Raw genomic sequence first — 72,089 nt, forward strand, 5'->3', positions numbered from 1 at the left:
TCATGACTTAAGTTCCGTCGATGAAAGGTTAGATTTTTCTTCTTCTTCTTCCTCCTTTGATGATGATCTTGTTATTAGAAAGGAAGCGTCGTGTAAATTTTGGATGAATTTAAGGGTGAAAGAGAATATGCTATTGCAAAGATCTATATTGTCTTGGCTAAAGGAGGGTGATTCGAATAGTGGTTTTTTCCATAAAGTGATGAAACAAAGAAGAAGAAGAAGTAATCATATTGGCCCTATTATTTCTTCGAGAGGTATGGCGGAAACGGTCGAGGAGGTTAGGGAGGAGGTGTTTTCTCACTTTGAGCGAAAGTTTACCGATTCGGATCCGATTCGGCCAATTTTGGATGGAGTTCCTTTCAAAGCCATAAATAGGGATGAGGCGGAGGGTCTTGAGAAACCTTTCCTTGAATTTGAAGTTAAAAAGGCGGTTTGGGAGTGTGGTGGGGCGAAGAGTCCGGGCCCGGATGGTTATTCTTTCCTCTTTTTAAAGAAGTGTTGGAATTTTATTAAAGAGGATGTTATCAACTTTTTTAATTACTTTTTTCAAGGAGGACCAATTTCTAAGGGAATCACATCTTCTTTTTTGACTTTAATTCCGAAGGTTAAGAATCCGGTGGGTTTGAATGACTATAGACCCATTTGTTTGGTGGGTTGTTTGTACAAAGCGGTGTCCAAACTTTTGGCGAGTAGATTAAAAGTTGTTCTCAATTCCATTATCTCTCCCTCTCAAAGTGTTTTTGCTCCCGGTAGACAACTTTTAGATGGGGTGATTGTGGCAAATGAGGTGGTGGATCATGCGAGAAAAGAAGGACGGAATTGTGTTCTTTTCAAGGTGGACTTCGAAAAAGCGTATGATAATGTCGGGTGGAATTTCTTAAGGTATATGCTTGATAGAATGGGGTTCGGGGAAAAGTGGAAGAAGTGGATGGAGCTTTTGGTGTTTTCTAGTAATATGTCGGTTTTAGTTAATGGAAGCCCCACTAAGGAGTTTATGGTTTCTAAAGGCTTAAGACAAGGCGACCCTCTTTCTCCCTTTTTGTTTGTTTTAGTAGTGGAAGGTCTTACGGGCCTCGTGAAGAAATCTATTCAATTGGGAGAATTTCAAAATTATTCTTTTAATGATTATGTTAAGGTGGATATTCTCCAATTTGCGGACGATACGTTGATTGTGGGGGAAGGTAGTTGGAAACACATGTGGGCGGTTCGTGCGATTATTAGGGCTTTCAAAATGGTGTCGGGTCTCGGTATCAATTATCACAAGAGTAAGTTGATTGGAATTAACACTAATGTTCATTTTCTTGAGGCGGCTTCCAATTTTCTTTCTTGTAGGGTGGAGGAGAACAATTTTCATTTCTTAGGTATTCCTATCGGATTCAATCCAAGGAAAGAAGCCACTTGGAAACCTCTTCTTTTGAAATTGAGAAATCGCTTGGATGGATGGACTAACCGCTTTTTGAACTTTGGCGGTAGAATAACTCTCCTTAAATCCGTGCTTAGTTCGCTATGCATTTTTTCTATGTCTTTTTACAAGATGCCGAAGAAAGTGGTGAAGGATTTCACTAGAGTTCAAAGTAGATTTTTATGGGGCGGAACGGAAGATAAAAGGTGCATTCATTGGATAAAATGGGGGGGGGGGGTCGTTACTTTACCGATGAAGAGAGGCGGTTTAGGGGTGAAGAATTTGGCTTTATTTAATTTGGCGCTTCTCAACAAATGGAGGTGGCGGATTATTCAAGGTCAAAAAGCTTTGTGGTATGATGTTTTGAAAGCAAGGTACGGTGACATTTCTTCAAAGGCTTACGGTATGAATAGTAAGGTAAAAGTTTCGCCTTTTTGTTCATTTTGGTGGAAAGACATATTAAAGATTAACTCATCTTCATTTCCTTCTTCTTTTGATTCTAATGATCCTATAGTTGGAAATTGTCGTTTTTTAATTCGTAATGGCCATAACACTCCGTTTTGGTACTCTCCTTGGTTGGATGATTCAGCTTTATATGAGGATTATCCGGATTTATTTCTTGCTTCTCATTTAAAGGATGTGTCGGTGGCGGCGGTGGGGGGTTGGTCGGAGGAGGAGTGGAAGTGGGGGGATTTAGGGTTGCCCGTTCTCACGGAGGAAAATTCGATTCTCACTACTCAATGGTTGTCTTTAAAGTGCCGGTTGGAGGATTTCAATGGGTGGGAGGTAGGAAAGGACACCATGCTATGGAATGGTAATTCGGATAGGGTGTTTTCGGTTGCTTCGTGTGATGATTTCTACGAAAAGTCCAATTTTGTTTATGGTCCTCCTATTAATCACGTGGAAGCTTTCGGTCTTTTGTGGGATATGGAAGTGCCTTTTAAAATAAAGGCTTTTGGTTGGAGGTTATTTCACAATAGACTCCCTTTGAAGGATCTCTTGGCGGTTAGAGGTATGTCTTTTCCCTCGGTAGAATTAAAGTGCACTTTTTGTGGTAATATTCCGGAATCTCGGAATCATTTATATTTTGGTTGTTGGGTGGTAAAAAATATTTGGAGTGAGATAGCATTTTGGGTGGGTAAAGGGGTTATTTTTGAAGAAGAGTGTTTATCAAATTTTATGGAATGACACTCATTCTTCCATAGTAAATTGGTGATGGATAGAAAGTTAGACTTAGTTTGGTTCGCCACAACATGGTGCTTATGGTTGGTTAGAAATGGTGTTTGCTTTCGTAAAGAGGCATGGAGTGTCAACAACACCGTTTGGAATATTAAGATGTTGTCTTGGCGTTGGTCTTTTTGTGAAAAAATTACTCATCCCAATTATTCTTTTTACGAGTTTTGTAGGGAACCTTTGTTCTATCTCTCGTAATGTAATTGGTTAGTAATTTTTCTTTGACGGGGTTTCCCGTTTTCTCTTTTGTAATCGGGTTGGAGAACCCTTAGTTCTCCCTTTAATGATATCTTGATTTCTAAAATAAAAAAAAACAATTCGTGGAGAATACAAGTTCCATTCTTGGCTTTGTCTACTTATTATTCTCAACACTGAGGAGTTTTTTTTTCGGATTTTCCGGTTTTGTAATCGAGCAAGAATAACTCTAGTACTCTTTTAATTCATTCCTTGCTTAAAAAACAAAACAATTGAAAAAAAAAAAACAGTTGTTGTCTTATTTAATTTAATTAGTTTTATATAATTTCGAGTAGATCACAGCTCTAGGGAGTAAAAGCAGCGAGGGATATCCAGTGTTGTCTTTGATTAATTAATTTCTTATGATTTTTAATAAATAAAAGCTTTGAAATTGAATTAGTAGTGAGGAGAATTTAATTAATCTCGTGTTCCACTGGTTTAAATATAAAGTTAGAAAGTAATAGTAAGACTAGCAAGACACTCCATTCCCTATCCATTTTCCTTCTTCCAACATAAGTGACTTATGAACTAATCACTCCCTTTCTTCTTTCAAAACTGACTTTAGGATTCTCCTTTTTCTTCTCCATATTATGTATCTATTACTTTCTTTTGCTTGTTAAAAAGAAAAAGCATATATGTTTTCCTTACAAGCATTAGATATATACTTTCCTTGTTAGTTTATGGTTAAATATTTACTTTGAATATTTAAAAAAGTGTAAAAGCGTTGCATATTTACCAATAGTTTCTTACTCACATTTTCCATTTAATCAATACTTATCTTGTGGATCAGGTAAAGTCATGCATGTGTGAAATAAACCTTACATTAGTTCAAGATATTTTGTCTGTATATAAACCTTTGCAACTAACAACACACGACACCAAACTTGCACCCAATTAATATATTGTTTTTCTTATTAAAATGGATGGGCTTAAGTATAGGTTAGAAGAGATGAGGAGATTAACGGAAATACCACGATCTTCACACCCCAAAATACAAAAGGTAGCAAATGATCTTCGAGAACGAATGGACTATAGGAGCCATTATCTTCCCAAGGTAGTATCAATGGGCCCTATCCATAATGGTAACCCAGAACTGCAGATAGGAGAGCAGTACAAGCTTATTTGGGCACAAAAGTACATTGAAAGTACAGGAGAGAATATAGAACAACTATACAAGCAGGTAGCGGACAAACTTGATGATCTCAAGAGTTGTTTTGCCAACAATGTTTTAAACAGGGCCAGCAATACTATTGGTAACTTCAGTAGCTTGGACGATAAGTTAACATGGATGTTGTTTGTGGATGGATGTTCTTTGCTGCATATCCTTGTGACCAAAGGCAGCGATATTTTAGATTTGGGTGAGGAAACGATTATAAACCTTGTGATTAGGGATGTGCTTTTATTGGAGAACCAATTGCCGTTCATGTTGTTGGGCTTGTTATGTAGACAACACAACCTTTTGATGAAAATAACGAAAGACTTTCTAATCTCAAATTACTTTCTCCGAGGTTTCACTATACAATCGATAATGATATTCCAGCGTGTAGCGCCTACTCATCTTCTTGATCTTTTTCGCACACTGTTGTTGCCGGACCGTACTCTTATACACCAGGTATTACAATGTTGATTATTAATTAAATAGTTGTATAGATTTTATCTAAACAAAACTCGCTGTCGGTGATTGTCTTCATTTTAAAAACATTTTATGTGTACTTGGTGGGTTGCATATAAAATAAAAAAATATATATTTTTGATATATTTTTTTAATTCTAAAATTTGGTGACAAATCAATACAAATTTTCAAAATATAAATTATTACATATCATATAATGTCAAATAAAATTCATTCATATGTCATAACATTTAATAATAATATCAAATTTCAACAAAGTCGGTTATAATTCATATTAGCGGTATAAGTTTAATTTTCTAAAAAGTCGAATGCAACTGATCAAAGCATTTATGTTAGTTAGATATTTTCAGAACAGCTTGCGGTCAGGCCCGACCCAAGGGGTAGGCCACCTAGGCCTCCAAATTATCTTTTAATTTTAGGTGTATTCAGTTCATATATATACTCCATTAATATTACATTGAATTCATATTTACTTTATTAGCCATTACAGTAAACGTTTCAATTCATATTGGAGTTTAATTGAGATAGAGAGAACCTTTAAGAAAAAGGTACTGCAGAGAACAATCATTGCTGCCATAAAATCATATTAATGATAATAATATTAATAGTTAATATATAAATATAGGAAATATAAGTATTTATAAAGTTTATTTAAGATTAACACTGTAAATTAATTATATTATCAATTAAAAAAATAAAGTAAAATTAATTAAAATAATTTAATAATTAACTTTGAATTTTTGAATTTTAAAATTTAATTAATAAAATTCGCCTTAGGCCTCAATATGTATTGGGCCGGCCCTGCTTGCGATGCAAGCTAATCTCAATTATAAATAGGGAGATATTCTATTAGTGTTAAGTATTGAACAGAGAAATCTACAATTAGAAGTTGAAAGTTGAGATAGACTTTGCGGATTCAAAAATTCATCTTTCTCCCCTCTTTCAAACCTTAATTCTCTTTTCTTCCCCTTTTCTCTTTCAAGATTTCTTTCTTCTCAAATCATTATCCGAGGGAATTGTCTTGCAACCAAGGAGTGGTTGAATCACTCGAGTGAAGAGTGATGAACGAAAATTGTGATTCAATCGAGAAAGCAATTGAATTTTGTTCTATTAAGAGCGATTTCTAATATCGGGTATCTAGAGCACTTACTACGATTCTCGGGAAGCATAGAACAATGACTTCTCATCGAAATGAGCATTTTCGAGCAAATATTCCAATCTTGAATGCTACGAACCGTCACAACTGCTGTAAGCAACGAAAGATTGTCTTTTGCTGTCTAGACATGTCGGATTATTTGAAGAATTGAGTAGCACCAATTGGTAAAAATGCAACAGATCAACAAAATATTGCACATAAATATTTGAATAAAGATTATAAAGTTCTCTTTATAATTCCTCAATGATTTGATCCATACAACTTTGAGAAAGTTAGTGATGTAGACTCGTTGAAGGAAGCATGGGACATCTTGCAGAAATCTTTTGGAGGTGCTGAAAAGGTGAAAGAGTTGAGGTTACAAACTCACAAAATAATGTATGATTTGCTTTAGATGGAAGAACTGAAGCGTGACTGCTTTCTTCACTAGGGTTACGAAATTAGTGAATCAAATAAAGATGTGTGGAGAAGTGTTGACATCAAGATCGATAGTTGACATCAGAAAGAAGGAGTCGAATTTGATTAAGCTTTTGCATCAGTTGCTAGGATCGAAACAATAAAGTTGGTTGTTGGCCTAGAAAATATAAACAACTTGTATATGTGTCAAATGGATTTGAAATAAGAATTTACAAATGACCATTAGATGAAGAAGTTTATGTTGAATAACCAGTCGAGTTTGTGAAACAAGGTCAAGAAAGCAAGGTATACAAGATGCATAAAGCCCTGTATGGAGTCAAAAAAGCTCCAAGAGCTTGGAATAAGAAGATATATGGTTTTCTAAGGGAGAAGGAATTTGTAAAGTGCATAAATGAGCATGGTGTACATGTTAGAAGAAGGTGGAGTAAATTGCTTATTCTATGTCTCTATGTCAATGACTTGTTAATTACAAGATGCTCTAAGAAAGAGATTGGAGACTTCAAAGCTAATACGAGAAAGGAGTTCGAAATTTCTAACTTAGGAACCATTTCATATTTCCTTGGTATCGAACTATACAAGAGTAGTAGAGGCTTGGAAATGCACCGAAGAAGATATGCTAGGGAAATACTAAAAAGATTTTAGATGGAGGATTTCAAAGCAACTTCGACACCAGTTGAACCAAGACTATAATGAAGGATTCAAATAAAGATGAAGTTGATCCAACTCAGTATAGAAGACTAATCGGATCATTAAGATACATTTGTGACACAAGGCCCAATAGCTTGTAGTGGACGTATGGTGAGTAGATTCATGCAAAAGCCAAAGATATCACTTCTCGCAGCTACAAAGAGGATAATAAGGTATATCAAAGGAACACTCGACTATAACATTTTGTTTCCTATAGAATATGAAAGAAAAGAATGCAAAATAATGGGCTGCACAAACTCAAGTTGGTGTGGTGATGCTGATTATCGATAATTCATAGTTTGTTATGTGTTTATGGTTGGTGGTGCACCAATTTCTTGGAACTCGAGAAAGAATCCAATGGTAGGACTATCTTCGTGTGAAGAAAAGTATATATTTATCCCTCTTTGTGCATTCATGGATGGTGAATCTGGTCGAAGAAATTGCAGGTGAGAATCACGGATCAATGATCATGAAGATTGATAACATATCTGCTATCAATTTGGCCAAGAATTTCACACTGCATGGAAGAATAAAACACATTCAAATGAGGTTCCATTATCTTAGAGAGAAAGTATAAAATGGGAAGCTAAACTTGGAACACTGCAGGATTAAGAATTAGATAGAAGACACCATGATAAAGGATGTGCATGTGGATTTATTCAAGAGATTGAGAACTATGATGAATATAGATAGCTTATACACAATGAATTAAGTGGTGTGTTAAATATATAATTCGTTGTGTCAAGCATGATCATAGTTTTGATAGAGTCAAATTAGTGTGTATTTGACAAAGTTGATTATAGTCAGTATTAATGGTATCAGCTGGATTTGGCAGAAAGTTGAATACAACTAGTGAAAGGATGTGTGTTAGTTAGATATTTTTAGAATTGCTTGTTGTGCAAGTAATCTCACTATAAATAGGGAGGTAACATCTTATATTGTAAAGTGTTGAATAGAGAAATTTACAGTTATAAGTTGAAAGCAGATAGTGACTCTGTAGATTCAAAAATTCACCTTTCTCCTCTTTCTCTTAAACCCTAATTTTTCTTTTCTTACCTTTTTCTGTTTCAAGATTTATTTTTTCTCAAATAATTGTGCGAGAGAATCCTCTTGCAACTTAAGAGTGGTTGAATCACTTGAGTGAAGAGTGAGGAACAAAAATTATGATTCATTCGAGAAAGTGATTGAATCTTCTTCTTTCAAGAACGATCTCCAATACGTTGCACATGTATTCATCTAGTAATAGAAAAAGATAAATGTGGATTTTAAAAAAATATGATTAGTTATGAATATTTGAACGGGTTGGATATGGCTCGTGGATTGGCGTATTAGGTGGAGACAAGCCTTTTAGTTTGAGAGTTGGATTTAGATCGGGCTTTTTTTCTATTTATAGAGATAATTATTCTCTCCCAAGAGGAAAATGCTTTGAAGTAGTGCAGATGAAGTGTATTTCATTAAGTCAGTCTATCTTTTTCTTAGTGCAAATGGGTTAGCCGCACTAAGTTGTTTTTTCCACCGCGGTTAGGCAAAATCTTATGTGATTTTCTCATTTTGCAAGTTTGTTAAAGATAGAAATCCAACAAGGAAAAATTCTTCAAGCATCGTGTGATAGTAGATCAGGGTGATACTTTGTGTATTTTATGTTAAAATCTAATGGAGTTGACCCATCATGTGTAAATTGGAGCCTTTATTATGGTATAAGATTTTTAGTTGATTAAGGAGAGATTTGATGTTGTCTATGAAATTGTGTCTTGTTTAAGTTGTTTAATTTTAAGGGTACTAATGTTTATCTTGGTTTGACTATGATTTGACACTCTACCATTGGACAAGTAACTTTAAGAATAGGTAGGCGGGGAGGGGTTAATTCTGTATTCAAAATTTGTGACTAATTTAAAGATTTTATTACTTTGAAACAGAAAGAAAATTAAACAATAAAGTAAAGCAATCAAAAACAGAAATGGAAAGAAAATAAAATAGTATGTATACCAACTAGACAACAACAACAATAACATCAACGCATCAAAATCAACTATAAATAACAACAACATTAACATTATCTCAATCTAAAAACAACTAACATTAAACATCAACTAAAAAACAATCTATATAGAAACATCAACAACAAACCTATAATATCAATCTCAATAAACGTATAATGTATTTATTTCTACCAAAACATCAATCTCAGTTTAAACAACAACAAGATTAAACCTCTAACGGGTCTAAAAAAACAACAAGATTAAAACCTCTAAGGTTTTAGGGCTACAAAACAACAACAACAAAAAACAACAACAATAATATTAATGTAACATGAATAATGATGTTAGCCATACAAGATCTATAAAGAAGAAGAAGAAGAAGCAAACAAGAGCCCTGAACACATATCGTCTTCGTATTTCCTTACCTTTTCAGGAGTTGGAGAATGATATGTGTTTAGGGTTCTCGTTGCTTAGAGTTCTTTGTTAGGGTTCTGTGGGAGATGTTTTATTATATGTTTTTTAGGTAAGTGAAACTGAACGCTACAAGTCAAACTTTATATATATATATATATATATATATATATATATATATATATATATATATATATATATATATATATATATATATATATATATATATATATATATATATATATATATATAAGGATAGGATCAAATGACACCAATGTGTCAAAGTTTAATTTGACACCAAAATCTCAACCGTTAAAAGAATTGATCTAACGGTGATACTAAATGAAATAAAATAATAATAAAAAAATACATAGCATATTTTTCTCCTAAAAATAGGCTATTTAGTATCACCTTTAGATCAATTCTTTTAACGGTTGAGATACGGTGTCAAATTAAACTTTGACACCTTGGTGTCATTTGATCCTATCCCATATATATATATATATATATATATATATATATATATATATATATATATATATATATATATATATATATATATATATATATATATATATATATATATATATATATATATATATATAAAGGTTTATTGTTTAGTCTATAATATTTTCATATTATTTTCTTTTCTCACATTTTTGTCCTAAAAATTGCTATACGTAAATAGAAATTTAATTTGTAACGTGTTGAATACCCATTAACATCTCACCCCGCAATATATATCAGAGTAAAGAATTTCACCTCGATATTTAAACAAAACGATGTGAAAATTGGCTTTTTAACCCCTTTGTTTTTTAAAAGAACCAAGGTGATATATTACTTATAAAAAAATTGTGAAAGGTAAAAGATTGAAAAGTAACATGTATAGTTTAATTTTTTTAATTTTTTTTACCACTCACTACTTTTTTTTATTGCTGCAATATTCAAACAAGGACTTTATTGTGAAACAACAACAATATTACTTGCAATTTACAATATGTTTAGGAATTAAATTTTTAATGTTGTCAATCCAGGAAAACAATATATTATGGAGTGTTTTCTTTGATTGACAATATTGGAAGGTTATTCCAAAATATAACAATGACCTTGCAAGAGGTGGAAACAACTACAACAATACCATTATGTGAGATGAATTGCAAAAGTTGGAAAAAACGTTTTGTTCAAGGTTGATGTTAAAACAGCAACCTATAAGAATATCCCTCTTTTATACGATAGTAGACTATCGTGTATAAACTCAATATCTTATATTTATTATTCTCATTTATGATATAATAATGCATATTTAATATTGTACAGAATGTGCAATTCATGGCAAGTTATTACATGGACCTAAATGATAGAGAATTCGCAAGCTACACGAACATACAGGAGCTGAGATCGAACGGTATTAGAATAAAATCAAACAAGAAAAGCGAACTAACCGACATGTCTTTCTCCCACGGCTGGCTTAATGGAGAATTGAAACTTCCTAGGATTGTTTTGGACGATTTCACAATTCCTATCTTCCTTAACTTGATAGCATACGAAAGATGTCCAGATTTTAATGCCAAGTACGGGATGGGATCTTTTCTGGCATTCTTAAACTCATTAGTCCGCGAACCAGAAGATGTAAAAGTTTTAAGATCAGCAGGGGTTTTATACCGTACCTATGGATCTGATGAAGAATTGGTTAAGCTAGTCCATTTTCTAGCGGGAGGTATAATGTCACACAAAGATACATATGCACATATTTTTGTAGAAATGAACAAGCATATCACGAATAAATGGAAGGTTAACACTGTACATTTTCTAAAATATATCCGCCACGCTTGGACTAGCTTTGCAATCCATGCTACCGAGCTCGCACTTGCTCTTACCTTTATCCAAACCTGGTTTACTATTCACCCTGCAAAATCTAACTAATTACTATCGTTCTATTTTCTGATGCATTATATATATTGAAGCTAGCATGGCCAGCATTTTCTGCAATATGGCCTCAATAAATACCAGTTGTATCTCTTCTCGGAGACTATTTTATCACCTTTTTACACTCCGTTTGTGTTAAGTTATAATAATTGTATTAAAATGTACTTGTTCATTCTATTGTGTGTGTATCATAACCATTATTAATGGTGGAGTATAGAACTCCTTTAATGTACTTTATACATGAATAAATATTACTTATATTAAATTTCCTCTTTTGTCTTTATATATTATATTTGCTATTAAAAATAAATAAATTGATATTATTAATTATTTCGGCAAATATTTGAATATCTATGTTAATGCACCTTAAATAATTAATAGTAAGAAATTTTTTTAGTGACGTTGGTTTATGATTTGAGATCAAACTTATGTTACTAAGAGCATCTCCAATGGTGCAATTCATTTTTGGGTTTTTTGTGGGACCCATTAAACCACATCATCTTAAAGCAACTCATTTAATTTTCACTCCAATGATGCAATTCTAAAGAACCCATATTGGGTCCCACAATTTTATTATATATATTAATATTTTATTCATATTAAATTTTATTTATTATCAAAAATAATTTAAATAATTTAAATTTAAATTAATATAAAATAAATAAATGACATATAATTAAAATGATAATTAAAATTAATCTCAAATAAATGATAATGAGATTAATATAAAATAAATTAACAACATATAATTAAAATGATAATTAAACATAAAATTTAAAATGATAATTAAAATTAATCTCAAATACATGACATATAATTAAAAACAATAAAAATAAATAACATAATAAAATTACTCAAATTTAATTTACATCATCCTCATGTCCAAAACTTTCCCAAATATATATGCTCGATTAGATCTCCTTGAAGTTTGCGATGAACTTGTTTTTCACGAAGAGTTGCTCTTCTTTGTAGTTTTGTTGCAAGACTCGGATGAGGATGTTAAATGTTTCCATTGTAGAGTAGGTGTCATCTACATTATCATAAGAGTAATCAAAATCACCTCCATATGTGTGTCGTTCGTCTTCAATAATCATATTGTGCAATATGATGCAAGCATATATGGTATGCTTGAGGGTTTCCATATGCCATGCACGCGCTGAGCCACATATAATTGCAAATCGAGATGGGAGCACTCCAAATGCCCGCTCCACATCTTTTCTAGCTGATTCTTGATGTTGAGCAAATAGTTTTCTTTTTTCTCCCTGCGGCATTGAAATGGTCTTGACAAATGTAGCCCACTCAGGATATATACCATCTGCTAAATAATACCCCATGTTATATGGAGTCCCATTGATTGTATATTGCACAGTAGCAGCACGTCCTTCCAAAATATCGTTAAACACATTGGATTGGTTTAGCACATTATTGTCATTATTTGAACCTGCAATACCAAAAAATGCATGCCAAATCCATAAGTCTTGTGATGCCACTGCTTCAAGAATGATCGTAGGTTTACCATGATCACCTCGGCAAAATTGTCCTTTCCATGCAACAGGACAATTCTTCCATTCCCAATGCATACAATCAATGGAACCTAGCATGCCTGGAAATCCACGTGACTCCCCCATTTGTAAAAGATGTTCAACATCATTGTTATTAGGCCTTCTTAAATACTCGTCCCCAAATACCTCATTCACGTCCCTTACAAATCTCTCTAAGCACTCAATTGCAGTGCTTTCACCTAGAGCTGTCAAAATGGGCCTAAGCCCATGGGCCAGCCCATCAGGCCCGAAAATAGTTAGGGCTTGGGCCTTATTTTTCGAGCCCATTTACATCCGGGCCTTTTTAAGCCCGGCACTAAAAAAGCCCTAAAAAATATGGGCCGGCCCGTATGGGCCATGGGTAGCCCACGAGCCCGAAAAAATTTAAATTTTTTAATATAACTAGAAATTATCCTTTCCTAATTCATAAAGGTATGCTATAAACAATTTGTGTATTATGTATTTTAATTTATTTTTGGTATTACAAAGGTATAAATATCAAATAAAAGTTGATGGTTGACTTAATTTCAAACTAAAAGATTTCATCCTAATATAATTATGTAGATAGTATAGAAAAGACACCATGATATATTCTAATTAAAAATAAGGTTGAAATGAGATTTAAAAAGTTATGATGTAATTTTTTATGGTAGGAGAGTTAGTATAAATCATATATATATAACAATTTGCTATAAAATAATATCCCATCAATCTAATTATAATTGTTATAAAATTTTATAACAGTTTGTTGTTATGATTTAAGATGTATTTTATATAGTTGAAATTAAGTTAATATGTTGTTTTACATTTTAATTGTAACTTATATAGATTATTTAGAAATTGTAATTTTAGATATGAAAATTGATATATATATATATATATATATATATATATATATATATAAGTATTATTGCATGCAATTGTATGGTAATTAGAAAAATAAGGAGAAAATTTTATTTTTTTATAGAAAAATGCCCGTTTAGGGCTGGGTAGCCCGCAGCCCAGATAGGGCTGGGCCTGGGTAGTAAAAATGGAGCCCATTTAAAAATGGGATTTTTGAGCCCGGCCCTAAAAAGCCCGAGGCCCGCATGGGCCGGCCCATTTAGGGTCGGGTAACCCATTTTGACAGCTCTACTTTCACCAATTCGAACATATTCGTCTACAATGTCAGCGGAATATCCATATGCCAACATACGAATAGCAGAAGTGCATTTTTGCAATGGTGAAAGACCCATTTTACCACTTGCGTCGACCCTCATTTGAAAATATTCATCATGATTTCCAAGGGCTTCTACAATTCGAAGAAACAAATGCCTATGCATTCTGAACCTTCTACGGAATTGGGCATCCGTGTATACTGGATTTTCTGAGAAGTAGTCGTTGAATAATCGTATATGCCCTTCTTCACGATTCCGATCTATCACTGATCTTCTTTTTCGCCTTGATGAACTTCTAGATTGACGTTCCTTCTCGAGCATTGACAACAATAGTTCTTCATCTGTGTTGTCCATAAGTTCTTCTTCAATCACCTCCCAAAAAAGTTTGTTGAGGTTGTTTGAATTGCTTGAATCCATTGAAGTGAGAGATGGGTGATAGAAAAATGATATAAGAGTGAGAGAATGATGATAGAATTGTGATAGAAAAATGATAGAAGAGTGACAAAAGAAGGAAAGTATATATAAGGCTAGTTTGAATAATATTAAAATATAAAAAATACTAGAACATTGCATCTTATTACAATAGTCGTTGATACATAACAAGTACTACATAATATTTAAATATAATTAATACTAGAACATTGCATATTATTACCATCCATCTTTTCCTTGACTAATTTGTTTTCTTCCTCCTTAAGTCGTGCTAGATTTTCCATTACTTCCATTCTTTTATTCCTTGTATCGGAAATAACACTAGAAGGAGGTTCAGTTGCATTTGCATTTTCCTTTGCCTTACCTTTTCGTTTTGCCGCCTTTTGTCCCATTGGACGCTCCATTGGAGATGATGAGTTTAACTCATAACTTGAAGGTGTCTCTGAGTTTGGCGATGCCGTGTATGAACCACTAGCAGAATTCTTTGTTCTCTTTGAAGAATTTTCGGTGAATGCTCCCATCCATTTAGGTTCATCTTTTAAAAGCCGCCATGCATACTCAAGATTGAATGGTGCACCTTCATCTTGTTCATAAAAAGCATGCACATTGATTAAGATATCTTTCTCTGATGCCCCACTTTTTTTTTCCATGAACAGCTTGTTTGTAACACCCAGCAAATTTTTGAACACAACCATTTATTCGATGCCATCGAGATTTTAATTGGCCTTGTAGCTTTTCTTGTGACTGCCCACGATATTGGTTATAATTATCGGTGATTATTAACCAAAAGCTATCAACGTTTTGATCAACTCCCACAATTGGATCCTTTGAAACATTGAGCCATGATTGCATAAGAAGTGTATCATCTTCCCTTGTGAATACCTCTCGAGGTTTTTTTTTAACAGAACGCCTTTGTTCTTTTTCAATTGTAGTATTTTCAATACCAACTTGAGTTGAAAATTGTGGAACTTGGCGTTCAAACCTAAACCCATTTGGTGTTTCGGGTTCATGATGAGAAAAATTCACCCCATGAGTATTTATTAGTGGTCTAAAATAAATATTTGGGTTGTTTGGTGGCGGAAAAAATACGGTAGAGTTTATTGGCGGTGGGGGAAATTGAGAATTTTGCGGATTAGAATTTTGCTAATTTTGCATGAGATGGAACATAGATTGTTGAAAATTATATTGATTAGGGTCCATTTGCCCTTAACAATAATAATTTGAACTAAGAAGATAAAAAATTTGGTATAATATATGATCAATTGAAGCCTAATAAGAAGAAATTGTGAGAGAAAAATTAAAATACTATGAGTAAAGAATAAATTTATGAGATAAAATTTGACTAACATTTGCTTCTATTTATAACCAAATAAATTATTAAAAAAAATTAAAAGAAAAAGAGCCGCTGAAGAACAACAGTTTTAAATTATATTATTATTTTATTAGAAAGTGTCGTTGCTTTGTACCATAACATTTGCAAAGCTGGCGCAATTCAATTTTCAAATCTTTCTTCCAACTAGCGTACGACACGGTAAAAACTTACCGTTAGAGATGGCCTAAGTAAGTAAGCTATAAGGATTATCAAATTACGATATAATATTCAATAAAAAAATTATATATTTATTAAATTTGTTAATTTTGATTTATTTAAAATAATTTTATAGATATTCTTCTATTCGGACACAAGAACTTATTTATTGAATTTAACATTGAAATTATTAAATGAAATTTTTTCAATTGGTTTGAGAGATTTAGTAGTACAGACTACAAAGTGCTAGGGATAAGACTAATTTAAGGGTATAAAAGAAAGTCAACGCTATTCTCATCCCTAATATCTTTTTATTATTAATTTTACAAACCTTAATTTTATTATTATCTCTCTCGATGCAATTTAGAAACTTGTTCAATATTTTCAATGTTGTATTTTATACAAATTCAACCCCCGTGTCAATACATAGTGGCATTGATTTGGTACACTTATCAAATGATCCATCATGTTTTTGGTGGTGTTGTCGGGAACAATTTATTTTGAGTTTAATTTTTTTGGAACTAGTTGCATTTTTTTCCCACAACAATTTTTATTTGCTTTATCTTGTTTCATAGTTTGTTTTATTCAAAAACAAAATGTTGATAGGGAATGGAATTAAATAGAAGAGTACAAGAGGTACTCGCCCGATTATAACGATTACATCAAACTCAGAAAGTTCAAAGGAATCTGGCGCCAAAAGTAAAAATTTCTACAACCATTTGATTTCTTTCCAATTACATGCCAATATCAAGATAATAACTTAACACTTCCCACGACTTCGCCTACATTAAATTCTAAGTTTTTGAAATTCACTGCATTTCTCGCTCACCACAAGGCCCAGCAAGTTGACAACCAAATAACCAACCTTTTATTTATCGAAGCTTTACCTCGAAGGGAATCTTTCAACCAAAGAAAATACTCCACCACTCCCAACAGAGTACCTAGCCACAATGAGACCTTTCTCCAAACCGCTTTAGAAAAAATGCAAGACAAGAGTAAATGGTCCAGAGACTCAACCAAAGAGGCACAAAGAGAACAAGTAGTTCCATTCTCATTTGAAACCATACCCCTTTTATGAAGCTTCTCTCTAGTTGCTACACGATCCATATACTTGAACCAACCAAAAACTTAGAGAATTAAGATCACCTTTCTTCGAAGCCTCCGCATACCCATCTCTCACATGATAAATCCTCCACATTCTTAAACCAATAAACCTATATTGACAAAGCTCATTCGGGCCAATGTCAAATAGGAGCGCCTTCAATTCCTCCCCTTGAGTCTTTTCAGTTCCAGTCAAGGAATCCAATTCACCCTTGAAGTGCCAAAGCCACATATTCTCGATATAATTTCCCATCTCCCTAACCATTACATTTGGAAAAGATGAGGCCTGGAATAGAAGCGGAAAGACTAATTCCCCAGGAGTCCCTCCGCACCAGTTTCTTTTCCAACACAAAAATATTGATACCATTTCACAATATGCAAAAAATTCCCTTCAATCCTTCCACCTTACCGAGTCCTTCTTGGATATATTAACCTCTAAAACTCCCATAACCAACGCCTAAAGCCTACCATAGCTGTGTTCTAGCAATGGCCTCCATAGGGGGTGTTTATCGTTTAAAAATATTGATATCCACTTACACATAAGAGAATCATTGAAAGCTTTTATACATCTAATCAGCAAACCCCCATCCTCCTTACTTTTGTTTACTTCTACTCAACTCACCCACGTTATTCCTCTCTTATATACCCCGCCGTTCCATAGGAGTTCCCTCTGAATTCTAACGAGGTTTCTCATAACTTTTTCGGGATTTTGAAAAAAGATAAGAAGTAGATGAAGATCGAATTAAGAATAAAGTTTATTAATATTATCCTTCCTCCAATAGACATAAATCTGCTCTTCCACGATGCCGATGCCAATATGTTCTTCATATTACTAATAACAGAATTCCAAACACTATGGGTTCTATGATTAGAACCAATCGAAAAGCCCGTGAAGTTAAATGGTAACGTACCTTTGCGACAATGTAGAAAAGAAAAAGCTGTTTGCAGAAAACAATCATCTAAAGAATCCCCATCATACTACTTTTTGATAAATTGATAAATAAGCCTTAAATCAGCCCGATTCCTCTTAGTAGGGCCTTGATGCACCGCAAGTTGTTTAGAGTTCCTTCTCCCACTAGAACGGTATTGCGTGCGAGTTGTAACAAGTGGAGATGTAAATCTTTGTTAATTTTAAAACCTTTGAAAATGCCCCTACCGCATTTTCCGTCAAACTGGAAAGAACTTCGGCAACTAAGACAAACAAGAATGGGGACAATGGATCCCCTTGTCTAAGACCCTTGTGCATCACAAAATTTGTGGTAGGACTCTGTTGAAACACTTTTATAGGGTAAGTATTTTCTTTAGCGTTTCCACAAGGATTGATGTGATATTACCACCGTTCAAAAATAAAGGGGTGGCCTCATATATAAACCACCGGCCAAAAATAGTTTCGAAAAAAGAAGTCTTGAAAGTGAGTATGAAAAGTTTGACCTTTTATTTGCGAGCCTTACTTCCTAACTAACTGAGTTATGTTATTTATTTAAAATAAAAAGTCAATTGAAAGTGTATGAAGCATCACCAACATTTTCTATTTATTAAAGGGTTAATACCATTTTACCCCCTGCCATATAGGTCATTTCTGGTTTACCCCTGTGTCGTCCTCGGTTTTTTTCGTGGGATACGAACTGACTCTTTTTTTTATTTTTGAGTTTGTGAAAATCAGAGAGTCGCCACCGACTTTTATTTTATCCAATTAAGGAAAGGTTTATAAAAGGAACAGAAAAAGACCTTAAAGAGATTTTGGGTTTGGGGGTAGGTTATACAAAGGGAAGGTGTTAGCACCCCTTTGTATCCATGGTTATCCATGGGCTCTTAATTGCTTAGCTCACTTGTTTGAATCATTTGTCTTTCTTTGAAATGCTTGTATGTGGTTTTAAATACTTTTGTAAAGAATTAACTTTGCAATGATCCTTGTACGGATGTATACAAAGTGTTTTATCTTTCGAAAGATATTTTGATGGTTTGAAAAAAAAATTTTAACTTCGTAATGATCCTTGTTTGGATATATACAAAGTGTTGTCTTTTTGAAAGTTTTGTTTTGGAAAAACAGTGATATGTGAAACATTTGTTGTTTTGTTTGATTTGAGCAAGCAATTAGGAGATCTACCCTAAGTTCGTAAGGTCCTTTCTTATTTCTTTTAGGAAATTTTCTTTGACTGGATACAGAAAGAAATTATTTGAATCACCTTTGAAACAGTAGAATTGATTTTGAAAAGAGTAACAGAGGGATTACCCTAAGAGGTGCAAGTGTGATTGTGTTTTATTTTCAGATATTTTTGTCTTTGAAATTAGTGATCTAGCGCTTCAGTTATTATCTTTGCCATACACGCAATTTTGTATATACAGAAATTAAAGTGCGGGAATGTTAAATGCGGAAAATAAATCTACGCTATTACATCAATTGTGCGAGAAATGTAAACTACGCTATTTACATAAATTTGACAGCCTATACACTTATCTATGAATTTAAATTACAATAAGATAAAAGGAAAATATTTTTGGATTTTTGGATGGTTGATTTTAATTAAAATTAATGTATAATTAATTTAATTAAAAGGTTAGGAATTAGAAATAAAATTTAAACCTAAAAAATTAAGTCTAAAATATTTCCAAATTGTGTGTTAATTAATTTTAAAATAAAATTAATTTTTTGGGATTTTTGAAATTGTTTTGGAGATTATTAAATTAATTAACATATAATTATACAAATAATTATACACATAATTTAAACTTAAAGAGAAAAATATTCTAAATATGTACAAAATTAGTTTATAATATATAAACCTAATTTAAATAAAAGAAAATATTTTTTCCTGATTTTTTGATGGGTTAGAAATAATTAAAAGATAAATATAACAATATTATCTAATTAATTAAACAAAATATTTTAATTATGAAGAAAAACAAAATATTTTTGTGTCAAAAATTAATTAAACATTTTATCACCCTAAAAATATTTTTAATATAATTTTTTTGATTTTTAAAACTATTTTTAAATAATTTTAGAAGTTATATTTAAAAAAGAAATTAAAACATTAAAGGAAAGATCCTGTGTGGTGATTTTATGGTGGACCATGGTAGGTCTACAAGGCTGAGAGCGTTGGATGGAAAGCTAAGAGAATCCAAGGGCTGTGGGATGAGGTTACATCATAGTCACATGGAAATCAGAGCATGTGATCAGTCAGACATTCAAAGTCCAAGCTGGGACCCACATGGCACGCATGGACGAATGAGGAAGAGAGAAGCTGCCACGCAAGCGGTCAAAGGAGTCTCTTTTACTATTCATCTTCTTCTTCCTTTTTCCTGCGGATTTAGCTGGGGATTTTCCTATGGATTTTCCTGCGGATTTTTCTTCAGATTTCCATGCTTTTGAAAACCTACAAAAACAGCTATGAACCAAAACAAGGGCCACCCAGGTTGACTTAAAATGATCTCCTGAGCATGATGGTGGTGTTGGTTTTGGCTAAAAACGCATGGAACATGGCATACGAAAGTTCACATATTTGAAAACCTATTAATGGTATATGAGAATTCTTACGTGGAAGCTTACATGTAAGGGCTTAAACCTCTCCCAAACCATCTTGGGAACTTGTTAGAAACATTAGTTTACATTAAAACATGTTAAATCATGAGATACGAAAATCAAAGAAAATGAATGAAAATGGTGAATATGGAACACGTGATCCAGGGGTTTTCAACCATAGCCATGCATGCTTACCTTCCCTATTAGGTCCCAGGAGATGATTAGAATGATTAGAATTGCTTGAATGAGGCTGGAATTTGAAATTCGAATTTGTAAGTTTCTTTGTTTTTTTTGAAATATGGAGTGATACAAGCATGTGTTTTGTTCTCAATTTGTGTCCCTATGCTTACTGAAGTATGCTAAGCTATTTATGAGCAATAAGAGTGCTACAAACTTAAGCTAACAATTATTGATTGTCTTTGAACTTTTGAATTTTTTAATATAAAAAGCTTTGAATTCTTTGGCCATGGCTTCATTTTTCTTCACCCCTCTTGCTATAGGCCTGCTATACACTTCTATGCTTCAGAGTTTGGATCAATTTTGATGGCTCATGCTAAGGACAAAAGCCTTGAATCATTATCTTGAATCATTTCTCTTTTAATTTAACTTTAAATGGAATAAAATTAAATTAAAAAAGAAATAAAATGCCATGGGCCTTAAGTTGGTCGTGGGAGCCCTTTAATATCATTAGAAACATGTTTGGATCATGAATACTTGGCCTCTTTTTGAAAAAAAACATTTTTGATCAATGTTGGTTTCATGCATTTTCCCAAAAAATAGCCAACTTCAACAAGGCATAACTCCCTCAATTTTGATCATATGAAGGAGTTCTTGTATTTTTTAGAAACCTCAAGATGTCCTCTACAAGCTACTTTGGAAACTTTTTGCATTTGGAGAAGTTATCTTGATGTTATGGGCTTTGACAAAAAACCACTTTTTGTTGACTTTGAAAATGACCTGTAATGTCTGAGCTCATATTTTTCAAATGGTAAATCCAATGACCATGGGATCCATTTCATTTGAAAGATAATTGAATTTCCTTCAAAACAAGCTTTGGTTGGAATTTTTTGAATGAACGAGGAGAGAGTTATGGCCGGTCAAAGTTTAGTTGACTTTTTAGGAGAAAACCCTAATTTTGAAACTTAGGGTTTTGTTGATTTTTGGACTTTTCTTGATGAATTATGATCAACCATTGATCAAATGATGAATCTTTTGACAAAATATGGATGTTGACAAAAAATTTCATTTTTGACTGTCTGTTGACTTTTCGGTCAAACTGGTCGTCTGTTGACTGTTTGAGCCGCTGACTGTGCGTCTGAGCGAATCGAAGTTTGAAAATTTGTCTGGTGGTACTTTGATACATATGGAGATCCATGGAATCCATTTGAGGTCTCAAAAAACTTGTTCTCCTGAAAAAAACAAAAACCCTAGTTAGGGACTGTTTGTGTAGGAGACAGTTAAGCGTACCTGATTTTTGTGCAGTGTTGAGTCTCTGCTGATCATGTGATTATCAGAAGACTTCTAGAACAAAAATCTTGGAATTTTGAAATATGAAAGATTGATTTGAATGATGATACAAAACACGGAGAATCGTGCTGTCAGCGGGTTTGACTGTTAACTGGCTGTCCGGGCATTAACGTAACAGTTAAAGTGAAAACTTAACAGTTAAAGTTAATTTTTTTTCTTTTTGTTTTTGTTGTGTTAATGGTGAAAATTTATTTACATGAGTTGTTAGAAAAACACAAACATAATAAATAAATAAAATATACCGTACGCGAACGAAATTACCGATAATAATCTTGAAAAAGATTTAATGCACAGAAAAATAAATATTTAACTAGCAATAAACACACATATACTATCTTGATAATTAAACGACGGTACGACAGACAATGCAATTTTTAATACTGACAGTACAAATATTACATAATAATATAGCGAACAGTACGACAAATAAAATAAATGGTACATTATTTGAAAGCAAAAGATACGACAAACTTTAAGTATGACGATTGAAAGCCCATGCTATAATTAACAATATATAGATGCACAGGAGTGTAAACATCCCAGGTCCGCATTTTTCAGGACTATGCAGACAGAAAAAAGACATGATCACCACCAAAACAGTGATGACCATAAGAAAAAACGTGTCCATCCACTTTGCCATTTTTGCCGGGGAAGAAGAGAAAATAATTATGAGATAGAAATTTGGGAAATGAGTGAAATTTGATGTGAGAATTTATGGAAAAAATGAGGGGTATTTATAGAGTGAAAAGAAGGATAGAGACGTTGGGGAATGAAGTGATACCGTACAAAAAAGGAAAATTTGAGTGGTAGTAGGATTTGAAAGAAAATGTATGGTAGGGTTTGAAAAGAAAGATGTATGGAATAAAGTTAGGATTTGATTTGAAAGAAAGAGATTTGAAAAGAAAGGAAAAGATTTGAAAACAATAGTATAGTACAAAAATTAGTGGGAAACAAAAACTAATAATAATTTAATTGTTACCAGTACAGTCTGAATCCCCGGACTTTACGCCTGCAAAATTTAATTTTGTACCAATTGCGTCAATATTATTTATCTAAAAATAAATCTCAAGTAAACAGCGTGTGTGAAGTGATAAACAGTATTTGGCGTTTGTGTAAGAATAAATTCAACAGCGAACCAAAATACCGTATAAAACCTTCTAAAAACTGAGTATTCATAAAATCAGGATATTTACGAAATAAAATCCAAGATTATATGAAACTCCCAATTTTTAGACAGAAGTCTGTTGTCTTCTCTCTGAAAAAGATGCAGGCAAATTTGGGGGTATAACACCCTGTAAATTTTTTTTTTGAAAAACAACCTTGCCATTTTAAAATACTAACTTTTTAGCCCCTAAAGTCAAAATCCGCAGGAAAATCCGAAAGAAAATCTGCAAATTTTCCTGCGGATTTTGACTTTAGGGGCTAAAAAGTTAGTATTTTGAAATGGCAAAGTTGTTTTTAAAAAAATTTTTTTACAGGGGTAAACCAGAAATGACCTATATGGCAGGGGTAAAATGGTAATAATCCTTTGTTAAAATATAAGCAATTTAAGAGTAAACTACTATATTTTAAAATAGACTTTAAATTAAATATTTATAAAATTCAGGATGCCAATGTAAATGAACCCGAGATTTTATAAAATCCAATTTTTTTGAAATAGTTTTGAATTTTCGAAAAGTGTGGGCAAATTTTGGGGTACAACACTGTCCAAAATAAACGTGCTGCATCAATCCACATCCTTGATGTCCAAACTCTTGCTGCTCCACTACTTTGCTGCATAACAATCCAATTTGCTGCTCCAAAACCTGCAGAAATAGTCCACAAATTTCACCAAATTAGCCATAACAAATCCTTGCAACAGAAAAGCAATAAAACAGTGCCAATATTGTTCAAATACCCTTCAATATTCCCCCCAAAATTCATTTTGATTCATCTATAAAAGACTACTCAACACAGTAGAGAAAGGAGGGCAGCCATGATTCCTATAGCAAAACCTCCACACAATCTGTCAGACAGAAATCCACCAACAACCGTAGCAATAAACCTATGTTTGATTCATATATTCACCTTCATAAGCCAAAACACAGCTACTCTCATCAACCTCACTCACCGAAAACAAACATTCATAATTTGCAGCAAGCCATTACTCAAGCACAACGATGCACACACCAAGCTCACCCACACAATAGCGACATAACAAACAATCAACACACACAAGTTTCTGACATCAGAAGACGAAGTAGCGGAGAAGAGGAACGAAGAGCTTACCTGGAATTATTTTCTCTTTCTGTTCTTCTTCGATTTGTGCTTTATTCACCATGTATCTGTAATCTCTGGAAATAGTGAAATTGTGGGGTTTAGGGTTCATGTGGGAAATGGGTTTAGCTGTTTGAATGTTGATGTGTTGTTCTTGAATTCGTGAGAAAGTTAGAACCGAAAGAGATACGAGTGCTTCGAAGCTCCTTCAATGGTGGTACCGATTGAGAGTGAACCCCGAGCGAGAGAGATCAGTTGAGATCGAGAGAGGAAGAGAGATCATGTTTTGTTGTTGTTGCTCGCTCACTGAAATAGAGGAGAGATTCTTTTCGGTTCCCATGGCTTGAAATGTTAAACGAGTTTGATAATAGAGCAAGAATCGTGATAGATTAGGGCCGGATTAGAGGATTTAGGGTTTCCAACTTGAAACCGAGTTATGTTGTTAAAAGGTGGTGGATTCGGGTCAGGCCCAACCCGGATCACCTTGAGCCCATGCTCTTTTCTTCTTTTTATTTTGATTGTGTATGTTATTAGGCATTACTCCAATCCAATTTTTAGCACTCCCACCTGGCCCAAATAGTTTTCTCTTTTAATATTTCTTTTCTCAAACATTTTCAAAATACCAAAAAGTTTTTTTTTTTTTAGATTTAGGTTTCTTCTTTCATTAAGAATTATTATTTTCATAAAAAAGACCAAAAATATCTTCTTTAGATGTATGTTTAGGATTTTCAAATAAACCTTGGTCCAATGTCAAGTCTTTTCAAATTAATATTATTTCTCACTTCACATAATTTTAGTAAACCTTGGTCAACACCAAGTAATTTCTTTTTCCAATTCCTTTTTCATAATAAAAAATACTTTAAATAATCGAATCGAGTTTGGTTTTTAATGGATGAAGAAGGGTTTGTACGTACTTGTACAAATTGTTCTAAAACATTTAGGCGATGGCCGTTAAGCCTTTGTTTAGATGTTTGGATTCCATTAAAGACTCTTTAAAATTCGATTTGTCTCACCTTTCTTCAAAAACATTTTTAATAATCAAATCAAGTTTGTATTTTAATAGATGAAGAAGAGTTTGTACGTACTTCTACAAATTGTTCTAAATCATTTAGGCGATGGCCGTTAAGCCTTTGTTTGAAAGCTTGGATTCCATTAAAGACTCCATAAAACTTTATTTGTCTCTTTCTTTTTACAAAAATTCTAAAAAACAATTTCAATTCATTAAACCATCTCGTTTTCTCGCCCAAGTGCGAATCTATTTCATCACCCAAGAGGGGTTTGTACGTACTTGTGCAAGTTGCTCTTTAAAGCATTTAGGCGATGTCTGTTAAGCCTTTGTTTGAATGTTTGGATTCTCTTAATAAACAACTTCAAATTCATTCAAACCTTTTGTCATTTTGACTTTTCAATTTAAAATCTTTTCATAAACGAGACACTTAGTCAATTTCAAATTCATACATACTTCCACATGTGAAGATCGAATGTTTTCCACTAGAATGCGATAATGGCCAAAATCTTGTTTTAGTCTTGATTTAGTTATCCATTCTTGTAGTATTGCAAACAATCTTTATCCATGTGGGCGTGGTATTGTTTCCGTTTGAATGCGATCGAGTACCTCTCTCTAAAATCAACCAACAAACTCGTAGTTTTTACCCCGAACTACGATTGCTCTGACTTTCCCATTGCACGAGGGATTACGTAGGCACAAGACACAAATGTCTTGGCGAGCACAATAATAAAAAAAACCAAATTTTGTTCCTTTCTTTCTCCTCACTTAATAATAAGAACACAAGTAAATATCATGCTAACATCGATCAGAAGACTAACTAAATGGGTCCCATCGAGTACGATGGATGTGAGGGGTGCTAATACCTTCCCCTTACATAACTGACTCCCGAATCCTAATTTGGTTACGACGACCATCTTATCCATTTTTCTTTCTTTTGTGGGTTTAATCGATATTTTCCCCTTTCTTTTGGAATAAATAAAATTTGGTGGCGACTCTGTTTGTACCTTCGAGCGTTCGATGCGCTCGACGTGGTATGATTTTTGGCCGGTCCCGACAGCGGGTCTGTGAGTATGTATATGGGTGCAATGAGAAATTACCATAATTAAATATAAAAAATACAATAAGATGCAAATATAAAACAATGACTTGTAAATGAAGTAACAATACAAAAAATGATCAAAGAAAATGTCAACTTTTTGAGTTTAATTCAAATGATGCAGATTGAATGCCATGACTGAACTAGAATGCAATGGAAGAAATTATAATACATATGAATCAATAAATGAAAAATCAGGGTGCAATAATATTGTCATTATCATCCATAAATGATATGTAGGCAATAAGTCTATCTATTCTTCTAACATTTCTTTCCTCTTCATTCAACTTTTCTCTTAACCAATAGTTCAGACGTGCCTCAAACTTCTTGAACTTCCAATAAAACTCGAACTTCATCTTGAGAGGAAGCATCTTCCTAAAAAAACCATTCTCATTAACACCAAGTTGAAACAAATAAATAAATTTTTTGAAAACAAAAGAAGAAGAGGTGTTAAAAAATGGTTCACAATATAAAATTCGTCACGTATAAGCTCCAATTAGGGGTGGGAAAAGATTGGACCGAGCTAGGCTTTGCCAAGCCTGAGTCTGACCTGCTAAAAAATACAAAACCTAAGCTCGGCCTGTAGTCTATCGTAGGCTTATTTTTTTGGCATGTGTCTGGCCTTTTTGAAGGTCTGATTGGGCCTATTAGCCTACTTAAAAGCCTATTTCATTTGAACATTTGTAAATAAGTCATTCAATTCAACTTTATATAGACTAATAAATTAAAAGATCAATGACATTTAATGTTTGTTTGCATTGACTTACTTGAGTTTGCCTAGTAGCATAAATTTTGTGATACTACTGGTTTGAAATAACTTATGGAAGCAACTTATGACATTGTTCATAAGATTTGTTTTCATCTTATTTTCATAATTTCTTTAAGATAACTAATATTTATTTTTATATTTTAATTCAAAGTACAATTTACAATATAATAATAATAAAATTATTCATATTTATTTAAATAGGTCGGCCTCATAGACTTAAAAGACTTTTTATATGGTCGGTGGCCTAGCCTTTTTAGTTAAATAGGCTTATAAAAAAGCCTATGCCTTTTCTATTTATGTAAAAAATCTGGTCTAACCTAGATCTATGTAGGCTGGGCCGTAGGCTGGACCGTAGGCCCCAGTTAATCCGCCTGACCTATTCCCACTCCCAAGCTCCAATACAATTGACTACCACCCCTATTAAAATACATTATAAAATAATATATAATAGAGTTTAAAGGTAGTGTCAGTGTAAACTAACTTTACACATATAACCAATCAAAATTCTTACACTTGCCATGTCATATCATATTAGTTTTTTTAAATTAAAATTATGTTTTAATTGGATACATAGTTGTAATTGGTTGACATATTAATGCATATCCCTTTTTCTCTATATAATAAATAAATATTATATTAATAAAAAAACAGATGTGTATTGGCGCCTTCTATTGAAATAAGAAGGCATCCCCAAAACATTGAGCCTCCCTTAAAACTTATTAATACTAATATATAGAGGCGTCAATTGCTATAGACTACCCTCTAAAAGTCAGGTAGTTAGGCATTTATGTTTGAAAGTGGGGTAAATTGGGTATATATTGAGTTGGAAAAGGTGGTGAATATTAGTAAAATTTTTCCTCTTTCTTGTTGGACAAGTACTTTGTGAATATAACGGAAAGTCCTTTTGATTGTATATTCTTCATCAGTGCCACATGCTTTCCAACTGCACAAGTACTACCATGCACAAATTTGGTTTGTAATTTTCTTTATCGTTTTGGTTGGTTTCCGGTGTATACGGGTTGGAGAACCCCCTTTGTTCTCCCGTTAATATATTTTCTTGCCTTCTAAAAAAAAAAAACTACCATGCAATGCAACATATATTAGAGAAAAGAAAACAAGACATGGAAACAAACATTGGGCTAAATATCAATTGATCCATATCAAACTGATAAAAGCTACAAGCTGCAAGAGTATTTAAACTCCTTGTTATTCTCATTTCACAATATAGTACAAAATATCTCTGGATCAACCATTACTAAATCCTTCTAGATTTAACTCTCTTGACTAATTAATTCTACACATCATGTGATTTTGTTAGAAAAGATGATAAACTATTGAAGCATGAAACTATATCCATATAATGCATGGCTGTTACATGCAACAAAGCCTTCTTGTCATCTTTGGCCCTACATATCATGTTGCCATAAGAAACTGAAGAGTCGATTTACATTTGCATGCTTCTGGAAGATCACCGGAGAAAAGCATTCGAGTTTGTTGCAGTGATTATCTTTCCATCTGAGAAGTGACATTAACAAAGATCTCTTCTCTGCAAGGAATGGTGAGACCGCCCATCGGATGATTAAATCCAAACTCTTCTTCCGCTTTACAAAGAAATTGTTGAAAAGCAGGTTGATGCAAGTATGATATCGGAACCACAAATCTCTTCTTTTTCTCTTCTCCAACATAAACTGCTAAATATCCTTTTGGTATATCACTATTAGCTGACAACACTTTCTTACCTCTTGAAAATGTGCGGCAGAAAATATGCTTCTTAGCTTGCATTATCAAAGGTAGCCGAAATGCCATTATTTCTTCAAACAAGTTGATAACAATTGTTTTTGAAGAAAAAGAACTAGTTGATGGAAAATATGAAAACATGAATATGAAAGATTGTTTAGATGTTACATGTGTATATATAGTGAGGTCAACTTGGGAAGACTAGAAAAATACCATCATGGTTATGTGGTTCAAATTCATTGTTTTCTTAAGAAGTTGATTGTGATTGATAGATTAAACATATAAATAGCAAAACATTTGCCTAACAATTTGGTTGTGGGTGCAGGAACTTTCCTCTAGACAAGGGTAACACTAACACATACGTATACAAAGAACAAATCTAGATTCAACTAATTGATAGATTTTGTAGCCTTCTTATAGTAGATATTTAGCATAGTAATTGTATAAGAAAGTAGCTATAGATTTGGTGGAATATTTGGAATATTTTCTAATGATACCATGACTAAATGTGACACTGTTGAAAGATTAAACCTAATTTGTAATCTAACAAGTCTCTTTATTAGGCCTAACCTTTTTTAAAATGATTTAACTTGTTACTGTTAGCCTCTTCAAAGCTCTATCTCTAAACTTAAAGCAAATTAAAGGATCCGTAAAGATATAAAAAGTGTCAACACTACAACGTTTTGGATCTAATGCAACGCCACTTTCAAAAGAGCTTTAAATAATGTTTCATAATTTGCAACAGACAAGGCTCTTCATTTGGAAGTGTTAATGGATAAATTGTTTAAGATCTCATAGATTTTCACACCATATATCAATCCAAAGTCTTAAAATATTAAAAATACATGTTACTTTTCATATTTCTTCAACTTTTAATTGACGCGAGACTTAACCACTTACACTGGAATTCTAATAATCTCCCCCATTAATTTTGATCCACACTAGGATTCATTTTCGCTCTTCCACCGAAACTAACCAAACTCTAATACCACTTATTGAGGAGTATGGAGAACGAAACGCATAGTGTAACACCCCCAAATTCGATTAAGCGGTTTAATCGGATTATTTGTGTGTTTATTTGATTTTCTAGGTCTTTTAATTAAATAAATTGTTTTATTGTTTTAGGCCATGTGGGTATAATGGATGTTGAGGGGTGTGTTGAGAGTAGAGTATTAGGGATAATTAATTAGAATAATTAAAATTATAAGTATTTTTATTAATTAAATAAAAATGAGAAAATGATGAGTATTTGATAGAATATTTAAGTATTAGATTAAATAATTAAAGTACAATAGAGATTTAAGGAAAATGACAAAGTAGAAATTTTGGGAATAAGTGAGGATGGAATAGAGAAAACTAAATTAAGAATTTTTGTTAAATAGAGAAGTTGAGAGTTTTATCAGTACGAGATTGAGAGAAAGAAGAGAAAAAAGGCTAGAAGAGTATGGGCTAAGAGAGAAGAGTCATTCAAACAAAAGCTTAAGGTTTAATTGCTGGAAATTGAGGTAAGGGGGAAATTACTCTAAATAAGGTGTCAATCGCATGAGTCGGTAGGGAAAATTCCTTAATCTCCACTAGGTTTCTTATTGTTTATTCCAAGAATTGAATGAAGAACATGATGATATTGATTTATGTGATGATTACTACTTGAATGAAGAACATAATGATCTTAAATGATGTGATAATTACTGCTGCTATATTGAATTTTGTATGTTGAATTACATGTGAAAAAGTATGTGAAAATTATTGATGAATGGTTGAAATTGTTGTGTTCATATGAATAAACTGAGTTTGACTAAATTTGTATCAAAATTGGTGAAAATTAATGTTTATACATGCTAAATTGTTAGACGTATGTTGATTGATGTTATATGACAATAGCATGATGATTTCTGTTTGTTTTGAATGCTGGAAGGTGAAATTCGGAGGTTTGGATGGCCTTCACCGCAGGAAATGGTGTATCTACATTTTGAAGATTGATAATGGGCGTCATCGCCATGACGCCCTGGTCGTTACGAACCTGGACACGCTGACGGGTGTGAAGAGTGTCATCGTGGTGACGAACGTTGTGAGCGCACTTGCCTGTTAGATGTTTTACATGATGTCAAAATTAAGAAATCTTTTCCATTTATGTACATTGGACGGTATCTCCGAGTCATTATGTGTACCTTTGCATTAGGGGTCTTAGAATCCACTTAGAACATATTTGAAAAAAGAATCATGCATTAAAAATGAGTTTCAATGCATTAAAAATCAGTTTTTGCACAAAACACAGGTCTATGTGTCGACACATGTGGGTCAATGTTAGGAAAGCGGTAAATGTAACCTAACATGCAATTTCTACAAAGTTAAAATAAAGAGAAAAGGGTACGCTCGATTTATAGTGGTTCAAATATTATCACCGCAGAGCTTAATCCACTCTATAATGTTTTCCTATTAAAAAAAATTTGTCTTCCAATATAATTTGTAAAAGATTACCCGTGTTTTAGTACAATCATAACATCTAAATAACGCTAAAATATCAAAATATTTTATCTCGATATCTTAACTTGTACAGAGTTTCTGAACTGAATTCTTGCAAAATCATTACGCAAAATTATCTTGAATCTTCCAGTCCCAACAATCTTCCTCCAAAGTCTCAGTTCTGAAGCAATCTTTCTTCGATCGTACCAGTATCTTGAGTGTTGGTTTATCTAAAGATTGAGAAGAACTCCCACCTTGTCTGTAGGTTTTCACATAACACTACCAACGTGAATGTAGAAAGAAGAACCTCATTCTTTTCGACCAGAATTGTCAAAACCGGTCACAACATCACACACCTTGAAAACTTTTGAAATCTCAAAAATATTCGAAGAAACGTTAACACAATAACAAAATATTCTCAATTGCCACAAATCTCCAAAGGTGAGAATTAGATCCACATGAAAATGGAATTAGAATGAGGTAGAAGATGAAACAAATTGTCTACAAGCACTCAAGAACGATTCAAAACTCTTCTTTAAAATGAGAGAACAAGTGAGTTGTAAGCTTTCAAGTAAATATTTGAAGTGTATGTTTTTTACATTGTTTGAAGGTTTTGAGAGAGAGTGATATTTATATTTGCTAGAGATCTAGCACAAAATTAAGTGAAAATGGTGTATGGTTTGAGCCATAAGCAAGGGGTATGACTGGAGTCAGAAAACCAAGTGATATGAATCAAGAAGCAAAAACTTTAAGAAATCCAATTTGTGCGATTCGAGTCACAAAAACTATGTTTCGAGTCAGAAAAAGTGGTGGCCGGAAAATGACTAGTCATTTCCGAATCGTAATTGTTGCACCTCGACATCATATAACTTTTAATGATGGTGGAGAGAAATAAGCCGATAAGCCGATTGTGGCCGGAATTAGCCATGATCGTGCATAATCAATGGTTTTACGATTTTGTATTCATAATTTAGGTATAATACACACTCTACTCAAGATTGAAATCATTGGAGGGAAGGGGTTGAGTGATCATCACAAAATCGTCAAGAATTTAATACCTAAATCGACATTTTGAGAACACTACTCTAAGCAATACTATGTGATTCCTCTTAGCCCTTAGCCAAAGTTAGTAATTGTGTAATTGGTATGCAATAACCCTTGGCAACTATATAAACAATATTTAAAAAAGTATCAATTCAAAACATGTATTTCGATTCACATTTTTTTAAACACCCTCCTATTGGAAATATGTATATTTAGACGATATACTATTTTCAAACAATGTAACCATGGATCTCTACACATATTTAATTAACATGTATAACTCTCTTGGAGAGGATTTGAATGCCCATGTTGCTTTCTATAACCTTAGTTGAAGTATGTCATGCAAAAGTACCACATGAGGCATGTATTTTCAACAAACCTCACCCATCTTATTAAGTCAGGTAACATCAAGATATTCTTTCGAAAATATACCAAAATTTCACATGATCCTCGAGATATTTTTATAAACAACTAATTTTCTTATAAGAAACCTAAAATCTATCAATTAATTGAATCTTGATTTCCCTTTGTCAACATATATATGTTTTCCTTGGGAAGTTCCTGCATCCAAAACCAAACTGTTGGGCACATGTCTTACTTTTTATATGTCTAATATCTAAGCCACACTACAACATTTATTACTTTTTAACAAACACTTCCAAATATCTACTTAACCATGGTGTTATCCTTCAAAATATCTACTTTATCTGATTCTGTTTCTTCCAAAGTTCATCTATATATATACACATGTAACATCTCAAAATTTCTTCATCATCAAATTTCCATCAACTAGTCCTTTTTCTTTAAAAAATTTCCATCAACTTCTCATAGTAAACAATGGCATTTCGTTTGCCTTTGATAATGCAAGCTAAGAAGCATATCCTCTTCCGCGCACTTTCAAGAGGTAAAAAAGTGTTGTCAGGTAACAGTAATATACCAAAAGGTTATTTAGCAGTTTATGTTGGAGAAGAGAAAAAGAAGAGATTTGTGGTTCCGATGTCATATTTACATCAACCTGCTTTTCAACAGTTTCTTTGTAAAGCGGAAGAAGAGTTCGGATTTAACCATCCAATGGGAGGTCTCACCATTCCTTGCAGAGAAGAGATCTTTGTTAATGTAACTTCTCAATTGGAAAGTTAATCACAACAGCAAACTCCAATTCTTTCCAGTTATCTTCCAGAAGCGTGCAAATGAAAATTGGCTCTGCAATTTCTTATCAACACATGATATTTTGCATCAATTTCATCAAATGGACTATGGAGGCCAAAGATAACTAGAAGCCATTCTGCTTTGTAGCTTGTAGAAATTAACATAGGACATGCATTATATGGAGATAGTTTCATGCTCGAAGAGTTTATCATTTTGTCTAACAAAATCACATGATGTCTAGACTGACTAAGAGATATGTTGTACTATATTTTGTATATTTTGAAATGAGAAAAACAAGGAATTTGATTTAACTATCTTGAAGCTTGTAGATTTTATTATTTTCATGGAACAATTGATTTTTGGTTTATAACTCCTGGTTTGTCTTTTGTTATAAAGACCGGATATCTAGTACAAACACATAAAGGTTATATGAAGCTTTTAAAAAACAAAGGAAATGATTGAGCAATTGAATTCATTGTCATTAGACGTTCAAAATTTACAATTTGATAACATGTTCCAAAAATACATGTATAAATTTTCCAATTAGATAACATGCCTCATTTGCAAAATTGTCTCTATTCTACTTAACTATGTCAGTCTCTTCCACTTTCAAATTTACAGCCCATTCAAGGTAGAAGTAACATGTTGGAATACATCTTCTGTGCATGGAATGGTGAGACCACCCATCGGATGATTGTATCCAAACTCTTCCTCGGCTTGACTCAACAAGTCTTGAAACAATGGTTGATTCAAGTATGGTACAGGAATCATATACCGCGTCTGTTTCTCTCCAACATATACTGCTAGATATCCTTTTGGCACGTCCACGCCTTTTGAAACTCCTCGTTTTGTAGAAAATGATTCGCTTTTGATGATACCAAGTAAATGAAAACCCATTGTTGTATGTGTTAAAACTTGAGATGAATTGGTTTTAAGACAACTCTTTTAAACTATAACCAAGTTTTCGAAAGTGGAATATGCTTTAGGATGTGAGTAAGTTGAGTTGGTCCTAAATGCTTGTAACCATAAATATATATAGGTAAAAGAATATTGAGAATCCATTGGCTACTTAAATGATTGGTGGAGGAGAACCGTATTATAGTATAGTTTTAATTAGGATTGGGTCATAGTATCTACAAGGAGACAAGAGCATATACCAGATCAGATGGTAATGTCTAACAAGTCTTTCTCAAAGATCAAATAATATGATAATAGAAAACCAACATTTCACACCACCTGAAGTATCTATGCTAGACAACTCTTGATACTTGTGATTAATTATAGGCAATTTCCACCTTACAACAATGACTCATCAGCTTGCAATTAAATTGTATGTTGCATGGAAAAAGTGTGGTCTTGATGAAGAGTATACAATCAAAAGGAGCTTCCGTGCTCTTCACAGAGTACTTATCCTGCAAGCTGTTACGACAAAGAAAGCCATTAACTTTAACTGCAGACATTATAAGATGTACCAATATTGAATTTAAGCTTCTAACAGACCAATGACTAATAGTAATGTGGAAATAATGTATCAACAATTGAGGATATTTTCTTTAGCTGTCATACACCGCCTTTTTAGCAATGCATTTTTATTAGGACTAACAATGTAGAGACATTAGAGATGTGTACAAAAAAGTTAAAATGTGAAATGTCTTTAACAGCTAAAGAAAGGCACTGCAGTAGTTAAACTATAATTAAGTTCATTTCCATACTAATCTATTTCATTTTCTAGCAATGACTGTGTTGTCGACTCGTCTACAAAGTGGGCCAATATTCTTGTGACTCTTGATGAAAGTCTATAAGACAACACCATGTGGTGGTTTGTTAGCAGTTGTCTATCACTAAAACCATTACATAGCTTACTAAATAAGTACTAACCATTCAATTCTTTAGATAAGAATACCCTAACAGGCACCATAGAATGAGGCTTGTGTCATTCACTAAAATAATTTACCTTGTTACTCTCACTGTTATTATGAAGTTATCGCTTTTGAATCATGTCTTCTAATAACAAGAAATATTACTCAGTCATATTTCATAAATTTTTAAGTGCACTAAACAAAAACACAAGAGATGCTTGAATAGTTGGATTCATTGTCATTAAACAAAATATATATACATAATAAATTTGTCATTCTAATGGTGATTTTTCGCCATCTTTACAATTTGGTAAGATGCCTAGTTTACAAAAAATATCTCTTCTAAACTATGTCAGTCTCTTTTGGTGTCAGAATCATAGCTTATTCAAGCAAGAAGTAATGTGTTGAAAGACATCTTCGGTGCAAGGAATGGTTAGGCCACCCATTGGATGATCATATCCAAACTCTTCTTCGGCCTGACTCAACAAGTCTTGAAATGATGGTTGGTTCAAGTATGAAATGGGGATCACAAACCGCTTCATTTCTTCTCCAACATAGACTGCAAGATATCCCTTTGGAACGTCCACAACTTTTGAAACTCCTCGGTTTGAAGAAAATGACGCTCTTCTGATCATACTAGGGAAACGAAAACCCATTGTTGTGTGTTGAAACTTGAAAATAAATTGGTTTTAAAAAAGACTTGTAAGCAAGAGAAAGTTTTTGATATTTTAATGCTTTAGGATGTGAGTGATTTGTGTTGGTCCTAAATGCTTGTGGCAATGAATATATATAGATAAAAGAATATTGAGAAACTATTGGCTACTTGAGTGATTGGGGAAGACTATTGTATAAGATTAGGCGGATAAGATCGTGGAATATACAAGGAGACAAGAGCATATATATGATCACATGGTATTGTCTTAGAGGTTTTTCCATAGTTTAATTGACCTTGATACTTGTTTAGATAGGCAGGGACCCCACAGTTCTGTTTTGGTATGCACAATTCATGGAGTTTGTCTTGCAAAAATAGAAAATGTAGTTCATAGTGATCTTGTATTGAATATTGGTTCTCTTCTTATCACCTAACATTGTTTCTGAGCTGCCTATCAATCAGGTCTTACACAAACCTTACATGTTGCACATAATTCTGATACATTAGTTGGTAAATGTATATTAGATTATTAGCTGGATTGTTAGTTCGAAGAAACATGTGATGTGAGATGTCTAAACCATGTCTACCATTGGATTATCTATAGCAACAGACATCGGGTTTCATTCACCATGCAATGTCTTAATTTCAAGTAGGTTATATGTTGGCCATTACCTCAAATGTGGGGTATGAATGTACTGGTTCTTCCATTTAGCTTCCTTATCCTTGAAAATGACTTCTATAAGGCAGTACCATGCGATCCCTGGTCCCTCACTAGGCCCTACTACAACTCATCAAATTTCATTCATTGGTTAATTGGTTTGAAGAGCCCCTTAGCAACTATATATACACTACTCCTTTGGTTTCACAAGCAAGTCTTTTACATCCTAAAACATCACAACTCAATATCTATTTCTCATTCATTCGTTTAACATAAAAAGCAACGGGTTTCCTACCAAGAGATTTGAAGTTCCTAAAGGCTATCTCGCCATCTATGTTGGCGATAAAATGAGAGATTTTGATTCCGGAATCATACTTGAACCAATTATTGTTTCTAGAGTTATAAAATCAAGCCAAAGGAGAATTTGGATATGATCATCCAATGAGCAGTCTCACAAATACATCCAGTGAAGATGAATTCCTAACCGTCACTTCTAGTTTGATTTTCATATATTATTATCCTAGCGCGAAAAATATCCATAACACTCAAAATACGACACAAAGTCGCCACCAAATTTAATTTATTCCAAAGGAAAAGGGAAAATATCAATAAAACCCTTAAAAGAAAAGAAAAAGGTCGTCGCAACCAAATTAGGGTTCGAGAGTCGGTTATGCAAAGAGGAAGTATTAGTACCCATCACATCCGTTGTACTCAATGGGACCAATTTAGTTAAGTTTTATGAAATAATGTTAGTGTAATGTTTCTTGTTCTATGCATTATGAAAATAAAGAGAGAAAAGGAGAATTTTTAGGTTTTTTATTATTGTGGTGACTAGACGTTGGGTCTCGCTCCTACGTATCATCTGGTGCGATGAGGAACTCAAGATTACGTAGTTTTTAGTAGAAAACTACGCATGTGTTGGTTGATTTTAATGGACGATGCTTACTCGCATTCTAGCAGTTAAATGTTGCTTGTATGGTTGCGCATGAGAGGCTTAAGCATTTGTTTGTATTGTGGTAGAATGCATATGTTTGGATCGCATTCTAGCAGTTAAACGTAACTTGTATGCTCATGCATGAGAGGCTTAAGCATTTGTTTGTATTGTGATAGAATGGATAAACATGTTCTATGTGAAATAGATTTTGGACTCGTGTTAGGGTTGAAAAAGAATAGCTTGATGGATTGAGATAGATTTTACGTGGGATACGAGTATGTGAAAGGCAAGCTATACAACAGGTATTCAAACACTCGGGAAAAGAGGGGCATATGGCTAACTAGTCCTTTTCATTTCTTTATTGCAAAAGGTGTTTGATAAGAATGGAATTAAAGTTATGGATGAAGATGAGTACTTGAACGGAAAGCTATACAACAAGTTTCCAAGTACACAGAACAAAGGGACATACATCTAATTATTCGTTCTCCAGCACTTAGGGCTCATGGCGTTCGATTGCATTCATTACGTTTTTTGAGTGGAGACGAGTATCCAAGCAGCAAGCTATATAGCAAGCACCCAAATACTCGGGGGGAAAGAGGGGCATGCGCCTAACTCTTCCTTTTTCATCCCTTTTTATCTGCGAAAAGATTTTGAAATAATTTTGATTATGCTGGAAAATAACTTGGTGTTGACCAAGTGTTTGATTTGCGCTTGTTTTGAAAGTGATTTGATTGAGTTTGAATATAAAAATTCTTTGAATCAATGATGGATTTTATTTGCGAAATATTTTGTTTGGTTTTTGAAAAACGTCCTTGGTGTTGATCAAGGATTTTAAATTAGAAAAAAGTTGGTCTAAATTTGTTTAAGAAAAGTCGATTTCAGACATGGAAATAAGCTTGATGAAATGGTGCAAGAATATCGAAAAGTAAAGCAAGGTACGAAATGTAATGGAAAGTAATACACAAACACCCAATAACCGCTAGGAAGAAAATCAACATGCATACCAAATAATCATAACCAGCACGCATATGACACATTCTTCGTAATCGACTTGAGAAAGCAAACAAATCATAACACACATATCAAGTAAACATACGGAATATCCTCACACGCTAATTGTCCTGTAAGGACACGTATTCAACTCACGTAAATGCAAGGGTGTGAATTCAAAGTCGTATACACAAACAAGTTGATGTAGTTGTCAGTGTGGCGTTGAAGTCAGTGATAAAGTTGTGTTGTTGTCGAAATAGTGGTGGAATCGTGTTGCTGCTACTGAGTGGCGTTGTTACAAAAGATGGCAAATGCTTGATGTCGTAGCGAAGGTGAAGTAAGAGGTGGAGCTAGCCCCTAGTTATTAATTCTTCTTCTAACAAGACTAAAGTTGCTTCTATGATCTATGGTATTAGAATAAACAAGGGAAGGGGTCTTGGTTGCTCTGAACATTCTGTTGATTTAAAGTATGATGTCTAGCTAAAATCTGCAGAATCCTTCTCTCCTAGTTCATTTTAGAAAGGACTTTAAAAAATTTATGATTCCACAATCTTTGATTGTGAATGATTCAAAACTTTCACATTGACAAAGTAGAAGTTCTGAATCAGTCAGAACCAAAGATTGTGGAATCAGATGTTTTGGAATATCAAAACCACAGATCTCAAAGTTCAATGTTCTTGAGAAACCAGAACCCATGTGTAGGTTTTTGTAAGATGAACAAGGGAAGATAATGGTGTATAAAAGATAGTCAAAAATGGATAGGCGGGAATGTACAATGCACTTCTCAATGCTGCTACACCAATCATCTTGCTGGAGAAAAGATTTTGTATCAAACAATTTGAATTATAAAAAATTAGTTGGCATTTGAGATTTTGAGTCATTTTTGGAACATGTATGAGGTTAAATGAAAATTTAGGCATATATAAAACATTTTTTGACAAGAAAGTTTGATTAGACAAAACGATTCTTGCAAAATTGGTAGTTATTAAAGATCAATTTGTAAATTTTATAGTTATTAAATAAATTCTCTTTATGCCGTGAAAATTATTTTTCTAGAGAAAACATATATGGTTAGTAGCAGTAGTATCTAAAATGAAATTTTAAGGTAAAATAAAATTGGAAATGACACAAATAATACTTGTTTTTAAATTGGATTTTATGGTAAAATGGTTCACATTATTAGATTGCAACTGTGATGATTTTTGAAGTTTGATAATAAGGCCTTATGCATGTTTAAAATGTTGGTTTACACGTACCTAACTCATCTCTACAAAAATAACTTGAATGACATGAATTGCCTCCGCTTATAAGCACATGCTCAAGACAAATAATGTCTAATATGAGAAATGACGTCATGATTTTTCAGTGAAAAGTGTGTTTTCAGGTATGTCGCGACAAATTTGAAAATTCATAACTTCTTCGATTTTTATCGTATGAAGTCCATTCCGACGGTATTCCCTCGGAAATTTCGTTAGCTTCGATTCGACTTCACACATGCTTGTTCAGATTTTGAGCCGAGGATGGAGTTTTATCGAGTTCTTTGAGCGGTGCTCACAAAATTATGCACAGTCGCGCCAGATGAATCGGCGTTTCTCGTCATTCAAACACGCGTAATTTCTTCACTACTTATCGGATTGAGACGATTATCGCGGCTACGATCCACAAATTTAGTCATCTTCGAGTTGACGTTGGTCTCGTTTTCGAATTTCGCACCGAGTCACATTTTCTCGAAAACAAACCAAAAAATGATAATTAAGGGCGTTTTGGACATTTCACCACTCACACTATATAAGTCATTTTTCCTCATTTTCTCTCATAACTTCAATCTCACCCAAAGATCAAAAACACTTTCTCTCAATTCTCTCTCATTTCCCAAAGATCAAAAACCACAAATATCACAAATCTTCACCAATTATTCATCAATCTTCATGAAGATCAAGAACAACATGGATTGAAGAATCAAGATCGATCCAAATTTCTCTTCCTTCTCTCTCTAGATCTTGCGCGCCACTCTCCTTCTCCCTTGGGATTCGATTTTCGACTTTGCTTCGTGTTCACGTTCGTGTCGTGTTCGTGTTAGCGCGTCGGATTAGATCTTCGTTCGGTAAGCTTTCAGATCTTGAATTAAGTGATTAATCGTTGATCATTATGCGAATTTGATTTTAGATCCATGTTTTGTTATTGATTAATGATGATTGATGATGATTGATCGGTGAATTTTCATGTCGGTGATTGGTTTGGTGCATATCATATAAACTTTGATTAAACCTAAAAGTTGTTGCATGTGATTGATGATTGTTGATGACGAATTATAACATTCCAGCCTTAGATCTATGAATTGGTGGTGATTTTGTGTGCATAATTGTTAAGATCCATGTATGTGACTTGTGGTGCACTCAACATGTTTGTACAAATGCATGCGGTAAACTTTTGCTTGATAATTACCTTGCTTGATGCTTAGGTCATGACTTGAGTATGTTTTGTGGTTTGATCACGTTCGCATGTGTTAATGCTTGTTGCCGTTGTTACATTGATGTAATCATTGGTGGTGATATTTGAATTTGGACTTGGATGACGCATCGCACTTGGCATGATTGTGTATATTCGGTTTTATTTGATTTGTGAACCTGTGGACATAGTTTCTCAAGATGTTACATTATGCTCAATTAATGAAATCGGTGCATGCTTGGCTTTGTTGATTTGGTGCTCAATTCTTGTTCGCTTGTTGCTTATAATGTGCTTCGCATCGATGTTTGGTTTGCATTGTGCATATGTGTTTACTATTGCTAAATACCTTGAATTTGTGCCTTATTTCATGGGAATTTCGTTGTGCTTTGGATGCGTTTCAATCGTTTTTTGCGATGCTTTCAAGTTGGCATTGGTTTAGATTGAGTGGGAGTGGTTCTCAAGCTTTTAAAAATGATAAAATTTGGTTTTCCTACAGGGGAACCCGGTTCCCATAGTGGAGGAACTGGTTCCCACTCAATCTAAAGCAATTTTGGAATTGACAGCGTGCTCTGGAAACCGGTTCCCAGTTTGGGGGAACCGATTCCTAGTTGTTTTGTTTGCGTTTTGGCCTGACAGAAGGATCTGGAACTCGGTTCCCAGTCTGGGGGAACCGATTCCTGTGTGTGATTTTGTGTTGGAATCCGGGTTCCTCTTGTCTATGGCCCGATCATTTTCGCGAGGTCTAATGTTTGGTTGACTCGGGTGATCCGCTCCCCTTGGCTATGGCGGGACCGCTTTTCTACTACTCAGCCTGCGTCAGTGGTTTTGTTTACTTTACGAGCGAGACTCGTTTGTGTGATACTTTTGTTTGCATTCGTTTTTTCCCATAGGTTGCTAGGCTTAGTTTAGACTTGTACCCTTTGTATGATAACATATGTAGCAAGCTTTCCCCCTTAGCTTAGGTTTTCCTCATGCATTCTTTAAAACACAAACCACACTCTTTGGCTTTCTTTTCTTAAGAGTGTTGAAAGTATTTGTGGGTAAATATTTTCGGTAATATATCGTATCCACATGGATTGGTTTAATATCACTGCCGTTCTATAGTTGATTATTTTGAATGAGAAAAGTTAATTGGATTTGTTTTATGATTATAGTACTATCAAATGTAAACAATAATGTAAATGCAGATAATGAACGTTTGTTAACGATTAAGGAAATATGTTGAACTTTAGGGTTCATCAACCGATTCCTATACAATTTATCAATTAATTCACAATTGAACAATCTTTTGAATTACTATCTTCACTTATCCTTAAATATGATTCCATGTCTGCAAATCAAATTAGATAGACTTTTACCGGTATGAGATTCGATCTCTCCAAATAACAATATCGATAATAGTAATAAGGAACGATAATTATGAAAACTCAATCACAATTCCATCTCTGCAAATTGGGATTGAATCAATATAGTAACCTAGGGCAAAAGTTAGAATCCTTTCTTTCGATCAAAGATTCAACAATGGTGTAAAGTAAAAACAAGGTTTCTTATTGATAATAAATTCAAACAATTGTTCATAGGAAATAATTAATGGCATTGTATATTCATAGGTTAACTACTACCTTAAACTCAACACGAGGAATTTAGCTCTCCATAGACATGAAGAACACACAAGAATTAATAGAGGGATTCATCTTCATCAATGGAATGTCTTCGATTGGTAAAGATTTGGCCTTCAATTGATTGTTCTTGGCTGCAAACTCAGAATGCTCTCCTAATTTTGTTCACCAAAGATCCCTTCTTATGAGGCCTAGGGCTTCTATTTATAATATTTTAACTTTGTAACGCAGCCACCGCGCCTCGGCACGCAATGGCGCGGCGCGAACCCAAACAGAAGGGTTTCGCGCGTCTTGCCCCTTTATTGGTGCGGCTCGCCGTTTAATTCTTCTTTCTTCTTTGTGATTCTTCCTCTCTAGAGCTTTACGCCAACGTGTTTCCTAGTCTTTGCCTCTTAGCTTCAATATCTGCGCAATTAACACCCAAAGTGATGCAATTTGTTCTAAGATTAGCTTCGAACCTTGAAAGTTCAATTCTAACTATAAAATCCGTAAAATGCACAAGATCTATTCACTTTTAGCTCAAAAGGCAGTTAATCTAACACATGAAATTACCATTAATTCACTCCTAACAAACTCTCCCCAACTTAGAGTTTTGTTTGCCCCTAAACAAAATTACTTACCTCAACACAACATACCAACAATCATGCACAAGTTTTTCAAAACGGTTTTTTTTTTCCAAGTGGTTCAATTCAGCAACCAAATCGGCTACTCCTCGTCTCCCTGCAAACTTAGAACATATACATGAAACAAATTTTGAAAGGAAATTACCTCCAGAAGTTCAAAACAATACACAATTGCAATTGAATCAGCACTAATCACTCGCATCAAAAAGTATGATGAATAATAGAGGAGTTAAACACTCATTCAAACAATTAAATCAACAAAAATTCATATCATACGTTCACCATGTTGTTTGCATCAAGTCCTGTGGAATCTGAGAATCAGAAGGTCTTTCCAGGGTTGTAATGTGGTTTAAGATTCAAAGAAAAGAAGACAAACGAGGGTTGTTCCTATTTTAGGGAAGCATCTGAATCATAACTCTTTTCCTTTTCCTTCATACCTTCAACTTTTTCACCCCTTCTTCTTTTTCATTCATAGCTCGATGTTTAAAATGAATAACTAACACAAACATCAAATGAACAACAAATGTCAAGGGGAAATGTGTAAAATGTGTAAGTAGAGTTTTAAATCTAGATATGAGTAAGTAAGTATATATATATATATATATATATAAGGTGCTTTATATGTGTAGATTGAGTAATGAATGAGAGAGAGAGAGAGAAGAGAGAGAGAGAGAGAGAGAGAGAGAGAGAGAGAGAGAGAGAGATGTGTGTGGAATACAGATAAACTCAACAACTTGATAAAGAAACTTAATTAATATTGAAACACTGCTTTATTATAACCTTAAAAAAAAGCTCTAATTTCAAGCTAATCTTCAAAATTATTAATTAGTATTACAACAACTGCCCCAATCAGGTGTGCAATGCCCTCCCTTGTAGCCCTTCTATTGGCACGGATAATTACAATCGATAAAACCTGTTTGACATATTGCAATGCATTTCAGATGTACTCTGTATACATTTCTGGATTCAACTTTGTGCATACCTAATGAGAAGAGTAATAATGTTAGCGTGCATCATAAATATGTATATAAAGAAAAAGAATCAAGTTAATTTGTTGATCATCAACATACTTAATGTAAGTACAAAAAAATACAATCAAGGTTGTCATGAAATCCTTTTCTCTTTGAGCCACTTCTTTGTATATTCTTCGTTTAAGGAGTTGAATTTTGTCACTTATAAAATTCTTTAAAATTAAAAAAATAAAATAAAATAAATAGTAGTAATGGAAATGATGGTTTTGTTCAAAACATTATAATTTACATAGATAAAGTTATTTTCGTTATTTTGCTATATTATAAACTTTCATTAATAAATAAAAACCAAAGAAGAAATCGAGGGGCTGTCGGAGGAGGAAAATACAGAAAAAGAGAGAAGTCGGCAGAATTGTAAGATTTCTAATTTGTAGTGCATTATATAATGGAAAAAGTCAAGAATAAAGTGGCTAAAAGAAGGAGATGTGAACACAAAATACTTCCATAGATGTATAAATAAGAGGAGAAGGGACAATGAAATCTTGTTCCTTGATTAATTTAAATGGTAAGAGGGTGGAAGAGGTTGCAGAATTAAAGAAGACCATTGCCGAACACTTTCAACAACACTTTTCTGCTAGGAATTCTGGAGTTATAGATGCAAATCAGAGATTTAATCGAATCTCCGAGCTGGAAAAAGAGGAGATGGTCAAAGAATTCACAGAGGAAGAAACTCGTCGAGCCATGTGGGAATGTGATAGCTTGAAAAGTCCTGGCCCCGATGGTGTGAATCTTGGGTTTGTGAAAGAATAAATTGTCAACATTTTTGTGTGAATATTTCTAGGGTTAGGTCAATGTTCCTTTGATTATACCATGTACCCTTAGACCAATTCTCTTTTAGAACTTGGTATTTTAATCATTAAAAAATCAATTAGGTTTAGGTGTAAATTCTAAAACCCTAATTTCAAAACCCTAAACTGAAAATCTTGATCTTTGCTTCCCCATGTTAATATGACTTGTTGCTTTGATTTCTTTATCTTGTTTATGTACATATACTTGTTGATCGTGATCCTTGTATCTTTGTACTTGTTATCCATTGTATTATCATTGTACATACTTTGTTTACTAACCTACATGCATGAGATACATATATCCATCCATCATTTATCATCTTCATTCATACATGAAATGATCCAAAAGTATTAAACATCTTTTATCCATTATCATTTGAGTTTACATTGATCTCTTTGTTGTACTCACTTGTTTGTCTTTTGTGACACATGTTATCACACACACACTTGAGGTATCCATTGATTGATTACTTAAAGTTGTTGTTGAAAAGTCCAAAGGAATGGGAATGGTATTGACTAAAATTTTCAAGGTACTCAATCTCTTTTATCTTTGTGCTTAGTATTGTAAAATCTTTGCACTTGTTTTAAAATAGTTTTGTATTGTTAAAGCTTAACCTTTTTAAAATCAACCCTTGATTTTGTATTGTTAAAGCTCAACCGACCCTGTTTTTTAAAACCTTGGTACTAAGAGGAGATATATTCCCGGTGAAACTACTCTTAGTCCATTGACCTTGTATTTTTAAAGCTTGGTCTCTTTTTATTAAAACTTGTTAAGTATTGTTAAAGCTTAACATTTTAAAAACCCCTTGAGTATTGTTAAAGCTCAAACAGCCAAAACGTTTCTGGCCACTTTGGCTCTTTTATTTTCCTTTTAAGAGGAACTACAAAAGCTCTGACTTCCCTATTGCACTTAAGGGGTATGTAGATCTAAGATGCGATGCCTTATCGAGTTCACTTTTAAAACCTTATTTTCTCATCTCCCCACTCTATTTAAACAAAAATTACAAAGGCATTTTCAAAATAAAAGCAACAAAAATAATAATATTTTCAAAGAGGTTCCTATGAAGTATCATATATGTGAGGGATGCTTAAAACCTTCCCCTTGCATAATAAACTCCCCGTACCTAAATCTCTGTTTATTTTATTAGTTTTGATTTTAAAAACTTCTTTGAGTTTTATTCACTCTTTCTCCCATTTCCTTTGCAAACAATAAAGCGCGGTGGCGACTATATTTTTAAACATATGAGCTAAGTCTATTCAATGGCCTTAGTCTCACAAATTTATCGCTACAAGAAGAAAATTAATGGAAATGATACTACCGAGGTATCACAAGATGCTTTTGACCATTGACACGTGTGACTAGACGGATAAGCCAATAAATGACAAACTTTATTCATATTAACAACAATGTCGGGAATCATTAGGGTAACATACTCCAAAGCACCAACCAATGACCAGTGAGGTGTTGCGACAATTGTCTTAGCAGTAGACAAAGATCGTTGCCTTTTTTTTACATATGTTGCATAAAAAAGTATTGCCCATGGCAATAAACGTTGTAGTGTGTATTGATGAGGATTTGAAAGTGAGGTAGAGTCATGTGTACTCAACTTGCATGTACTTAGAATATGAAAAATCACACAATTAACATTATTCATGGTTGCATGATTCAGTAAGTCACAAATGATTTAGTTTGGGAGAGGAACATGTTAAAATCAAATCTCTAAAACATTGTACGCAAAAAACTAAATCGCCTAGAGACGTTCAAGCATGAGAAAATTATCAATTCGCTTAAAGGTGCTGCACTAAAAGAAAGCAAACCAACCAAAAGTATTTTGCATGAAGCCGCCAGAAGAAGTTAAAGGGGAGAAAGCAAAGTTTGAGCTATCTATGGGTCTTAAAAGATCACACGCACAAAGGAAAACAACTACGAGGGATAAGGACTCAAGAGTCCTAGCTCGAATGATAAGTCCCTTTCTGCCTTGCATAAGATCAAGTCGTCAGAAGACATTTAGAAAGGAACGAGAAGGACAAGAACTTAAGAATCCTAGCTCGAGCAATGAGCCCCTTACCAAAACGCTAGTCAACATAAGCGCTTCGACCTTTCATCCTTGGGGGGCTATGTACATCCGAAAAATAATATTCTAGATTATCAACTAAGATGCCAAAACCTTAAGCACTTCGACCCTTCAGGCCTCGTGCTTAGGGCGCTATGTATAGTTGGAAAATATAACCCACGCCTGACGGAGATAAAAATGCCTGAATCCGTATTGGTTTAAGGACCCAAGAGAAGTCGCCCAACCAATCTGCCTAAAATACCCGAGGCCGCCCAACCTAGTTATATGTCAGTATGCGGGGGCTCGAACGACCATACATCGCCCTTAATGGCCACTGCAATTTACATCAATGACATCTAAATGTTCTTTATGGCTCCTCAGGCGACAAGGGAACATGCCTCTAGTGAACCTTCAAAATACTTGATGGCCTCCATAATGCTCATTTATCTCTAAAGATGCTATAAAAGAACATTTTAGATGAATGGAAAAAGATCCAAAAAAATGAGAAACACATAACTTCTATGCAACCTCTCCCGACCCACGTCAGGGTGGTTATCAATATTGTTCTGCAGGAACATTATATATATATATATATATATATATATATATATATATATATATATATATATATATATATATATATATATATATATATATATATATATATATATATATATATATATATATATGCTAACTAGTGCCTCTGAGCCACTGTTTAAGTGATTAAAGTGGTAAGTATTTTTAAAAATGCGTGTATTCAATGTATTGAAAATTGAAATATTAATTTTTATAAAGAATATTTTCTTTATATAGTATCCTTAAATAGTGCCCTGAGGACACTGGTTATAGTATATTCTTATAAAGAATATTTTATTTATTTTCTTTATAAAGAATATTTAATATTTTCATCAATGAATTTGAGTTTATTGTCATCAAACAAATAACAAATACTTTATTAACTTCTTTTCTAATAGTAATTTGTTTTCTCATTTCATTGGAAAAGGGGATCTCTACAATTTGATATGATTCCTATCTAAATCCTATTGTACAAAATGCCTAACTTATTTTTGTTAGTTTACCACAACATTAGGTTTATGTCATATTTCATAGCCCATTCATGCAGAAAGTTATATGTTGGAAGACATCTTCGGTTAAGGAATGTTGAGGCCACTCGTTGGATGATCAATGATCATATTCAAACTCTTCTTCAAGTTAACTCAATAAGTCTTGAAAAAATGATTGATTCAAGTATGATATGGGGATCACAAACCTCTTTTGTTTCTCCCCCAACATATATGGCAAGATATCTCTTTGGCACGCCCAAAATTTATTACTAGATATTGGTTTGTAGAAAATGACGACCTTCTAATGATACCAGGTTAACGAAAAACCCATTGTTGTGTATGTTAAAACTTAAGATTAAATGTTTTCTTAAAAAATCCATTATTGAGTATGTCCAAACATAGTGTCTATCGAGCAGATAATTAATATATAGTAACAATGTTTTTTGACTATTGGCATAGATGGTATAAGGGATGAACAAGATAATTAAGCATTTAACATCTAGTACTAGAGTAACTTATTCTTATAACTAATTTCATAAAATAAAATAACATAAAAGTGTGTAGGGTCCTTACCAACTGCCAAGACATGTGACTATTTATAGGAATTTTCCACCCTACAACAATGTCTCATCAGCTTGCATTTAAATTATATGTTGTGTGGTACTTGTGGAGTAAGAACCATTCAAAAGGACTTTCCGTGCTCATCACAAAGTACTTGTCCTGCAAGCTGTTATAACAAAGAAACCCATTGATTTTGACTTCAGAAGACATTGTATCATGCGATCATTAAATTCAAGCTCCTATCAAACCAACGACGGATAGTAATATGCAGATAATTTATCAACAATTGAAGGGATTTCGTTTAGCTGTCATATCCCGCCATTTTATCAATGCATAACTTATTTGGACTAAACTAACAATGTATAGACGTTAGAGAAGTGTACAAAAAAAAGTTAAAATGTGAAATCACTGAGACTTAAAAAGAAATGCATTACACCAGTTGAACTATAAATCGGTTCATTTCTATACGAATCTCTCATTTTCTGGAAGTAACTATGCAGGCGACTCATCTAAAAGTGGCCCAATATACTTGTGAGTCTTGATGAAAATGTATAAGACAACACCATGTGGTGGTTCACGAGCCGTTGTCTATCACTAGCTTCCATTACATTGCCTAATAAGTAAGTACTAACCATTCATTTCTTTAGATAAGGATATCCTAACAGTAACCATAGAATGGGGCTTGACCTTGTTACTGTCACTGCTATTATGAACACTTATGAAGGGAAGGCATCTCATGCATGATCAACGTCTGTTAGGAATCATATGTTCAACTCCTGTTTGAAGAATATTACTCATATATATCATATTACTGGTTTTGAATCATGTGTTCTAGTACTAATAAATATTACTCATATAGTGATGTTTCATAAGTTCTTAAGTGCAATAAACCAAAATTTGCTGAGGATATGCTTGAATAATCGGATTCATTATCATTAAACAAATTATATATATACACTATAAATCTGTCAATATAATAGTCATTTTTCCCATCTTTACAATTTTGTAAGATGCCTAGTTTACAAAAAATATCTCTACTAAACTATGTCAGTCTATTTTGGTGTCAGAATCATAGCCTATTCAAGCAAGAAGTTATATGTTGAAAGACATCTTCGGTGCAAGGAATGGTTAGGCCACCCATTGGATGATCATATCCAAACTCTTCCTCAGCTTGAATCAACAAATTTTGAAATGATGGTTGGTTCAAGTATGATATTGGGATCACAAACCGCTTCATTTCTTCTCCAACATACACTGCAAGATATCCCTTTGGTACGTCCACAAATTTTGAAATTGCTCTGTTTGCAGAAAATGACGTCTTTCTGATCAGTTTAGGGAAACGAAAACCCATTGTTGTATGCGTTGAAACTTTAAAAGAAGTTGTTTTAAAAAAGACTTGTAAGCAAGAGAAAGTTTTTGATGTTGTGATGCTTTGGAATGTGAATGAATTGTGTTGGTCCTAAATGCTTGTAGCAATGAATATATATAGACAAAAGAATATTGAGAAACTGTTGGCTACTTGAATGATTGGTGAAGGAAGGTATACTTATCTATAGTATAGGATTAGCAGGATGGGGCCATAGGATCTACAAGGAGACAAGAGCATAAATAAGATCACATGGTAATGTCTTAGAGGTCTTTCCAAAGTTTAATTGACCTTGATACTTGTTTAGCAAGGCAGCAGGGACCCCACAGTTCTGTTGTGGTATGCAAAATTCATGGAGTTTGTCGTATGAAAATATAAAATGCGGTTCATAGTGATCTTTTATTCAAGAATGGTTCTCTACCTGTCATCTAATACTGTTTCTGAGCTGCCTGTCAATCAGGTCTTACACAAACCTTACATGTTGCATATAATTCTGATACATTAGTTGGTAAATGTATATTAGCTGGATTGTCAGTTCAAAGAAACATGTGATGTGAGATGTCCAAACCATGCCTACCATTGGATTAGCTATACCAAAATGCAACAACAGACATCAGGTTTCTTTCACCATTGCATTGTCTTAGTTTCAAGTAGGTTATATGTTGGCCATTATCTCAGATTGTGGGGTATGTATGTACTTGTTCTTCAATTTAGCTTCCTAATCCTTGAAATTGACTTCTATAAGGAAGTACCATGCGATCCCTTGTCCCTGATCACTAGGACCTACTACAGCTCCATCAAATTTCATTCATTGGTTAATAAATTTGAAGAGGCCCTTAGCAACTATATATACGTTACTCCTTGGTTTCACAAGCAACACAAGTCTTTTACATCCTAAAACATCACAACTCAATATCTATTTCTAATGCAGTCCTTTATCATAAAAAAACAATGGGTTTCCGCATAACAAGTGTTATCAGAAAAGCATCATTTTCAAGAACTCAAGGATCTACCAAAGGATTTGAAGTTTCTAAAGGATATCTCGCCGTCTATGTTGGAGACAAAATGAGGCGGTTTTTGATTCCAGTATCATACTTGAACCAACCTTTGTTTCAAGAGTTATTAAATAAAGCAGAAGAAGAGTTTGGATATGATCATCCAATGGGCGGTCTCACAATCCCATGCAGTGAAGATGAATTCCTAAACCGCACATCTCAGCTTGAATTGAGCTGTAAATCATACTAATGGAGATTTAGATAGACTAGTTTGAGATAGATTAGTTGAGGCTAATTTGTACAGAAATATTTTCTTCAATTTTGAAGATTTTCCATTTTATTCCTTTCATATCTTATTACTTAGAAAATCAAAATGTTTCCCGACTGAGAATAGAAATGATACAAGAGATTGTTCAAACTTATCAAGACTATGTGAGTTCTAATAGATACTATGAGAATTATTATTATATGTGAATAGTGACAATAGATCTTATAAATAGGAATAAGAAAATAACAGTGAACACAAACATACTATTGATATCAGCAGGAAGCCAGGAACAAACTAAGAGTTGATTGGCTTAAAATTTACATTTACTGCTAGATGTAACAAGAACAGGTTACTTACCAACTGCATATTGTGGTTACTCTAAAGAATTCCCGCCTTACAATAAGGTCTCACTTTACAATTAAATTATATGTTGCAATGGTAGTTGTTGGGATGTTGGGATCAGTAGGGTCCTGGTGAGGACTATATAATCAAAAGGACTTACTGTGCTCTTCTCAGAGACTTGTCCTGCAGATTGTTATGACTAAAGGCTTTTTTTTTTACCGCACACGTTACAATATCATGCAATCAATATTGAACCTAAGCTTTGAATAGACCAGTGACTAATAGTACTGTGCAAATATGTATTAACAAATGAAGAAATTTCCTTTAGCTGTCATACCACTATTTTGATATATAGCAATGCATGATTGATGTCTAGCAATAAATATGTGGGCAATATTTCGAAAATATATCCTAATTCTTGATGAAAATGTATAAGACAACACCATGTGGTGATTTTTGAGCCTATGCCTATCTTTTAACCATTCAATTCTTTAGATTAATTATATCCTAAGAAAAGGCATCATAGAATTAGGCCTGCGTTATTAAGTGGAATAACTGACCTAGTTACTACCACTGTGAAGGGACGGTACCGTTTATGATTAATCCTTTTGTCCTAGGGAATCATGAGTTATGATATAGAAGGCAACATTACTCATATAGAATATTTATAAACCAAAAACACAGATATGATATTTGAGTACTTGATTTCATTATCATTAAGCTCTATTTGTCAATCTAATGGTCACTTTTTCCCATCTTTACAAGTTTCTAAGATGCCTAGTTTACAAAAAAAAAATATCTCTACTAAGCTATGTCAGTCTGTTTTGGTGTTAGTTTCATAGCCCATTCAAGCCACAAGTTATACTTTGGAAGACATCTTCTGTGCAAGGAATGGTGAGACCACCCATCGGATGGTCGTATCCAAACTCTTCCTCGGCTTGACTCAGCAAGTCTTGAAACGACGGTTGGTTCAAGTATGATATTGGGATCACAAACCGCTTTTGTTTCTCTCCAACATACACAGCAACACATCCTTTTGGCATGGCCATAGCTTTTGAAGATGACGCTCTTCTGATCATACTAGGAAAACGAAAACCCATTGTTGTATGCGTTGAAACTTGAAAAGTAGATGTTTTAAAAAAGACTTGTAAGCAAGGGAAAGTTTTTTATATTGTGATACTTTGGAATGTGAATGGTTTGTGTTGGTTCTAAATTCTTGTAGCAATGAATATATATATATATATATATATATATATATATAATATATATATATATATATATATATATATATATATATATATAATATATATGTATATATATATATATATATACATATATATTATATATATATATATACATATATATATATATATATATATATATATATATATATATATATATATATATATATATATATATATATATATATATATATATATATATATATATATATATATATATATATATATATATATATATATAGATAAATGAATAATAAGAAACTATTGGCTAATTGAAAGAATAGTGAAGATTAGGAAGGTGGGGTCATAGGATTAGGATCTTCAAGCAGACAAAAGCATATATAAAATCACATGGTATTGTCTTAGAGTTCTTTCCAAAACATCAAATTTTATAATAGACAATACACCAACATATCACACCACCAGAAAGTTTAATTGACCTTCATATTAATTTAGCATGGCAGAGACCACAAAATTCTGTTCTGGTATGCAAAATTAATGGGTCTGGTCTGGCAGAAATATAAAAATGTGATTAATAATGATCTTACAAAAATATCTTACAAAAAAAATTGCAAGTTGCACAAAATTCTGATATATTAGTTAATAGATGTATATTAGTTGGATTGTCAATTCAAAGAAGCATGTGTGGTGAGATGTCTAAACCATGTCTATTGTCTACCATTGGATTAGCTATAGCAACAAACATCAGGCTTCATTCACCATTGCATTGTCTTAATTTCAAGTAGGTTATATGTTGGCCATTATCTCAAAATGTGGGGTATGTATGTTCATGTTCTTCCATTAGCTTCCTAATCCTTGAAAAATGAATTCTATAAGACAGTACCATGTGATTCCTTGTCCTTCACTTTGCCCTAGCCCTACTACAACTCATCAAATTGACTTCATTGGTTAATTGGTTAGAGGAGACACTTATCAACTATATATACACTATTCCTTGGGTTCTTAAGAAACACAAGTCTTTTGCACTTTAAACTATTATCATTCAAATATTTCTTTCCCATTCAATTCTATAACCATAAAAAAACAATGGGTTTCCGCATAACAAGTATTATACGAAGGGCATCATTTTCCAGAACTCAAGGATTTACCAAGGGATTTGAAGTCCCTAAAGGCTATCTTGCTGTCTATGTTGGACACAAAATGAGGCGGTTTGTGATTCCGGTATCATACTTGAACCAACCACTGTTTCAAGAATTACTAAATGAAGCAGAAGAAGAATTTGGATATGATCATCCAATGGGCGGGCTTACAATTCCATGCTGTGAAGATGAATTCCTAAACCTCACTTCTCTCTTGAGTTGAGCTGTAAATCAAGCTAATGGAGATTTAGATAGATTAGTTTGAGATAGATTAGTTGAGATTAATTTGTACAGAAAGCATTTTCTTCAATTATGAAGATTTTTCATTTTCTTTCTGCCATATATCATTCCTTAGGAAATCCAAATGTTTCCTGAATGAGAATGTTAATGATACGAGAGATTATTCAAACCTTATATATTTGTTTATATTTAAACATAAGTCATTTTCATTTGTCTCAAAATATAAAAAGTAAACTTAAAAATATACTTATTAACTATGAGAATTCTTAATACATGTGAATAGTGCCAATAGATTTTATAAATAGAAACCATATTTAACAAGAACTATTGGGTTAAAATGAGAGGAAAAAGTTTTTGAGTGGAAGCAAACAACCATGCATTCTTTTCCAAGTAGTGTTGGTGATTCCTCCTTGTGGCATAAAAGATTGGGTCACTTTAGTTACTCAACCTTAAAATAAATGAGTTCTCATGATTTAGTTTAAAATTTACCAGTCATTAATGATTGTTTATATTGTCATGTGTGTCAATTTGGAAAACAAAGTAGATTATCATTCCCTGTTGCGTAAACTTGGAGAGCTTCTGAAAATTTACAGCTCATACACATTGATGTGTGTGGTCCAATGCCAACGACATCTTTAAATGACAGCAAGCATTTTCTATGGAAAAAAATCAGATGTGTTTGCTGCATTTTAGAGTTTCAAACTTATGGTTGAAAAGGTGGCTAATTGTCAAATTAAAAAGCTCAGATATGACAATGGAACTGAGTATACAGCATGGGATTTAAAAGTTTTTGTGAACAAGTTAGAATCCAACATCAATTTACTGTTTCTTACACTCCTCAACAAAATGGAGTGAGTGAAAGGAAGAATAGGACATTCATGGAGATGACTCGATTTTTGTTTTTTAAGAAGGATATTCCCTACATCTTTTGGGATGAGGCTGTCAACACCTCAGTGTACTTGTTGAATTTGTTGCTTACCAAAGCCTTGAAAGGAAAAACACCATTTGAAGCATGGTATAAAAGAAATTCGGATCTATTGAACATTTAAAAATATTTGGATGTGTGTGATATGTCCATGTTCCAAATGTAAAAAGAGATAAATTAGAAACGAAGTCTGTGGTTGGTATATTTTTGGAGTACAATAGTAACTCCAAAGGGTACCGAACTTATAATTTGGAGACCAAAAACATTATGTTTAATAGAGATGTGAAATTTGATGAGCTCTCTAAATAGAATTAGGAGAAAAGTCAAACTGAAGGCTCAAGTGAGGTATTTCTTATGGAAGATAGTTTGGAAGATCAAAATTCAAAAGATCAAGGAGAAAATTATGATAGTGATGCTTATGTTTCCAACATGAGGTACTAGAACCTTAAAAGATGTTTATGTCAGATGCAATATAACTACATTATAGCCTACACGGTATGTTGAAGATGTTAATGTTGAGGGACGGAAAGCTGCCATGCAGGAGGAGATGAAGATGATAGAGAAAAATCAAACATTGAAGCTTGTAGACAAATCAAAACATCAAAAGATTATTGGTGTTAATTGGGTTTATAGAACCAAACTCAATCCCGATGGTTCTATAAATAAGGTTAAGGCCAGATTGGTGGTAAAAGGTTATTTTCAACCCCATGGTGTTGATTTTTCAGAACTTTTGCACCTATTGTAAGACATGATACAATTAGGTTGTTGATTTCCGTAGCAGCAAAACTGGATGGAAAATTGATCATTTTGATGTTAAATCAACTTTTTTGAATGGGTTGCTTGATGAAGACATTTATGTCGACCAACTTAAAGGTTTTAAGGTTGCAGGAAGTCAAAATAAATTTTACAAGCTTCACGAAGCCCTATATAGTTTAAAACAAGTACATTGAGCATGATATAGTAGAACTGATGGCTACCTTATGCAAATTGGTTTTAAAATAAGTGAAAATGAGCCGACTTTGTATGTGAAGAGGTTGGAGAATGAAGTGCAACAAATAGGGTCCTAGTATGTTGATGATTTGTTGGTTATAAGGAATGAATCCAATTCTCTAAGTCAAATCAAGAAAGCTATGGAGAATCAATTTGAGATGACAGATTTGGGTGAAATGAAATATTTTCTTGGAATGGAGATCTTTTAGTAAAGTGTTAGAATCTTCCTTACAGTAAAGAAATATGCTTTGGAGGTATTAATTAAGTTTCATATGGATAAATACAAGTCTGTTTCCACACCTCCGGTTGTGAATGAAAAATTACCAAAGGATGATGGTGATAATAGTGCAGATGCTTCTATTTATAGAAATATAATTGGAATTTTATTCTATCTTTCAGCAACTAAACTTGATATAATGTTGCCTTCCAGCTTACTTTCCAGGTTCATGCATTCTTCAAGTCAAGTTTATCTTGGTACAATTGAGAGAGTTTGAGCTACATAAAGGGTACATATGAGTATGGTTTGTGTTTTATGAAATATGAAAGTGGAGGCCTCCAAGGATATACAGATAACGACTGGGTTGGAAATGTAGATGATGCGAAAAATACTTCAGGTTATGTTTTCTCATCTGGAAGTGTCGTGTTCTCATGGAATTCAAAGAAAAAAGAAGTTGTCGACCAATCATCAACTGAAGCGAAGTATATTTGTGCTGCTGCAACAACAAATCAAACTATTTTACTTCGGGTGATTTTAACAGATGTGAGACAATTTCAAAACAAAGCTCGTATCATATGGGTGGATAACGAATATGCTACCATAGCTAAGAATCCAGTACATCATGGAAGAGCCAAACTTAACAAGGTTAAATATCATGATGTTAGAGAAGCTGAAAAGTCAAAGGAAATCAATTTGGAGCATTGCAACTCATAAAATCATATTGCAAATATAATGACCAAAGGTATTTCCAACGGAAAGTTTTAAGATATGAGATCGATGCTTGTAGTATTCAAAAAATATCTCAAGGAGGAGTGTTAGAAGTTGATTTTTTTACATATTAATTACTTTACTTGTTGTAACTATATTTATTAGAATGTTGCTTGTTAATATAGTAAAGTAGGAAAAAGAGAAAGTTTTACGAAATTGGAGTCCAACTAACCGAGTTGAGATGTGGTAGGTTTGAATGTAGGAAGCAAGTTGATTCAGTCTTTTCACAAAGAGTAATTAAATCAACTAACGACCTATCCATTATTATTTTTTAAATAAAGATCATATATTGGAAAATAAAAGGTGTTACACAAAAAAGAGAGTGGGAGGACTAGGGTAAAACCTTCTTACGATGAAACAAATCAGAAAAAAAGCAAACTTAGCCTTTTTTTTTTACAAAGTCACTTCTAATTACTAGAGGAATGCAATAAAAAAAATTCAAAGTGTGTGAAATATGGCCAAGGTTAGCAAAATATTTTGCACAGGTGTTTCCTTCCCTATAAATATCAGTTATAATAAAAGAAAAACTAGCTATAATACTTTTACAATGTATCCATCTACTTTATAGATGCTAAGGAACTAATGAATCCTTTGAAAAAACATGGACTGCCAAAAGAAAGTCATTCTCAATCCAAAGCTTAAGCCATAATTTATCTCTAGAAATTTCAATTTCTCAAAGAATTGTAGAAAAATAAGCATGTAAGGAGTTATCAATAAGAGTTGGAATGAAGTGCAGAATCCTGAGATAAGAAAGGAAAAACATCCCACCAAAAAACAAGAAAGGACCAAGCCCCATTGTGCCAAAAGTCTTCAAGGACAGAGTCATGATCAATATTGTAAGCTTCTAAAACAAATAAACCAGTCTTTTGCAACAGAGGCTCTCCACACCAAGAGTCTTTCCAAAACTTCATTTGCCTGCCATTTCCAATCAGCCTAACAATCTTGGACCTCGGGAAGTTGCACTCTGGCTTTAAGCTATACCTTAAAGAGGGGAATATGTGATGCCTTATAGTACCATTGCTCCTAAGAACCCTAGCTTGAACAACTTTGGCGAAATGCTCCACTCCAATAAGCATATCCCACCCAAGCTTCAGATTTGTGGTTTCATTCAGAGTAATAAGAGACTTTAAGCACATACCCCCATTTTTCATAGATTGACAAACTTTTTTACAAGCTAATGTGACCATTTTTCTAGAATGGACATTTCCATTCAATATGAAATTTCTAGTGGACTGCTCAATCGACTTCAAAAGGGAAACTGGCCAAGAATAAATTGTAACGGAATGATATAACATACTTCGGATAATAGACTTAATTAAAAAAACTCTACCAACATAAGTGAGGACATAACCTTTCCAAGCAGATAACTTTGCTATAACTTTATTAGGAAGGGCTTGAAGATGAATTTTCCTAACCTTTTGAAAATATGAACCCTGAGTAGGAGAATGGTAGAGAATCCCTAGTAAAACCAGTGAGATGAATGAAATTATAAGCTCTACTATTATTCATAGAGCTTGGGAATATAGCTGACTTTTGAGAATCGATGTCTTGACAAAAAGCTACACAGTAATTTGAGAACAATTGCTTAAGGGAAATAATATTGGAAGGTTTGCCTTTATAGAAAACTAAAATATCATTTGCATAAAATATATGAGAGAGAATGCAAACCTCTTTGGTTGCCTTGATTGGAGCTAGAATTCCATAAAGAACCAAGTTAGAAAGATTTCTGCTCAAGACATCCTCTGCCAGGCAAAAGAGGAGAGGGGAGAGAGGGTCCCATTGTCTGAACCCTCTCTTGCACGCAAAGAAACCATAAAGAGAGCCATTAAGAGCAACAACCATTTTAGCGGATTCAAGAATAAAGGTGATCCAATGACAGAAGATAGAGTTGAAACCATATCTTTTTAAGACTTATATGAGAAATTCCCAATTGATTGTGTCCAATGCCTTTGTTATGTCTACCTTAAGAGCTACTTTGCCACCAAGAGTCTTCTTGTCTAGGATATTAGCAACCTCAGATGATAAGCATAAGAAATCCTTCATGTTTCTATCATGAATGATACCTTTTTGCTCCTCGGAAACTAGAAAGGAATTATTTTGAGCCAACCTCTAGCTTTTAAATGGAGGTCTCTTCTCTCATTTCAAACATCCAGAATCGTGTTTTGACACTTCTCTCTCTCTCTCTCTCTCTCTCTCTCTCTCTCTCGCCAACCGATGGTCGAATAAAACTTAACCTAGTATTAAAAGTTTGGATAAGGTTCGAGATTAGGCCGATATTAAAATCTTTTAGGTTATTAGTTAGTCCGTGATAAAACCACGGTTTAAGGTTCGTGAGCTCAGCCTATAATAAAAGTTTTCAAAGCTTGTTTAAAAGCTTGAAGACTAACCGCTCCAAAATTTTCGTGGAAAAAGGACTAACCACTTCGATCTATCATTTGTGGAAAGAGGCCTAACCGTATCAATATACCATTTGGAAGAAAATACTCAAATTGTTCTATTCCTAGTCTTCTTTTGTTGGAATTCAATTTTTCCTTGTATAAGAGAGTTCTTAAGTATTATCTACGGAAAAATCTCAAATTTTATTGGATACTCTCTTGATCAATTCTTGAAGATAGGACTAGGTCGTTTTTTATTGAACATGTCACTACTATGGAAAAGGCATATAACAACGGTTGGAAAAGATATATAACCACGCGGGACTAGGCGTTGTTATGTAGGGGATCGTTGTAAGTGGGTTATTTACATTCACGGTTTATTTCCCGTGGTAGTAAATTGGATAGCGCGCTACATACAACCACGATTGTATTAAACAATCGTTGTTGTACGCGCTACATACAACCACGGTTGAATTAAATAACCGTTGTTGTATATGTTTTCATAAATAAAAAAATGCATCGGTAGCACAACAACATCAGCAAGAACAATAAGAACAACAACAAGAACATCAAGAACAATAACAATAAAAACAAAAACAAGAAGAACACCAACAATAACAACAACAACAAGAACAACAAAAACAAGAAGAACACCAACAATAACAACAACAACAACAAGAACAACACAAACAAGAACAACAAGAACAACAAATAACAACATCAACAAGAACACCAACAGAACAACAACAATAATAATAACAAAGGAAAGAACAACAACAACAACAACAACAATAATAATAATAATAATAATAATAATAATAATAATAATAATAATAATAATAATAATAATAATAATAATAATAATAATAATAATAATAATAATAATAATAACAAAAAAGAACAACAAGACCAATAATAACAAAAAAAGAACAACTAGCCTAACTTGAATCCATACTTTCTTTGTCTCATTCACGTTGAAGAAGAGATGATGGAGTTCGTAGATTTGTTAATGAAAGATTTTATGTTTTCGAGTTTTGTTTATGGAAGAAATGATATTTCCGAGTTTGGTTTAGTGGAAAAATCGAGTGTTTAAAATGAAAGATGATGTTTGCATGTAGAAGATGAAATTCGTCCAAGTTGGAAGTTCATTTAAATTTTAGGTTTCATGCGTGGACCGCTAATGGCAGATTCTTGATCGTTCATAAGCACTAAATGGACGACAAAGATTTGTTTAAGAAAGGTGAAGAATCTCAAGAAATTCAATATACTCAATAACGCGCTACATACAACAACGGTTGTATTAAACAACCGTTGTTGTATGTCTTTTAATAAAATATAAAAAATGAAGCAAATCGGCAGTAGAACAACAACAGGAAGATTCAAACTCATGACCATGCGTTAAATACAACAACGATTGTATTAAACAACCGTTTTTGTACGTCTTTTAGTCAAATATAAAAAATAAAAGCGCCTAATTGAATATATTCTACCACGGTGAATTCTATTGGTGTGGTAAGCTAGGCGTTGTTGTATATCATTTTGTAGTAGTGTTTATAATTTTTAATGTTCTTCTCTTTCCCTTTAACTCTTTAATTTCCGCAATCTATATTCTGCAATTTTATTTTATGTTGTTTAACTAGAAAAAAAATTTTAAGATGTTTTTAAACTCTAACTTTACCTCAAAAGAAATTTCAAAATCATATTTTTCTGATCCACACAGTTGATCCTTCTCTTGTGTGAAATCACATGTGCAACATGTATAAACCTCTTTCATAGTTTTTCACGTGCCTTCTATATATCAGAAGGCATCAAATCTTGGATGGAGAAAACAAAAAGGTTTTAGTTATAACCAAATGAAGAAACTTCTTTTAGCTGTAATACTGTAATTTTAATTTTTAGCAATGCATTATTTACTAGCTAAGACTAATCAATCTAGAGATCAAGGATGTGCACAAAAAATTTAAAATGTGAGATGTCTAGTTATCGCTATAGCTGTGTTGGTGACTCATTTACAATGTTGGTCAATATTCTTGTAACTCTTGATTTAAAAGTATGAGAGAACTGTTAATCAGGAAATAATCCTTGTATTTATTGTGAATAATTTACTTTCATAGAATAGGAAATTAGTCATTACGAGTTGTAATTAGTCATTATGAATTGTAATTACCGACACTATTATATATAGTATCAAATACAATGAGAAAGGCATCAAGCCGATTTTACTAACATGGTATCAGAGCGGTTCGATCAAACCTAAATCTTGTTACCTTGGCTAAACAGCGACACCCCACTGGGTCGCCCTCGAAATCTTGTAATCTTGTTCCTTGAATCTTGTTCCTCGCTAGTGCTCTCGAAATATTTTTCCTCGTTGGTGCTCTCGAAATCTTGTTCCTCGGTGGTTTTGTTCGAAACAGTTCATCGAAACCTATAACTGCTTTTGATTCTGCGTTTTCGCGTCTCGAGATTTTGTCTTTGCGATTTCCCTTAATGCCTTGCAATCTTGGTCTTATGTTTATCGCAATTTGTTAATGTGATTGTCGATTGTCTATTGTTGGTACTATCAGATTGAAGATTCAGCGGTGATAACTATTGTTATTGCTAAGTTTTCGGTTCGGTGCTAACGGCTATTGCTAGAGTGTTTGGTTCGGTGCTATTGGTAAGGGTTTACTGTTCGGCAAGTTTTAGTAGGCTTCACCTTTTTTTTTTGTCTTCACTTTGTTGCACAAAATAAATAGTGTGTTGCAGTAAATTATTTTTCTACTGTATTCAGTCTTAGCAATATATATTATATTGCAAGTTTTGTTTAGGCTTATACTATGGCTTCACAAACAGAAAAAGATAATTTTTGTATTCGTTTTACTGGTAAAAATTATCCGGCTTGGGAATTTCAGTTTCGAATGTATGTCAAAGGGAAAGGATTATGGAATCACTTGGATGATATCTCTATGGCACCGTTAGAGACAACCGATTTAGATGCCTGGGAAATCAAAGATGCTCAAATTATCACTTGGATTCTCAGTATTATTGATCCTCAGATGATTAATAATTTGCGATCTTTTTCCACTGCTCAAGAAATGTGGAACTATTTAAAGCGTATTTATAATCAGGACAATGCGGCCAAGCGTTTCCAGTTAGAGCTCGAGATAGCCAATTACAAATAAGGTAATATGTCAGTTCAAGAATATTACTCTGGTTTTTTGAATTTGTGGACAGAACACTCTGCGATTATACATGTGGATGTTCCCAAGAGTTCTCTTACGGATGTCCAGGAGGTCTACAACACTAGTAGGCGAGATCAATTTCTTATGAAACTTCGTCCAGAATTTGAAGTTGTTAGAGGAGCTTTGCTGAACAGGAATCCCGTTCCTTCTTTAGATACACGTGTTGGTGAACTTCTCTGAGAGGAACAACGTCTTGCTACTCAAGGAACCATGTCTCATGAAGTTATTGTTTATGAGCCTACAGTGAATGCATTTGCTGCTCAGAGTAGAGGTAAAAGTCGTGATATGAGACAGGTTCAATGCTTCTCTTGCAAACAATTTGGCCACATTTTCCGGAGTTGTAATAAAAAGTTCTGCAATTATTGCAAGCAGCAAGGTCATATTATATCTTATTGTCCCATACGTCCTTCACGACCAACAGAACGTTCAGTGCAGGCACTTCATGCAAATACAAATTCTACAGTTGGCCTTTACGTTAGTAATGCATCTAATGGTACTCTACAGCCTGAACTAATTCAACAAATGGTATTTTCTGCTCTTTCGGCCTTGGGAATTCAGGGTAAGTCTTCTGATATTTCTCGTCCATGGTTTCTTGATTCTGGTGCATCCAATCATATGACGGGTTCCTCTGAATATTTGCACAATTTGCAATCTTATCATGGTAATCAGAAAATTCAAATAGCTGACGGTAATACCATATCTATCACTAAAGTTGGTGATATAAACTCTGATTTTCGGCATGTACTTGTATCACCCGGTCTTGCTTCCAATTTATTGTCTGTTGGCCAATTGGTGGATGAAAATTATAATGTTAATTTTTCTCGTGCTGGTTGTCTTGTGCAGGATCAGGTGTCAGGGAAGGTGATCGCGAAGGGGCCTAAAGTGGGAAGATTGTTTCCCCTTCAGTTTATTTCTACTCATTTATATCTTGCTTGCAATAACATTTTGAATTCATATGAGGATTGGCATAGAAAATTGGGTCATCCAAACTCTTCTGTTTTGTCTCATTTATGTAATACTGGTTTGTTGGGAAATAAAAATATTATTTCTAATGCCTCTATTTCATGTTCTGTTTGTAAATTGGCTGAAAGTAAAACACTTCCTTTTCCATCTGATTCTCATCGTGCCTCCACTTGTTTTGAGATGATTCATAGTGATGTATGGGGAATGTCTCCTGTAATTTCTCATGCTCACTATAAGTATTTTGTCACATTTATTGATGATTATAGTCGTTTTACTTGGATATATTTTCTCCGTTCTAAATCTGAAGTGTTTTCTATGTTTAAGAAATTTTTGACATATGTTGAAACTCAATTTCAAGCAAGTGTTAAGATTTTTCGCTTTGACTCTGGTGGTGAGTACATGTCTAATAAGTTTCAGGAATACCTTCAACAAAAAGGCATCTTGTCTTAACGATCTTGTCCCAATACCCCTCAACAAAATGGTATGGTAGAACAGAAGAATCGTCATTTGCTTGATGTAACACGCACCTTACTTCTCCAAGCTTCTGTACCACCCCGATTTTGGGTAGAGGCTCTTTCTACAGCTGTCTTCTTGATCAATCGTCTTCCTTCTACGGTTATTGATCTTGATTCTCCTTTCTTTCATCTTTTTAAAATTCATCCTGATTATAGTGCTTTACTTACTTTTGGATGTGTGTGTTTTGTTCACTTAGCTCCATTTGAAAGGCATAAGCTTGGAGCACAGTCTGTTCAATGTGCACTTTTGGGATATAGTCACTCTCATAAGGGATTTGTGTGTTATGATGTCACTAACCATCGTTTTCGCATTTCTAGGAATGTGACATTTTTTGATAATCAGTTTATGTTTCCTTGTGTTTCTCCTGCCATTAATGATATTGTTACTCTTCCTAAGTTTTCTATTATGCCTCAATCTATAGAACGTTATAAACCAGGTCATGTATATGTCAGAAAACACAGACAGCAGGTTCTCACGCCCTTTCCCGATGCTGAACCGCCACCTGATCCAGTACCGGTTGAACCACGGCGATCTGGGCGAATATCTCGCGCACCAGATAGATATTCACCAGACAGGTATGATTCTTCACATACTTCTCTGACTTCCACACTCTCTAGCAAAGTTATTCCTACTTGTTACTCACAGGCTGTTAAAGATGTTCGACAGAGAAAAGCAATGAATGAAGAGCTTCAGGCTATTCAAGAGAATTTCACATGGGATATTGTCTCTTGTCCTCCTGATGTCAAACCTATAGGTTGCAAATGGGTATATTCTGTGAAATTGAATTCTGACGGGTCCCTCAACCGTTACAAGGCTCGTTTGGTTGCTTTAGGAAACAAGCAGGAATATGGAATTGATTATGATGAGACATTTGCACCGGTTGCCAAAATGACAATTGTTCGCACGATCATCTCTATAGCTGCTTCTAGTGGGTGGTCTCTTCATCAAATGGATGTGAAGAATGATTTTCTTCATGGTGACCTGAAAGAAGATATTTATATGATTCCACCTCAAGGATTATTCTCTTCATCTAAAGGAGTGTGCAAGCTCAAACGCTCCTTATATGGTTTGAAACAGGCACCTAGAGCATGGTACGAGAAATTCCGCTCCACTCTACTTGGATTCTCCTTTACTCAGAGTCAGTATGATTCCTCTTTATTTATTCATAGCACATCTACGGGAATTGTTCTGCTTCTTTTGTATGTTGATGATATGGTTATTACTGGTTCTGATCATGCTTCCATTCAGCAACTTAAGCAACAGTTACAGGCCTCATTTCACATGAAAGATCTGGGTAATCTACATTACTTTCTTGGTCTTGAGGTTCATTCTAAATCTAAGGGCATCTTTCTCCATCAACACAAGTATGCTACAGATTTGATTTCTATGGCCGGTCTCCAATCGGCTAACCCGGTAGATACTCCTCTTGAGGTTAATGTTAAATATCATCGTGATGATGGCGATCTTTTGCCCGATCCCTTATTGTATCGACAACTTGTGGGTAGCCTTAACTACTTGACTATTACTCGCCCTGACATATCTTTTGCTGTTCAACAAGTAAGTCAATTCATGCATTCTCCTCGCCATCTTCACTTGGCTGCGGTTCGTCGTATAATTCGCTACTTAAAGGGAACCTCTCACCGCGGATTATTCTTTTCTGTTGGCATTTCTCTTCAGTTGAGTGCTTATAGTGATGTTGATTGGGTAGGGTGTCCTGATACTCGTCGATCTGTCACTGGTTGGTGCATGTTTCTTGGTTCTTCATTAATCTCTTGGAAAAGTAAGAAGCAAGCAAGATTTTCTAAATCTTCTACTGAATCCGAGTATCGTGCCATGTTTGCTGCTTGTTCAGAAATACTTTGGCTTCGTGGTCTTTTGACTGAACTTGGATTTCCCCAAACAGAGCCAACTTCACTTTATGCTGACAATACAAGTGCCATTCAAATTGTTGCAAATCCTGTTTTTCATGAACGCACCAAACATATAGAAGTTGATTGTCATTCCATACGCGACGCCTATGATGATCATATGATATCACTTCCTCACGTCAGTACTCAGTTGCAGGTTGCAGATATTCTTACCAAGGCTGTTCCACGTCCACGACATCAGTTTCTGGTTAGCAAATTGATGCTCCTTGACCAGCCGCATCAATTTGAGGGGGGGTGTTAATCAGGAAATAATCCTTGTATTTATTGTGAATAATTTACTTTCATAGAATAGGAAATTAGTCATTACGAGTTGTAATTAGTCATTATGAATTGTAATTACCGACACTTTTATATATAGTATCAAATACAATGAGAAAGGCATCAAGCCGATTTTACTGAGAAGAACATCATGTGGTAGTTGGTAAGAAGTTATCAATCACTAAACCCCATTAAATAATATCCATTCAAATCTTTAGATAAAGATATCCTAAAAATAGACATCATAGAATAATTGATCTTTTTACTGCCACTGATATTGTGCAATTGATTGTGAAGAGATGGCAGCTCATGTATGATTAAGTTATGAAGTTTAAAAGAAAACTATAACAAATTTATCTTTCACCTGCTTTGAAAATTTGCAGGATACCAAAACCTTTTCTTAATAGCAACCATATAGTATATTTTATAAGTTTTTAACTGCAATAAACTAAAAACACAAAGATGATATTTTAGTAGTTGAATTCATTGTCATTAAACTCTATACTTGTCAATCTAATGGTCATTTTTTTTACATCTTTACAATTTGCTAAGATGCCTTGTTTGCAAAAACAATATCTTTCCTAAGCTACGTCAGTCTCTTTTGGTGTAAGTTTCATCGCCCATTCAAACCTCAAGTTATACTTTGGAAGACATCTTCTGTGCAAGGAATGGTGAGGCCACCCATTGGATGATCGTATCCAAACTCTTCCTCGGCTTGACTCAGCAAGTCTTGAAATGATGGTTGAGTCAAGTATGAAATTGGAATCACATGTCGCGTCTGTTTCTCTCCAACATACACAGCAACATATCCTTTTGGCATGGCTATAGCTTTTGAAGATGATGCTCTTCTGATCATACTAGGAAAACGAAAACCCATTGTTGTGTTAAAACTTGAAAAGAAGTTGTTTTAAAGGAGACTTGTAAGCAAGAGAAAGCTTTTGTTATTGTAATACTTTAGAATGTAAATGATTTGTGTTGGTACTAAATGCTTGTAGCAATGGATATATATAGATAAATGAATATTGAGAAACTATTGAGTATTGACTACTTGAATGATTGGATAAGAAGGGGTATACTTTAGTGTAAGATTACAAAAATGGGGTCATTGGATCTACAAGGAGACAAGAGCATATATAAGATCACATGGTATTGTCTTTGAGGATTTTCACTAAGACGAAATGTCATAATAGATTATACACCAACATATCACACCACCATAAAGTTTAATTGACCTTGTTACTTGTTTAACAAGGCAGGTACCGCAAAAGTCTGTTCAATATTGGTTCGATCTACTTGCTTCCACATATTGTTTTTGAGCTGCCATCAACCAAGTCCTGCATAAATAGCAATATATTAGTTGATGAATGTATATTAGCTGGATTGTCAATTCAAAGAAGCATGTGAAGTGAGATGTCTAAACCATGTCTACCATTGGATTAGATATAGCAACAGACATCAGGTTTCACTCACCATGCAATGTCTTAATTTCAAGTAGGTTATATGTTGGCCATTAACTCAGAATGTGGGGTATGTATGTACATGTCCTTCCATTTAGCCACCTAATCCTTGAAAATGACTTGTATAAGACAGTCCCATGTGATCCCTTGTCGCGCACTAGGCCTTACTAAAACTAATCAATTTGCATTCATTGGTTAATTGGTTAGAAAAGACCCTTATGACCTATATATACACTATTCCTTGGGTTCTTAAGAAACACAAGTCTTTTCCATTCTAAATAATCATCATTCGGATATTTCTTTCTCGACCAATCCTATAACCATAAAAAAAAAAATCAATGGGTTTCCGCATAACAAGTATTATCAGAAGGGCTTCATTTTCCGCAACCCAAGGATCTACCAAAGGATTTGAAGTTCCTAAAGGCAATCTTGCTGTCTATATTGGAGATAAAATGAGGCGGTTTGTGATTCCGGTATCATACTTGAACCAACCATTGTTTCAAGAGTTATTAAATCAAGCCGAACAAGAATTCGGATATGATCATCCAATGGGTGGTCTCACAATTCCATGCAGGGAAGATGAATTCCTAACACTCACTTCACGCTTAAATTGAGCTGTAAATGATGCTAACGGAGATTTAGATAGATTAGTTTGAGATAGATTAGTTGAGATTAATTTGGACAGAAAGCATTTTTTTCAATTATGAAGATTTTTTATTTTCTTTGTGCCAAATATCATTCCTTAGGAAATCAAAATGTTTCTTGAATGAGAATGTTAATGATACAAGAATTGTTCAGACACTTATATATGTTTGTTTGCATTTAAACATAAGTCATTTTCATTGTCTTAAAATATAAAAAGTAAACATAATAACGAGACGTATTAGCTCTGAGAATTTTTAATATATGTGAATATAGTGTCAAGATCTTATAAATAGAAATCATATTAAATTTTGGGGCGGACATGGAAAATCTTTGACACCAAAACTTTATTGCTCCTCCCTCCAAAACTTGCAAGAGCAGTTTTATGTCTTTCTCAAGTTTATTGGTTGCTCGCTGCCCACATCTCCTGCACTGCATATAATCGTTGCTATGAGTTCTTTGTATGTTCCTTTGTAACTTTCTTCCCTGTGTCTTATCACTTTGTTAGGCTCTTTTTACCACTGTAGTTTAATTTCACTTCACGTTACTAATTTCCAGTCGTTTGTATGTTGAAATTGATTGTTAGACGAAAATATATTGTAACTCTTGATGAAAATGGTTTTTGAGCCTTTGTCTATCACTTAACCTGCCAGTTCTTTAGATAAAGATATCCTAAGAAAATGCATCATCGAATGAGGCCTGTCTTATTAAGTCGAATAATTGACCTTGTTACTTCCACTGTATATTGTGCATTTGCTTATGAAGTTATGCAATTTAAGAGAAAACTATAGCAAATTTATCTTTCACCAATTGTTATATAGGGAAAACAACATGCTATGCTTAAGTGCTTTTAAAATTATATATTCCTTTTAAAATTTCCAGTATACCAAGTTTTTTTTTATACCAAGCAACATTACTCATAGAGTCATATTTCATAATTTCTTAAGTGCAATAAACGAAAAACAAAGAGATAATATTTGAGTACTTGAATCCATTGTCATTTATAAACTCTAAATTTGTCAATATAATGGTCATTTTTGCCCATTGTTACAATTTGCTAAGATGTCTAGTTTACAAAAACATATCTCTACTAAGCTAAGTCAGTATGGTCTTTTGGTGTTAGTTTCATAGCCCATTCAAGCCACAAGTTATATTCTGGAATACATCTTCTGTGCAAGGAATGGTGAGACCACCCATCGGAGGATCGTATCCAAACTCTTCCTCGGCTTGACTCAGTAAGTCTTGAAACGATGGTTGAGTCAAGTATGAAATTGGAATCACATACCGCGTTTGTTTCTCTCCAACATACACTGCAACATATCCTTTTGGCATGGCCATAGCTTTTGAAGATGATGCTCTTCTGATCATGTTAGGAAAACGAATACCCATTGTTGTATGCGTTTAAACTTGAAAAAAAGATATTTTAAAAAAGGCTTGTAAGAAAGGTAAAGTTTTTGATATTCTAATGCTTTAAGATTTGAATGATTTGTGTTGGTTGTAAATCCTTGTAGCTATGAATATCTATATATAGATAAATGAGTACTAAGAAACTATTGGCTAAATGAATGATTGGAGAAGACTATAGTATAAGATTAGGAGGATAAGATCACATGGTTTGTCTTAGAGGTCTTTCCAAATCATCAAATAATATAATAGACAATACACCAACATATCACACCACCTGAAAGTTTAATTGACCTTCATACTTGTTTATCAAGGCAGGGACCGCAAAGTTCTGTTCTGGTATGCAAATTTCACGGAGTTTGCGTCCTCTTGCAAAAATATAAAATGTGATTTATAATGGTTTGTGATCTTGTGTTTAATATTGGTTCTCTTCTTGCCTCCAAGCACTGTTTTTGAGATGCTATGAAACATGGCCTACACAAGTTTCATATAAATCTGATATATATTTAGATGGTAGATGTATATTAGTTGGATTGTCAAATTGAAGAAATATGTGATATGTCTAAACCATGTCTACCATTGAAATAGCTATTCCAAAATGCAACAACAGACATCAGGTTTCTTTCACCATTGCATTGTCTTAATTTCAAGTAGGTTATATGTTGGCCATTATCACAGAATGTGGGGTATGTATGTTAGACAATATCATGTGATCCCTTCTCCCTCACTAGCCCGATTATAAATATATATACACTACTCCTTGGTTTCACAAGCAACACAAGTCTTTTACATCCTAAAACATCACAACTCAATATCTATTTCTCATCCATTCCAACATAAAATAAACAATGGGTTTCCGCAGTATTATTAGAAGAAGATCATTTTCCAAAACCCAAGGATCTACCAAAGGATTTGAAGTCCCTAAAGGCTATCTTGCGGTCTATGTTGGAGATAAAATGAGGCGGTTTGTGATTCCGGTATCATACTTGAACCAACCATTGTTTCAAGAATTATTAAATCAAGCAGAAGAAGAATTTGGATATGATCATCCCATGGGTGGTCTCACAATTCCATGCAGTGAAGATAAATTCCTAAATCTCACTTCTCGCTTGAGCGAATTGTAGACCATGATGATGAAGATTCATATAGACTAGTCAAGGCTAATTTGTAGAGAAGGCATATTTTTTTGTATCATGAAGATTTTTCATTTTGTTTCTTCCATGTATCATTCCTACGGAAATATTGTTTCCAGAATGAGAATGTTATGATACAACACATTGTTGAAACACAGATTTTTTTTTCCAAATCTCAATGAAACAGCTTTAACCACTTGTTGCTAGATTCTTCTATAATTTTTATTTCGTGCTTTCAGCATCACTAGCTTTGAATAATTATTTTCATTGAATTTGGACTGTTCCATCTATATTGGTAAAGTTGTAACATTTAACTTACTTCCATTGCATTTTTTGTAGAAATTTTTAAAAAATATCCTAGTAACCAAGTACTAAACATTGAAAAGCTGCTAAAGAAACGTTGAGGTACTTCAAGAAACCAAGGATTACACGCTCATACAAATGAACATCAAAATGCATTTTTATGATGGCTAGAAGCTATTTCATAAAAAAAAATTAAGAAAACTTTGTTGCTATTTCTATGTTAGAGAATCTGTATTGGAGTATATAAGATTTGAAGGGCAAAAATCACCCTTTGACAGGTATGGACTCACCACTTAAGGCAAACATGTTCACACATAATTAACCTAAAGATGGTCGCCTTATAAGGGTTAGAGAGCATATTGTCACTTCCTGATGGTCCTATAACTTAGCTTCATGCTCCTCAACTCATGACCCGAGTCCAAATAAATTATAAACTCTAATATGGTAGTCTAACATGAAGATAAGCTTGGTTTCTGCCTCTATGCTCCCATCCATTATGTGACGAGGTGTTACCAATTACTCTATATGATGATCGGCCATATTAGCTACTCAAACTGGGATGGAGCGGATACTTATATGTCGGAACATACACAAATTATTTTGGTGGATCAAAATTGATAATTGGAGAAGATGAAGTGACAAAAATAAGAGAGAGAGAGAGAGAGAGATGAGAGTATAATTAACCTGATGTTACAATTGAGGGATATATATACAAGCTAAGCAAAAACAAGTGGTATACAAAAACAACT

The 72,089-nt window shown here is 33.7% G+C and overlaps 8 protein-coding genes across 8 annotated transcripts; 5 read left to right on the top strand and 3 right to left on the bottom strand.

Annotated features, from left to right (window-relative positions):
- The first annotated feature begins 3,755 nt into the window (after positions 1-3,755).
- On the top strand, positions 3,756-11,284 carry LOC131607106 (UPF0481 protein At3g47200-like). Its single transcript, XM_058879143.1, has 2 exons — positions 3,756-4,481; positions 10,467-11,284. The coding sequence occupies exons 1-2, from the start codon at positions 3,789-3,791 to the stop codon at positions 11,070-11,072; spliced, it is 1,299 nt and encodes a 432-aa protein (XP_058735126.1). The 5' UTR covers positions 3,756-3,788; the 3' UTR covers positions 11,073-11,284.
- A 16,816-nt stretch (positions 11,285-28,100) lies between these two features.
- On the bottom strand, positions 28,101-28,876 carry LOC131602141 (auxin-responsive protein SAUR24-like). Its single transcript, XM_058874156.1, has one exon. The coding sequence runs from the start codon at positions 28,818-28,820 to the stop codon at positions 28,518-28,520; it is 303 nt and encodes a 100-aa protein (XP_058730139.1). The 5' UTR covers positions 28,821-28,876; the 3' UTR covers positions 28,101-28,517.
- A 4,175-nt stretch (positions 28,877-33,051) lies between these two features.
- On the top strand, positions 33,052-33,699 carry LOC131602144 (auxin-responsive protein SAUR21-like). The gene has a single exon (XM_058874158.1). It carries the CDS (start codon positions 33,096-33,098, stop codon positions 33,396-33,398), a length of 303 nt encoding a protein of 100 aa, XP_058730141.1. The 5' UTR covers positions 33,052-33,095; the 3' UTR covers positions 33,399-33,699.
- Positions 33,700-33,881: 182 nt separating this feature from the next.
- On the bottom strand, positions 33,882-34,393 carry LOC131602146 (auxin-induced protein 15A-like). The gene has a single exon (XM_058874161.1). It carries the CDS (start codon positions 34,302-34,304, stop codon positions 34,023-34,025), a length of 282 nt encoding a protein of 93 aa, XP_058730144.1. The 5' UTR covers positions 34,305-34,393; the 3' UTR covers positions 33,882-34,022.
- Positions 34,394-35,447: 1,054 nt separating this feature from the next.
- Positions 35,448-36,301, bottom strand: LOC131602145 (auxin-induced protein 15A-like). Its single transcript, XM_058874159.1, has one exon. It carries the CDS (start codon positions 35,920-35,922, stop codon positions 35,641-35,643), a length of 282 nt encoding a protein of 93 aa, XP_058730142.1. The 5' UTR covers positions 35,923-36,301; the 3' UTR covers positions 35,448-35,640.
- Positions 36,302-50,835: 14,534 nt separating this feature from the next.
- On the top strand, positions 50,836-54,404 carry LOC131602148 (auxin-induced protein 10A5-like). The gene is made up of 2 exons (XM_058874163.1): positions 50,836-51,267; positions 53,937-54,404. The coding sequence occupies exons 1-2, from the start codon at positions 51,006-51,008 to the stop codon at positions 54,221-54,223; spliced, it is 549 nt and encodes a 182-aa protein (XP_058730146.1). The 5' UTR covers positions 50,836-51,005; the 3' UTR covers positions 54,224-54,404.
- Positions 54,405-62,331: 7,927 nt separating this feature from the next.
- On the top strand, positions 62,332-62,916 carry LOC131605232 (uncharacterized). The gene is made up of 2 exons (XM_058877613.1): positions 62,332-62,608; positions 62,729-62,916. Exons 1-2 carry the CDS (start codon positions 62,332-62,334, stop codon positions 62,914-62,916), a joined length of 465 nt encoding a protein of 154 aa, XP_058733596.1.
- Positions 62,917-70,663: 7,747 nt separating this feature from the next.
- Positions 70,664-71,442, top strand: LOC131602147 (auxin-induced protein 10A5-like). Its single transcript, XM_058874162.1, has one exon. It carries the CDS (start codon positions 70,753-70,755, stop codon positions 71,026-71,028), a length of 276 nt encoding a protein of 91 aa, XP_058730145.1. The 5' UTR covers positions 70,664-70,752; the 3' UTR covers positions 71,029-71,442.
- Positions 71,443-72,089: the final 647 nt, after the last annotated feature.

The sequence above is a fragment of the Vicia villosa genome, linkage group LG5 (genome assembly GCF_029867415.1).
Source record: "Vicia villosa cultivar HV-30 ecotype Madison, WI linkage group LG5, Vvil1.0, whole genome shotgun sequence".
NCBI classification, from domain to species: domain Eukaryota; kingdom Viridiplantae; phylum Streptophyta; class Magnoliopsida; order Fabales; family Fabaceae; genus Vicia; species Vicia villosa.

Bases quoted from the DNA above. Each gene is read 5' to 3' on its own strand.
- LOC131607106 (XM_058879143.1), top strand. From the start codon at position 3,789: ATGGATGGGCTTAAGTATAGGTTAGAAGAGATGAGGAGATTAACGGAA. The intron at 4,482-10,466 runs GTATTACAATGT...AATATTGTACAG, and splicing joins ACCGTACTCTTATACACCAG to AATGTGCAATTCATGGCAAG.
- LOC131602141 (XM_058874156.1), bottom strand. From the start codon at position 28,820: ATGGCATTTCGGCTACCTTTGATAATGCAAGCTAAGAAGCATATTTTC.
- LOC131602144 (XM_058874158.1), top strand. From the start codon at position 33,096: ATGGCATTTCGTTTGCCTTTGATAATGCAAGCTAAGAAGCATATCCTC.
- LOC131602146 (XM_058874161.1), bottom strand. From the start codon at position 34,304: ATGGGTTTTCATTTACTTGGTATCATCAAAAGCGAATCATTTTCTACA.
- LOC131602145 (XM_058874159.1), bottom strand. From the start codon at position 35,922: ATGGGTTTTCGTTTCCCTAGTATGATCAGAAGAGCGTCATTTTCTTCA.
- LOC131602148 (XM_058874163.1), top strand. From the start codon at position 51,006: ATGGGTTTCCGCATAACAAGTGTTATCAGAAAAGCATCATTTTCAAGA. The intron at 51,268-53,936 runs CTCAGCTTGAAT...AATTCTATAACC, and splicing joins TGAATTCCTAAACCGCACAT to ATAAAAAAACAATGGGTTTC.
- LOC131605232 (XM_058877613.1), top strand. From the start codon at position 62,332: ATGGCTTCACAAACAGAAAAAGATAATTTTTGTATTCGTTTTACTGGT. The intron at 62,609-62,728 runs GTATTTATAATC...ATTTGTGGACAG, and splicing joins AATGTGGAACTATTTAAAGC to AACACTCTGCGATTATACAT.
- LOC131602147 (XM_058874162.1), top strand. From the start codon at position 70,753: ATGGGTTTCCGCAGTATTATTAGAAGAAGATCATTTTCCAAAACCCAA.